Source organism: Camponotus vicinus, unplaced genomic scaffold, assembly GCF_025532165.1.
Source record: "Camponotus vicinus isolate PSW18456_S1 unplaced genomic scaffold, iyCamVici1.0 SCAF_11, whole genome shotgun sequence".
Classification (NCBI taxonomy): Eukaryota; Metazoa; Arthropoda; class Insecta; order Hymenoptera; family Formicidae; genus Camponotus; species Camponotus vicinus.
The window spans coordinates 7,892,257-7,943,089 of NW_028141947.1; the positions used below are offsets into that span (position 1 = coordinate 7,892,257).

A 50,833-nucleotide genomic window follows, 5' to 3' on the forward strand; every position below is an offset into this window, starting at 1 on the left:
GTTTTCGAGATTACTGCTGATTATCGAGAAGATAGACAGGCGTGATAGATACAAGGCCAAAGGGATGTAAAAGCGGGATTATCGATTGAATATCTATCGACCGGTTAAAATAACCGTCACACGGTTTTTCTAGCGTTAAAGGATTTTTATCACCGAATGTACAATCTCCTAGGAGAAAAGTACGATTATATATACCGGTCAAAAATATCTCGATGATACATACTTACATACCAAAGAGAATAACAGAGTAATGGAATATGAATAGAGAGGCTGAAACGAGGAGAGAGAGAGAGGGAAAGAAGGGGAGAGAGAGAGAGATTTATATTCGAAAATTTCCGGAATTATAGTTTGCGTCTTGTCGCGCGAAACGACGATTTTTTAAAGTGCATTCTACATTCTACACGCGCCGGTGAGAAATAACAAGATGTAACGCAACGCAAAGTATGGCGAATATATATATACATATATAAATGTTTACGAGAAGCGGAGCATCAATCGCGAGCGAGCTTTAAGCGAGGAGCGGTGGTTTTGGTATAACAAGCGTACCTCCTGATGCAAAATATTTGATTATTTAATCGTGTAAAGGATAATAACGAGATGGATGCGAGATATAAGCGTTCGATCGTACCGTCTCAAGCTGTTTAGTCTTCTGTGCACCTATTTGTAATCTACGGAGGTAATCACGCGGACGCGCGCGAAGCCACGAATATTAATGAGCGCGAACATTTAGAAAAAAAAGTAACCATAGACGGCAGAGTATTTTAGCTGGTGTATCACGCGCTATGAAGAGAAAAAAAAATTACACACATAACAACAGTAGGGAGTCGTAGACATGTCGGTGCACGAATATAAATGACCTTCTCATTTAAATTCAGGCACTGTCTGTCTATGACAGCCAGTGAAATACGCAAGGAAAAATTTTACATGTATATTATATAACTCAGATGATTATTAAATAAAGTACTTATAAGAAAATGTATATATAAATAAATCTGCAGCTATATATATATATATATATATATACATACATATCTATATATAGTCGTTGTGCTATTCACGTTATTCTTATCCTTTATCGTAGTGAGCAGAGTTGGGAAAGTTACTTTAAGTAATTAGTTAAAAGTAATTAGTTACAGTTACAGTTTTTTTAGTAAAAAATGTAATTAGTTACAGTTACAAGTTACCGATTCTGAAAAGTAACGCGTTACAGTTACAGTTACTTAAAAAGTAACGAGTCGTTACTTTGTAGTTACTTCCTTGGAATGGAAATAAAAATATTAAATCTGCACGCAGTAATAAAAATTTAATGACAATCTTATAAGGTATTAATTTAATTCTTGCAAATTATAGGGAATTTTAGAATGGCATTCACTTTAAAGAGAGAAATATATATTTTATTTAGTTTAAAAACAGCTGAATAAAAACAAAAATTTTTATTTAATGTAAAAGAAAACTTATAAAAAATATAATTTTATTGCATCGCTCTTATAATTTCATTATTTTAAGATAGATAGTATATGTATATAATTAATCTTTACTTTTTTACTATATTTTTTATATATGTGTATATACATATATACATCACGAATAATCCAAATTACAAATATTTATTACTATATTTTTTTAGTTAGTTTTTTAAATATTTATAACATACATGAAATACTCTACATATTATAATGATTAATACATATGTAACACATATCATGAAATACTAAGATATGTTAAATGATTCAATATGTTTAAAATTTTTATTAATAAAAAATGGGAGCATATGTATTGGATCATAAAATATCGATAAAAGTGTTTATGCGCAAGTGCAAGGCGGTCCAATACGATTTGCAAAGATTTAAAATATATATATATATATATATATATATATATATATATATATATGTATATATATTTTTTAATATGTATATATATATATATATATATAAAGTAACTATTAAAGTAATTATTAAATTAGTTACTAGTTACCGAGAATATGTAACTGAGTTAAGTTACAGTTACAAATTGAAAAAAGGAACGAGTTAAGTTAGAGTTACCGAAAAAAAGTAACTATAACTATAACTTCGTTACAAGTAACGAGTTACTTCCCAACCTTGGTAATCTCACTACTAGTGAGATTATATTACTTCAACGGCATTAAAGTGAAATTTATACCCACTTACACATTATAATTGAAGATTTTGATTATTTATTTATTTCCCTGAATATAGATTGCGAATTCTTCACTGAATCAATTATAAGAACTGCGTAAATAAAAGAAAGTAATAATTTTGAATGTTTGTACAGAATTCACACACGCAACATCGATTTTAAGCACCATCTAGTGTGACCAAGTGTAATTAAACAATCTGCAGTCAATTTCTCAAAAATCCCTATCATTGATAACGTCACCAGCGATTATATTGATGCTAAACATAGATGGTAATATTATCTCTGGAAATTTATCCATAGCTGTTCTGGATGATCGTTGAGCGAGATAGTCGGCAGATGTCGCATCGAGCGGCATTGTACGACCGGTGCCACCGCCCTTCGCACATCGTGCCCTCGATAGACCGGTCCTGCGTCGCGGCGCGACTGGGCGCGATCGCGACCACACGCGGAAACGACGCGACGTAAGAAGCGTTCATTCGCGTCGAATTGAGCACCACTGCGCGCGATATATCCTGTATTGTACGTCAATTCGCGCTCTAGTCGTCGTCGGAGAGGCCGTACCAGTGCGACTATAGCGAAGTACGCGCGTACATACATATACGTGTGTATATACGTGTATATGCGTATGAGCGATGGCTCCGATTCGGGGCTCCTGTATACGCTCGATGGTCGAGCATCGTCGCGCACACGTCGCCGCACCTACGTCGGGCGGCGCCGCGAAGAGATCGCCGGCCACCGCCGCCCATTATTAACGCGGACACGCTCGCTTGTTCTCTCGAGGAGCGAAAAAACACGGAAGCGGCCGGCGGTCGTCACCGCAAAGTGGTGCGGTGCGGTGCGGTGTGGTGTGGTATTCTCAGTGTGTGATCAATGAACTCTGCTGCTTGAGTCGCGTGTCGAGGAGAGACGACGGGACACGCAATAATGGCCCGGCGAACGTACGTACGAACGATAATAAATCCTTTCTCTCTCTCTCTCTCTCTCTCTCTCTTTCCTATCTCTATATCTCCATCTCTTTCCCGGATTTGTTCTTACGCCGACGAGTCTCGCGAGATCGAAGGACGCGTATTCCTCCTCCCGATGACGAAGACGAGTGCCACCCATCGACTTCCATTTTCGGTACGTCGCGGGGAACTCGCAATTATGACACGACGACCACGTATGTATATACATACAGTGGTGCGCGGGCGAACGGCGTAACGAGCGCGTGCACGCGTTAAACGCATCCTCCCTCCTCTCTCCCCTTGCCTCTCCTCCTTGCTCAAGGCGATCTTACGTCAGTTGGATCAAGCAGCGTTTTTCAACCCTTTTGTTCGGAGCCAATCGGTTAGCCCGCTTCGTTTAACGCTCCTCGCTCTCCCCGCACTTTCATCCGCTCGTCCGCTCGCTCGCTCTCATCTTCTCTCGGTCGGGCGATCAGGATTAATCACGGGACGCTTGAGCGAGCAGTTAACACGATGCGCCGCGACGCGTTCTCGTAATTTTCGCGGGCGACACGCAAAACTCGAATCGGAAGCTCGACCGTTGGGAGGGGGAGGGATCTTCTCTCGCGCGACGATTTTTCTAATATCGTTCGAAACACACATCCGCTTCACGAGAGGTGCCGAGAGACTGCTACTTCGCGTTTTGATCCAAGTCTCCGTCTCGCGTACATTCGTGCTGAGGCGTCTCATAAGGATGAATCGTGATCTCGAAGGGACGTGATAGTAATAGCGGAAAATTGAATGGTATAAAAACTTACGTTCTTCACACTCGGGATAAAACTGAGATTAGATTTTGTTTGTTTGGTCAAACTATTTGTTTTTTCTTACATTCTTTTATTTATCTGACAATGATTGTACGATGGATGAGTAGGACGGTATCTTTAATATACACAAATAAAATCATCGGAGAATGTGAGTTTTTTTTTTTTTTTAATATCCTTCATTTTTAGTTACTTAAAATATATTTTCGTTTGGAAAGTTTGATTGAGCTTTATATGCATTTCCTAGAAATACATATAATCCTATTATTTATTATCTAGTACAATTCACTCAAGGCTTATTCTAATATGAAAGTCATTTGACAAATTTTTCGATGTCAAAGAAATTTTCAACTTATTTTTATCATTTCGATACTTTTCACAATTAATTTACTGAAGATTAACTTTGTCTTTCCTTTTGGCACAACTTTCACTATACGATACATATATATGATGTTCTATACATATATATGAAAATCTCTTATTCCATGATTCTTTTATTGCAGATGATGATATAATACAGATTTACTGTAGTCTATGAGAAAGCACGCATTAAATAATTGCTTCATAAAACAAAATAAATGAGAATGATGAATGATATAGAAAGTTTTGGCATGAAGGGAGGCTCGAAGATGCCTCACAGTCATTCAACACCAGCTGGTGTGGACGGAGGTAGTAGAACACCTCCTGCAACACCACGGAAGGCTGGAAAAATGCTGGCAGTTCGTGTACAGATGTTGGATGACTCTATTACAATGTTTCAAGTGCAGGTAATTAAGAGGGAGAATATTTATATTATTCTCAAATAATTTCTTCATATTGCACATATATTTCAATTGCGGCATAATACACATACTAAGATATATGAAGAAAATTATGCAGTATCTACAAAGATAGTTATCAAATACTAACAAGATTTGATGTTCTTTCATTAGAATTTAATAAGTTTTTTTGAATTTATATTCTAATACGCCATTTATAAAGAAAATGCAAGTTCTTTTATTAAGATCCTTGCTTTGATGAAATTTATAAATATATATGAATTAAAGATATTTTGTGTATATATATATATATAATATAATCTTTCTTTATGCAGTGTAATTTATTTTTCCTCTGAAGTCTTCATTATTTATAAAATATGTCAGTATATAGAAATATTTATTGTTTATGTTATTTATAAAGACAATTTCTCTTATGCTTATAGAGAGTAATCACGGAAGAATAAGCGCTAAAATGGTGTTAAATGATGCTTGAATATCTTATTGTACCTTTACAATTCTATAGTATATGGCAATTGAATGTGTGTGTTATTGCATTTATAGTCATAAGCTATTACATATCTGTGTTACGCATTTCTCTATATATTCTTTCTTTATATATTAAAATATTCATCAAAGAAGATCATTGAATAATTTAATCTAAGCTCACATATCTTCCTTTTTTGATATCATTTTGATAAGATATATGTGTAGTATGTATCATTTAATATATTGATCATTACACTTATATGAGCTTTATTGTTCGTGATCGTTCTCGTTTTTTTCATGTACTCAAAAAATCTATGTATATTAATATGTCCATCAGCTTGTATTTGCTGCATAGGCATATATTAAACTATTTACTTCGTGTATCCAGGTCAAGAGTCATTGATTATAAAGTCTCTTAGAATCCTCTGTGTGAAGCTCTTTAACTTAGAATTCCGATACACGAAATTTTCACTTTTATATTATTTTGAAATATTTCTATCATAATATTTCTCCCATAATTTCAGTAATATGATGTTCTGTAATTTTATATACGTGTTTAAACATTAATAAGCTGGATTTCACTCTCAAAAATTTTTTACAACAATCTTATAATTATGGTTGAGAAGTCTTTTGTTATTTAGATTTAAAAATTTATTGACTTATAGGTAATATATGTATATATATATATATATATATATTTTTTTTTTATATTGGTAAGATGATTATATACCACGTACGCTCTGTATGCATATACTTCCAGAAGAATGAGCTACTGGAGCATATAATGTATCAAATGGGGGATTCTGTGTGCAATATATGTATATACTCATTTATTGATTATTTATTTACAATGCTTACAACGTGTTGCTTATTTCTTCAGAGATTAATTTTGTTTCCCAGCATCTTAACTTCTTGCATTGAAGTTGATAAGATTATTCAGTCTACATTTATAGCATTTAATTATATAATCTTAATTCATATTATTTGTATTTTACACACACACACACACACACACACACACACACACATATATATATATATATATATATATATATATATATATATACAGGGTTTGTCAAAAGTGTGGAAACCCCTAAATATCTCACAAACGGTGCATTTTAGAAAAAAATGTTTCAGGCAAAAGTTGTTTGGTTTCAAAGGGGCCATAAGACGGTACCATTGGTTTGACCTTGAAGAGTCATTTGAGAGTCACGTGAAGGTCACTTCAATTTTTTTAAATGGAACACCCTATATATTTTTGCACACTCTTGTAGCTTATCTCGAGAGCTTTCCAAAACACTATAATTAAGTACCTTTTCGTTAAGTACTTTTTGAGTTATGAGGCTTGAAATAATTTCTTAATTTTACATAAACCGTAAAATATCTTGTAAAATATTCATTTTTCGATTATCTTACCTTAATACTTTTATGTAGAAAATAATGAGAGGAATCAATTGGTGTAAAGAAAACACATAGTTGTTTTTAAGAAAAAATATGGAATTGTTAATTGCAAATTACATATTTTTTCTTCAAAACAACTATGTGTTTTCTTTATACCAATTGATTCCTCTCATTATTTTGTACGTAAAAGTATTAAGGTAAGATAATCGAAAAATAAATATTTTACACGATATTTTACGGTTTATGTAAAATTAAGAAATTATTTCAAGCCTCATAACTCAAAAAGTACTTAACGAAAAGGTATTTAATTATAGTGTTTTGGAAAGCTCTCGAGATAAGCTACAAGAGTGTGCAAAAATATATAGGGTGTTCCATTTAAAAAAATTGAAGTGACCTTCACGTGACCTTCAAATGACTCTTCAAGGTCAAACCAATGGTACCGTCTTATGGCTCCTTTGAAACCAAACAACTTTTGCCTGAAACATTTTTTTCTAAAATGCACCGTTTGTGAGATATTTAGGGGTTTCCACACTTTTGACAAACCCTGTATATATATATATATATATATATATATATATATATATATATATATATATATATACAGGGTGTCGCAGACCACCCGTATCAGCCGAACATCTCAAAAACTGAGCGCGGCAGACAAAAATATTTCAGACAAAAGTTGTAAGGTTTCAAGTAACGCATTACATGGCGATATCAGTATAACCTTAGAGAGTGTTGTCAAGGTGACGTAAAGGTCACCTTGAATTCTGTAAATGGAAACCCCAATTTTTTATTGCATATTCTTGTAGCTTATCTCGAGAGCTTTCCAAAACACTATAAGAAAATATTTTTCTCTTAAGGGGATGCTGGAGTCGCCTGTATTATCGACGAAAACACCGTAATTTTCGGAAGTGTGCCATTTTTTATTGCTTGTATAGAATTAAAAATCCTTCTCCAGAATTGAAGTATACACGCAAACGGACACGTGAAAACTCTATATAGTACGAGATTTTATATTGAGAAAGAAAATAAGTATAAAATTACATTTTTAGTTATCGACATGTTAAAGCAACATGGCGTCAGAGCTGTCAACTTGTACAAATATTAGCTTCTTATAAAAGTTTTATAGCTTTTATGCATAAAACAGTAGTTTTCACGATTGTGTACTACACCGTAGAAGATTGTTGAACTATAAAAACTGAATTTAATTGCCTAATTAATAAATGGCATTCTTCCGAAAATTTCAGTCCGTATGTACCTGAAATATCGGTAAAATAGAGTGGAAAAAGCAGTGCATCTTCTTTGGCCCATATTCTGAATCCTCTTTTATCGATAAAAGTGCTCCTAAAAGCGGCCTATAGCCAATCAGAAGGCTTATATGCCACTTTTAGAGGCACTTTTATCGATAAAAGAGGATTCAGAATATGGGCGTTTATAAATAACGTGATAGAGAGAGATACAGGATGAGGATCAGATGAGGGCGCTGTAATCGTGCAAGAGTTCGGCGTTCAGTTACAAGGCTACCAGATTGCATACGCTGCGTCCAGCGGCGGCACGATTTGTATCCCCACCATTTTCGGACACAAAGGCATAAGCGCTCGTTGAGCGCTAGATACCTTTGTGTCCGAAAGTGGTGGGGATACAAATCGTGCCGCCGCTGGACGCAGCGTATGCAATCTGGTAGCCTTGGTTCAGTACAGGATCCCCTTAAGTACTTTTCGAGTTATGAGGCTTGAAATCATTTCTTAATTTTACATAAACCATAAAATATCTAGCAAGATATTCATTTTTCGATTATCTTACCTTAATACTTTTATGTACAAAATAATGAGAGGAATCGATTGGTGTAAAGAAAACACATAGTTGTTTTTGAGAAAAAATATGTAATTATTAATTGCAAATTACATATTTTTTCTCAAAAACAACTATGTGTTTTCTTTACACCAATCGATTCCTCTCATTATTTTGTACATAAAAGTATTAAGGTAAGATAATCGAAAAATAAATATCTTGCTAGATATTTTATGATTTATGTAAAATTAAGAAATGATTTCAAGCCTCATAACTCAGAAAGTACTTAATGAAAACTAACTTTATTATAGTGTTTTGGAAAGCTCTCGAGATAAGCTACAAGAATATGCAATAAAAAATTGGGGTTTCCATTTACAGAATTCAAGGTGACCTTTACGTCACCTTGACAACACTCTTCAAGGTCATACTGATATCGCCATGTAATGCGTTACTTGAAACCTTACAACTTTTGTCTGAAATATTTTTGTCTGCCGCGCTCAGTTTTTGAGATGTTCGGCTGATACGGGTGGTCTGCGACACCCTGTATATATACACGTGTGTGTGTGTGTGTGTGTGTGTGTGTGTGTGTGTGTGTGTGTGTGTGTGTGTGTGTGTGTGTGTGTGTGTGTGTGTGTGTGTGTGTGTGTGTGTGTGTGTGTGTGTGTGTGTGTGTGTGTGTGTGTGTGTGTGTGTGTGTGTGTGTGTGTGTGTGTGTGTGTGTGTGTGTGTGTGTGTGTGTGTGTGTGTGTGTGTGTGTGTACATATGTTTTTATATAATTACACTAGTATCTCTTACCAAAGCAATCTCTACCAAAACAATCAAGTTAATCTATCAAGTTTAATCTATCAAAATATAATAAAATACGTATATTAATAATATTTAAGAATTTTATCATTTAATAAACTAATTGTATTAAAGCTTAGAATAATTTATCACATGTATAAATTTTATTTTATTATTTGAAATTTTCAGGCCAAAGCACTAGGGAGAGTATTGTTTGATCAAGTTTGTAAGCAATTGCACCTTTTAGAAGCCGATTATTTTGGTCTTGAATATCAAGAACCAAATTTAACAAAAGTAAGATGTAATTTTTGGTTTAATCTTCTTTCTTCAATGAGCAGTGAAATTAAAGATTGTGATATTTACAGTATTGGTTAGATTTGGAGAAACCAGTATGCAGACAAGTTGGCTTATCTTTAATTGATCCTCTATTGAGGTTCTGTGTTAAATTTTATACGCCAGATCCCGCACAACTCGAGGAAGAGTTTACAAGATATTTATTCTGTCTACAAATCAAACGGGATTTATCTCTAGGTTTACTGCAATGCAATGACAACACAGCAGCATTGATGGCCAGTTATATAGTTCAAGGTAATTTTATCATTGCTATTTCTTCCACTGTTAACATTATAAGTTTAGCTATTGTTTCATGAAAAAATTTCATCATCTCTACTTTCTTGTGCACAATTATTATTTTTTTCCTTGCAGCTGAATGCGGAGATTATGTGATAGAAGATTACCCGGATCATACATATTTATCAACATATAAATTTGTGCCTCATCAAGATCAAGAGTTGGAACGACGTATCATGGAGAATCACAAGAAACATGCGTAAGAGACATATATTTTATGAATGTAATAAGTAATATTTCATTAATGTTGGATTTGCCTGAAACATATATGATTTTAACATTATTAGAGGCCAATCTCCTGCAGAAGCAGATCTCAATCTCTTAGAGACAGCTCGACGTTGCGAATTATATGGAATGAAAATGCATCCAGCAAAGGTGAGTTAAATGTAAAAAGAAAAAAGAATTGTGCATTATATATATTGTGTATTGCATACATATTGTGTACATATAAAATATATATATTCTTGTTCTTTACTAGGATCATGAAAACGTTCCACTAAATCTTGCAGTGGCACATATGGGCATTGTAGTTTTTCAAAATTATACTAAGATAAATACATTTAGTTGGGCCAAAATCAGAAAAATCAGTTTCAAACGAAAACGCTTTCTAATCAAATTGCATCCCGAAGGTTATGTAAGTAAGCTTGGAATCTGTAACATTTTTAAAGATATCATAAGCCTGCGAAATTTTAGGTTTTTTTTAGTTACAAAGAGCAGAGTAGGTGAATCTGATAGATTTTTTGATGCTGAAAACGAATCTGCCACAGAATTTTCCCAGCACGTCAGGTGTTTGAGTAATTTGTGGTTAAATAGTCCAAAAATTGGTTATTTCGATTAACTTTATGAATTTATTATGGAGAAACCTAATTTTTTGAAATATTTCTATCAATGGCATCGTATAATACTAGTCTTCGTCTTTTAAATCCATTTTTGATTGCTGCTGTACAATTTTTTTCCGCTGAGATAGTTATAAGACTGATCGTGCATAGGAGTCCAACAATAAGCCATTCCACATCAACCATGTCACTTCTTTGTCTTATCACGAATTAAAATTTGGGTAAAAACATAAATTTTTGAACATTACCTGTCATTTTGAAATTAAAAATGACGGATCCAATATGGCGGACAGAATTACAATAAAAAACTACAAATTAGCAAAATTCTTCAAAATATGTAACAAACTGTATTAGATATATTTCTGCAGCACTTTTTTCGACAATCGAACTGACAGATGTGAACCTTTCCAAATTTCAAGATAACGGATATGACTCTCATAAGTCTCATATTAATGCTTAAAAATTTTCTTATAACTTCACACTTGTATATTTCAGCGGCAATCGAAAATGAATTTGAAAGATGAAGATTAGTACTATTAGTACGTTGTCATTGGCAGAAATATTTCAAAAAATCAGGTTTCCCTATAATAAATTCATGAAATTGGCCGAAATAGTCATTTTTTACTATTTAATCACAAATTACTCAAAAAACCGACGTGCTGGAGAAATTCTGTGACCAGATTTGTTTTCAGCATCAAAAAATCTATCAGATTCATTTACACTACTTTTTGTAACTCTCGCAGATCAATGTAATTTTTTTATCTTTAAATTAATATGAATTTGAATGTGATATACACGCACACACACACACACATATATATATACACACACACATACATACATACATACAGAATGTCCTATTTTAATGTGCACCCCGATTAACAGAAAGTGATCAGATGAAAAAATGTTTTAGATAAGAGTTGTAGGATTCGGAGGGAGATATCTGATAGTGACATTGTTTAACCTTAAGTGAACGTGTCTGATTGTGAGGTCCATTTGATAGTGAGGTCCACTGATAGGGAGTTCCATTTAAAAATACAAAGTTGAAATTCATATGACCTTGTCACGTTTACTCAAGATCAAACTAATGTCACCATCAGATGTTCCTCTCCAAACCTTATATCTTTTGTCTAAAACATTTTTTCATCCGTCCACTTTCTGCAATATTAATCGGGGTGCATAATTAAAATAGAACACTCTATATACACACACACGCGCGCGCGCATCTCTATTGCAATACAACAATTTTATTTGTTTTGTAGGGTTATTATAAGGATACAGTGGAGTTTTTCTTTGAGGGACGTAATGAATGTAAAAACTTTTGGAAAAAGTGTGTAGAAAACCATGGTTTTTTCCGTTGCTCTGTAGTTAAGAGAGTCGTGAGGCAAAAAACTAGAGTGCTTAGCCGTGGATCATCGTTCAGGTATGTCAATTTATAATCTTTTATAATGTAAATCACAAAGTATGTTTTTCATAAATTTCATACTTTTACATTTTCATACTTTTAAATATATATGAATTTTTAGAGATCTTTAAAATATTATCGCATATGTGTAAAAAAAAAATGTCAAAAAATATTTAGAAATTTTTAAAATGCATTTAAAATTATTATAAAATAATAAAAGAGATCTCTCTTTTATATATTATCAGGTATAGCGGCAAAACTCAGAAACAAATTGTCGAATTTGTTCGAGACAATTATGTGAAGAGGCAGACATTTCAAAGGTAAGTTGTTCCAAGAGACTGACAGCTATGTTGAACAATTAAATAAAAGTCTTTGGATACCCCCCATGTAATATGTAGATAGTGCATGTATATCGCGTACTGTTTCCCCCCTAATGTTGGTTTGTATCATTGAGGTCTTTAATTAATGAACGCATCAATTTTGTGTGGGTAAGATAGGAGGTGGCACGGTCTTGCTTTTGCCGGAATCGGTATATACATATATATATTTATACATGTATTATTCACGAACGTCCACAATTTCCATAGCGGAAAATATTTCCAAGTTTTTATATTTCCGTTTGTCAGTGTTGCCTGCTCGGACAGGGGTGGCGGGGAGTCAGGCTCACCATCAGGCACGATAAACCCGAATGATGAGTGTACCCTCTCTCAATAGCGTGATCACTAATTATTTATTGTTGTATCTGATAATACACAGCAAAATACCATACTTCACTATAATATCCTATATAACAATTCTATCCAACAAGATACTTGTCCATAGCAGTAGACTGTTCTAAAATAGAATTTTTTTTAGCTTATTATTAATATTATTATTAATTCTCGAAAAAAGAAGAAAAGTCTTTCTTGTACATATTATCGATAGATTTTCATTTGCTGTGCGATATCGATGCACGGTTGAAAAAACGCCTACATTATTATGGAAATATATTAATTGGCAAAATGAAATACAATATGAGTGATATTAAATTCAATTGCAAGTAGCCACTATATTTTTATATTAATGATATCTATCAGTTTTGCTGAAAAGATCTGTGTGTACTGAGATGATATTTTTATATTGATGCCTAATCTTTGGATTTCCATCCGGAAGCAATAATTGTGTAGAATGTACAAAACGCAGAAATACAAAATTTGACATAATTCTTTTCTATAAATAATAATATACTATTGCAAAAATCGAATATATTAAAATTTAAAAATGACATTGAATATATTCATTTTAAAAGTGCACTTTTATATTTGTATTTATTTATGCTTCTGAACACGCAAGATATTTTTTTGTATATTTCACATAATTATATTGCACGTATGGTTTTATTTACGAAAAAGCGCAAATATTTCAAGGATTTTTGTATCGATTCATATCTTTTTAAGATGTATTTTTCGTGTGACAAAAGTAAGACAGCTTTTTCTTTTACACATTGTACAATTTTGTACTCCATTGAAAATGAATAACTGTCTTCACTATTCCCAAATTTGTTCAACGGTAGTACACAGTTCTCCTCTGCACTCATAATATCTCATATCCTAATAATTTATTAGTAATGTATAGTTTACTATATTTTTATATATTTAAAATACACATTTGATGGTTGTATTTTATTATATTTTTATATAGTTGAAAATATAAAATACACAATGAGTGAGAATCTAATCATATGTTCCATCGACAGCAATATAACTATATTGTATTAAAAACTCGACTACTTGACTATCGGCGATGTTGACCGTGTATCGTATCAGAAGTGTAATCTATTTTTGTTTATCGCATCGTATATTTCAATACGTGGCTTAACAGGAAGATCGATATTTTCCGCACAGTTTCTCGCGTCAGTTACCGTCACTTAGCTTCGATGGAAGCTATTATTTTTTTTCCTTCCTATTACTGTTACTTTTGATCTCATTAAGGAAAAAAGAGGAAGAAGGGATAAGTTAGTTCCAAACAGGCTTGGCATTTGATAGCCTAAGTCTGATGCTGAACTTGACTCTCTCTTGCTCGCAGGTCCAATTCGTTCCGGCAGACTAGCGGTGGTAGGGCATTGCAGGGCTCGGAGGGGGGAGGCTATCGTGGGGCCACTCCAAGCAGCTCCCTTATGGGCAGCTCCAGCATCTCTGCCCACCCCCTCCTGCCCCTCGGCGATCCTGGTATGTACCATGACCGACACCAACCTCCACAACAAACGCTTTATTTTTAATTTCTTCGCCCTTTGGCTCTCTATTTCTGTCCACCTGTTTCTAGCCTCATTTCTTTTCACCGTATCATAACTGAAGTACTGTAATAGTAGAGTAGATTAGCGTATCTTAAATAGATTGTTTTCAAATGACCTTTGTGCGTAAGAAGTTATGTTTATAAGAATTATACATATACAGTCAAACCTGGTTAAATGAGATTGCAAGGGGCAGCTCATTTGATTCCACTTAAAGAGGTATCTCACTTACCCAATTTCTCAATTATCCAGGTCAAAACGCGTATGTCTCACTTATAGAGGTAATTATCAAATAAAAATACGTACATAAATTAAGTATTCAAATAAACTTTATTATGCAAATAAGCACTATGTCATTACACATGTGAAAAAATGTACAATGTAATGCATTGTAAAAAAATTTTATTTAAAAAATATCTGTCATTTTCGATAACGCCATACACAACGTTGCAATGTAAAAACGATAATAATCTTAGTTACAGAGGTTTTCTATGGGGTCGTCTCAGTTATAGAGGTAATTATTGCTATGAATTGCTAAATATCAGTCTCAGTTAAAGAGGTCGGGCATTCCTACTTACAGAGGTTTTTTGATGCAAAAATGTTGGGACCTCAGAAATAGTCTCAGTAATAGAGATTTCCCTCTTATCCAGGTCCCACTTAACCAGGTTTGACTGTATATAAAAATAAAGGAAAATTTATAAAGAAATATAATCACACATATGTAGAGATTTGAGATTACATTTCGTTAATAATTGCATATTAAGATAATTTTTAAACTATGCACTCAAAATATGAAATTAGAATATTTATGATATATCAGTTTCATACCGAAAACTAAAAATATAATTGAATATCGATTAGTTTTGATCACGAAGGGTGTCAGAGTAGTATTAATAGCCTTTAAATAAAAATATAAAAAACAAGCCTTTTTGTAAAACATTATTAAAAGATAATGGTATAAGTATAATAATTATTACAGTGGAATATAAGATATTAATTAATATAATAATTATTACAGTGGAATTAAGATATTAATCTAGGGATTATTAATGTAAAGATAAGATATTAAAAGAAGAATATATCGAGTACACCCGATTGATTCACTTTTTCAAAGAATAAAATGTTCCTTTAATTAAATATTCATTAGAATAATTAATACTAATACGACGAAGATATAATCACATAATGAGAATTACGCGCTAAGGTTCTTTATGTGAAAGATATGTTGGAAAAGCGAAAGAGATTTATGCATGCAATTTTTTCAGCCCTGGCAACCCCAGCTCTGTCTCTGTCATGCGGCTCGATGACACTGGATTCTCCGACGACTGTGACGAGTGTCTCGATGGGCGGGACGATTCACCGTCGAGAAGACACAGCTACATCGTTTCGGACGCTCACCTCTATCGACGTCCATTCGCCAGCCACCCCCAGCCAGGTCCCAGCACCGCGGCAGATGCATGCTACCAGTCAACAACGGATTTCATCAACAGGTCGTATCAGCCCCTCTAACAGCAGTCCCCCCGAATTCCCACCACCACGACCTCTGCCCAGACACCCCTGGCAGCGGTCGGCTAGTTGTCGCGAGCTATATGCTTCTAGTTTCGAGGACTCTGGTAAAGCGCGACCGCGGGACGATAAAGTCACCGCGGAACCGCCATTAGATCCATTCCAATTAGCCTCTCAAGGTGAACTAGATAACCCCATAACACGTTACGACGAGAGTAATCGTTCGTATAGCGCCGCTAGTTCGAAATTACCTTCTTTAGATCACGACTCTGTCCCCGAGCGTGTCTACAGCAGTTCCTACCCGGGAACGTCGTCGTTGTCTACCGAATCGGGTCATGAGGAATCGGGTCCCGCTGGAGATTTGTCGCATGACGATCTCTCGCACGATTCTTACGAGCTTTTGGAACGCGAGCACGAATTCGAATATCCGGAATCATATTCCAGTCCGCATGACGAACCGATATCCGATCAGAGCGACGAAGGAATCGAGCACGAGATGTTCCAAATGGACTCCGAGACTGATTCCTTCGTCAAGCATAGATCGTTGAAGCCTTCTGAGAGGCAACAATGCAAGTCTGCATTAACTGACCTTAAAAATACAAAAGCCAAGTCCATCGATCGGTACTCGACTATATCTAAGCCAGACGATTATGTAATCACCGAATCCAGAATACAACGATCGTCCACTCAAATAGAACGCAAATTTGAGACGAGACACGTCAATTCTGTGGAACAGTCGTCCAAGACGGCTATTCCGCATCAGGATTCGGCCAAAAAAGATCCCATAATCTTGCAGGTGCAAAAACAAAAGGTTTCTGTTCTCAACGAGTTGAAGAACTTGAAGCCAAAGTATAAGATTACTCATGTGGATTCGGAGGTCTTGCGAGACGAGGGTATTATGCGTCCGAAATCGCGAATAGACGACGATCTGAGCCCGGTTGACGGGAATAGAACCGTATTAGATCATGGTGCAAGAGGTAGGACTACTAGAGCACGCAGTATCGCTAGCTTGGATGATCACCCGCCACGATTGTACGTCGAGACAGGTAGCTTAGGTCGTGGACACAAATCTAGGGATAGAAAATCGCGAGATTCTGATATTAAGATCGAGAAAGTCTTGTCGAAAGAGCGTAGAAGTGTCGAGAGAGAGGAGCGGAAACGAATTGAAAGAGACTATTCAAGGGATTCCAGACGAATTGATAAAAGCGATTCTCGGGAGCGTCGATCCATGGATCGACTCGATTCGCGAAAATCGGACAATTACGGTCGTCGCAGTATAGATAGAATCGATATGCGCGAATTACGTAGGAGCATCGAGCGACTCGATTTGCGTGAGAAAAGTTACGAGCATTTCGACTCGAAGGAAAAGAGTGCCTTTTATTACAATGATTTCTATGAATCACGTGGTAAGAGTGTCGATCGTTTAGATTCTCAAGGGCTGCGTAGCAGCATGGAGTATCTGAGGAGTCCTAAGGAAAGAAGCACTCATCGACATTCGGATACGCGAGAGCGTAGGGAAAGAAGCATCGAACGAATTGATTCTCGAGAATCGAGAAAGAGCAGAGCGGCTTCTATTGATTACGAGAGACATACTTTAGAACGTTTCGATTCTGGCAATAGAAGTCCGTTCGAACGGTTAACTCCGAAAGAGCAACGAAGAATGAGCATAGAGAGGCTGGATTCTCAAAAATTTGACTTTGATCCGCGAACAATCGAACGTTTAAAATCATTGGAACGTTACGAGCAAAGAGATCGAATTTATGAAAGAAAGGTTGAATCAAGAAGCGCCGAACGAAAGAGTCTAGAGAAACTGGATTCGCGGGAGCGAAAATATTTGGGACGCTTAGAATCGCGGGAAGGAAGAAGCCTCGAGTGCCTGGATTTCGATAACGCTGAGCGTAAAAAGAATATTGAGAAGATGGAATGTTATAAAGATCAAAAAAAAAGTAGGAGCAAACCCGAGAAAGGCAAATCGGAGGAGAAACCGCGGGAGCGTGACGACTGGAGGAGTTTGGAGAAAGCGCGAAAGGATGACGAGAGACGAGAACGGGAACGACAAACGAAACTGTCCCTCGAATCTCGTACGGAGACTGTCATTGGCGTACCGCATGAAATGGACAATTTAAAGCCGAAAGCCGTCTTCACCGAATACGAGCCGAAGGTCATCGGCGGCGTCGTGCTGGGTTTCGAAGAAACCGCATTGCCTGGTCACATACCGGTAGAGCGTACGAAGAGTGATCCGAATCCGGCACGACAGAGATTAGGATCCAACAGCAAACGACATATATTGATGCATCAAAAGTCCATAGATTTGACTCCCGCTGATTCCGGCGATGAAGAACCATTTTCGGATAGTGCGGCGACAATGCAAAAGACTAATGTTGATATACCATACACGTTACACAAAAGACATGTTATGAACGGTACGGCATCTGATGAAAAATCCGAATCGGATAGCAGCAAGACTTCGAAGAATGTCAAGAGTACTGTCAAGGACTTGCCGAAGCTGCCGTTGAAAATGATAACGGATATTTCCTATTTTGATTTAACTAAGCTTTCCTCAATAGATAAAGCTAGCAGTAAACTATCCCCGGATAAACCGAAGAGTAGCACAATTACTGCTGCAAGACCAAAATCGATATTGAGTCCATCGGATAAGCCGAAGAGTATTTTAAGTCCAACATCGAAACTCTCGCCCACGGATCCAAAGAGTATTGTTTGCAGTTTATCGCCTACAAACAGAAGCCCTTCGAAGGCGAATGCGAAAACTCAATCTTCCGATAAACTTTCGCAGAAGGGCGGTTCTTTAGATAGAAATAGAACCGACGTTATCATCAACGAAGATTACACGTGCAAAAAATCTTCTAGTTTGGATAAAAAACCTTCGAAATTATCTCCGGTCGAATCAAATGTTACCATTATATCGGCACTCGAAAAACGTTCGCCCAAAAAATCACCGACCGATCCTAACATAACTATTGTTTCCGTAATACAGAAGAAGAAATCTATCGATGGAGCGCCCAGAAGTCCTACTAACGTTGCGAAAACGGTAGATATTAAATCAAAAACCGCTCTGAATTTTGCGGACGTTGTCAGCATGGAAATGAAACAAAACCTGGAACGTAAAACGAAACTTGAAAAAGATAGTCTGAAAGCGCCGGATGATAGTTTAGAGAAACAAGATAGCATTGAAAAGATACCATTACCAGAAATCCCCGGCGATGGAAAGGCGGATGATATAGATAAAATGATGCTTGATGATCAAGTCGGAAAAATTCAACAAGCAATGATTAAAGAATTGGCCCAATCATTAAAACGAACTGTCGATGACTTGTCTGATGATGATCAACGGAAAGAGAACATACAGTCCGTTATAGCTGAAGTTCATATATCAGCTGCAGCGGAAATAAAAATGGAAAAACCACCGATTCCAGAGAAACCAAAAACATTAGAGAAACCAAGTATTCCCGAAAAGACGAAACGTATTTTAGAGAGAATAGAATCAAAATTTTCGGAAGTTAGTAAAAATTCCGCTACAAAAATATCAAGACCTAAGATCATCGATACAGGATTTGACGATTTTGTGGATCCAGTCGCCGATTTGCCTTTAGATGAAGTGCCTGTGAAACCTGCTCTAGAGTTGGATAGTCTTAAAGTTCCTGAATTCGTTCCTTTCATGTTGAGACCGCACGCAGAACCGTTAAGATCAAAGTCCCTGTCTCTAGCGGAAGAAAAAGCACCGATCGATACATTGCTTTCACCGGAAGTCGAGAATAAGCATTTCGTGCAAGATGTTTCTCCGAAAAGAATGAAAAAAATGAAATCAGAACCGAAAAAAGACTTCAAGAAACAATCGAAATCATTGGAGGGTGACAAACCGCCACTGAAAAAGAGTGCGTCAAAAGAGTCACGTGCACCAGTGGTGAGTACAAAAATTGACAAATCTAAATTAAAGCTCGGTGAAATGCCACAAGAGATTATAATAATCGATTCGACTGATGTAGCGCCAGAGATAAGCATCGTTCAAAAAGGTAGATCGAAATCCGTAACCAGACTGTCCGACAAGCCATTCTCGACGTCGAAGGACGACAAGGAAGAGGCGAGAAGTACTCGCGCGAAATCCGCGTCAGTCGACGATGAATTGATTAAAGGCACAATAAAGTCCGAAAAATCCAGACCAAAATCGCTAGGAATATCAAAGAGCTTGGGAAGTACGGAGAAAAAGGATTCGGTAGAAAAAATATCCCCAAAGAGGACCATCATATCCAAGACTACTACCAAGACAGACTCAAAAACCGAAAGTAAATCAGCCATCGCGAGGGATGTAGTATCGAAGCAGGATTCAAAATCAACGCGCGGCAAAGTAGCATCGAAAATAGAAACGGCTAGTGAAGAGGCTAATGAGTCAAAACAGTCTAAGCTGGAGAAAGATTCTAAATCATGTGTTAAACCTGATGTTGTAATCGATCAACCGATAGAGACTAAACGGACTGTAGTAACGGATGAATCCAAGGAGCTGATCAAGGAATTATTGGCCAAGGAACTAACAAAGGACAGCGCGAAGAAAACCGCACTTGTTCAAGATTTGACTCAATCTCCCTTAGTATTACGTAAACCGGGACAAACGCCGATATTGTTTGCTCGCGCGCGTCTTGGTCTTTCCGAAGGTAGCGGAATTGGCGCTCTGCAACGTCAAGGCGCGACGCAGTCACCTACCGCTCAGCGACGCGCCAAGTCCTTGGATGCCGCAGTAATCTCTGTGCACAGACTCCCACCAGCGAACGCATTCTCCAGCAAGGACGACACAGTGGATGTATCGGAGAATTTGGAGGATCGAGAGAATGCCGCCACCGCCGAAGAAGCTGCTCGAGAAGGTACGATAATATCGAAGGCGCAATCGGCGCAGATGGAAGCCTCTCCGAATCACAGATCCGACAGTACCGATCATACAACTATTCCGGAGATATGCACCGATTCTTTGTCCGTCACCGAGACTTCGGCGCAATATTTAGAATCACCATTAACGGAATGCAATGAGATTGTTACCAGCATCGATTTGATACCTTACGAAGGACAAGAGAGTGGTAGACAAATTCCCTTTATTAGTTATATTAATGAAAATGAGAATATCATTGAAAGCGCCCAAATAGAAGAAGCCACGAAATTTATCGATCAAAGTTCCGCGGAGTCTGGTGGTGAACAAGAAATCTCTCAGAAGAGTTTTGAAGCGACGAAAGCTGACGTGCCTTCGAGAGCTGCTCAATCGGATCAATCGTCGATAATCTTCGTGAAGAGCGCAAGTACGGAAGTTGTCGTTTCCAAGCAAAAACAAACCGAACTATCAAAGGATACTATCAAAGATCACAATGAAGAAGGAAATGTAAAGATTGGCGAAACGATATCAATAAAATCTCCTACTCATCCAGAAGATCTTCATTCCAAAATCGAAGGTTCCGACCAAAAAAGTCCATCTGAGAGAGATGATGTTCCTGACGTAACCATAAGTGTAGTTCGAGAAGACGAAAAATACTTTCTTAAATATTACGATCAAGATGAGCCTCCAGATATGGTTAAGTCGCCGATACAGATATCCATCGAAGAGTGTTCAGACGACGAAGGAAATCCGGAGGATGAAGAGGAGGAGAGACAGGAGATGGAGGAGATTGACGAACGGGAAGAAGAGGAAAACAAACGACTCGACTCTCTTGATACAAGCGAAGATACATTAGATGCGCTCGATACACAAGTGCAAATGCGAGGCGTGGATAGCGAAATGAGCTCCCCGGATTACGGTGTCGATAAGATGGACGAAAAAACGTTAGTCGAAGTCGAGCTGACACCGGAATATCTGGAAATGAAAAGAGAAGACGAGGAGACTGCAGAAGAATTACCAGAAGACGAGCCTGTCAAAGAAACCGTGGAGATCGCAGACTCGAATCGTTTATCTATCGATAAGAAGCTCAGATTGAGTACCGAACGCTCGAGAAGTGAGGAAACCAATACTTGGACACCGGACAGAGAAGACCCGGACTCTAGTTCGTGTTCCATCGCCCGGCCATTGGGGATCGGTCAGATACAACCTATAGTAGATCGTCGGGAAATTGCTCTGATCGAAGGCGCTCGCAGTGGTTCTCTAGATGACGATAATAGCAATGGCTCGCAACCAGCTCCAAAACACGAGATGAGCACTACGTGGAAATCGTTTCCACAAGAGAGTTCCGGTAGTTCTAGTTTGGAGGAGGGCTGGACACCTCAAGATGAAAACAATGCGCAACAATCGCAATCCGAGGATAGCAACGGTCAAAACGAGGACAGTTTTCAAGAGGATCTAGCGGATTTTCCTGGCAGCTTTATCTATCCTATCGGACCCGAAATATTGGCCAACTACGGCGCATTTTCGCTTTCTCGTACATTGTCCAGAATATCTGAGCGATCAACTACATCGGAGCAAGACAAAAGCGACTTGGAAGATTCTTTCAAACCCAGTTCGAGATCGCCGAGTCTCGATGATGAATCCTTAATGTCGAGCGATCATCAACCATCTTTGTCATCGGACCCACCGTCTGGCACGGCATTACCATCTGTTTCCGACGATCGCAGAACATCCTCTGAACTACCGGATATTCCTATCGACGTGATTGGCGGACAGGAGGACGATTCGAAATCACCGCGAGCGAACAGAAGGTCGCGGTTGCAACTACAAAGCTCCGAGGACTGGCCATCGCCACCGAGTTCACCTGTTTTCGACACGCCTGTGGTAAGCCACGTAGAGACATTCTATATGGAAATTAAACCGGAGGAAGCCGTCAAAGTCACTGTTACGGATAGTACTGAGACACCTGTTCACGGCGCTGAACGGGACAGCGATTCGAGCGATGAGAATCGAACTCTGCACGATGATCTTCACTCGACTTTTTTGGAGGACGGACAAAGTTCAACATCTGCAACAACGGTCGACGGTACGGTTAAAATCGCGGTGAAACCAAAATCGAATTCGTACATAACCGGCTCGTCGCATAGCGAGGACACGTCGATGGGCCTATCCATGTCCGAGTGGTCCAGCTCGAACAATACTGTACGTCAATTTTGCCAATACTCCGGCACCAAGTCTGACGACAATTCGTTGGCGGAACTCGGCGCCTCTATCTCGGATTGGTCGGGTAGCACGACGGTGATACCACAACAGTATTATTCCACAGCGGCCGCGGATAAGAGCCAAAGCGATACCACGACGTCCGAGAGGAGCGCGACCAGCATGAGGCCGAATTCAAAATGTCAGACTGCCGACACTTCTTCTCTTCCTTCGCCACCGTCTCCATCTTCGTTACCGCTACCCGTATCGCCACCACTGCCTTCTCCACCTGCGACGACTACCTCCCCGTTTCGATACGAGGGTGAAGCTGCCGATTCGACGATCGAGCAATGCGGAGCTTTTCAAGAGATCGCCGAGACGCTCGAGGACAATGATCTTCGTCAAGTTCGAACGCATTGCGACGAATTGGACGAAGCACGACGATTTATCGAGAGTCAATTCGATGAACATCATAGATTGCGTCGTTACGAAGACGACGACGAGCAGCAGCAGGGCATTTATCCGGAATACGCCGGTATCTCACCGCCTCGCATCACTCTTCGAAACGAGTACGACGAGGCTATTGATGATCTTGATTTCCAAATGCTTCCGGAGGATGAAACAACACTCTGCGTCGATGATACGGCGCTGCCAATTCCCGAAGAGGATGAAGAAGATCAACTGTACGACAACGTGCCCGCCATGAAGTATTCTAGTAGCGACCAAGTACGGATGGAGGTTGGCCGCGGTGACAGTTCAGAGGACATGCACGAGAAATACGCTGATCTCACGTTACAATCGAGGCTGGCGGATGATGATTGGTTCTCGGAGGAGCGAAGAAACATCCCTCCGGAACGCGAGAAACCAGTGATGAAAATAATGGGTAAATTCGATCGTGGTTTCTCGGAGCCGAGCCCTCATGAAGCGGGCAGATATCAAGGCACCCGTTCCACCGAGCGGCCTGTAATGGTACCGATTCGAGCCAAATCGACCCCGTATTACTCTACAACGAGTCAGAGCGGCGAATCGACCACATCCAGTCCGCCAATGCAGATTAGAACACAGATCAGAACGAAAACAATGCCTTACTCGTCGAGCCGCAGCCCGCAGAGCGAGGGTGACACTTCCTCGAGCATGGACAGTCCCGCGCACACGCCCGATCGGGGCCAACGGGCTTTCCGTAGGAAACGTCAGCAGAACGCTAAGAGACGACATCGCGTTGTCGTCGATCTCGAAGTTAAGGACGGCCATATAGTATCCAGTACCGATTCCAGTTTCGATGTAGCGACGATACCACCGCCTCTACTAACGGAGAGCCAGAATCTCGGCATGGAGGATGACGATGAGGACGATGAGATGTCCGAGGCAAAGGACGAACGACGTCGCCAGCAGCAGCGTTGACGTAACATTGACGATCATTCTTAAATAGAAATTCCGAAGAGGCAGAAAGAGAGACAGAGAAAATAAATAATTAGCCATTCGTCTGGGCTTAAATCGATAGAACCTATAAGAAAATCTTTCCAATCGCGCGTGGAATTGAACACATACGTAGAATTGATCAACTTTAAACGGATGCGCGCATTGACGTTCTCTTGTATCTATCGTACGAACGAAGATCAATCGCAAAACCGGATCGACAACTCTGGCCTTTGTTTTTGCAAATGATCCTAATTCAACGATGACGATTACGCTCGGTAGTATTGCGACAGCGATCGAGAATTATATACGGGTATGTTCGAGGCGACAGTTACACCAACGACGGCGAAAACAGGACGGGAATAAAACTCGTTCGTCGCGTTCCTGGGTTAGGAGACCCAAGCGAATGATCAAAATCTGCGCGAAGAGAATGTAGCATAATTATCGTTAGAGATACGGAATAATACACGTTTGTTACACGTTTTAGAGAGACCCGGTTTACTTTGATATTACTATCATAATAGAATTCCTTCGGACTCCTATCCCCCCATTCCCTTCCTCCTCGTAGACGAGTACTTAGCAAGTACTATACTCATGCATAACACGGCAAGCGAATATCTTAATTATTACGATCGACGTGCACAATCGACGCGTTATATCCTAGTAATAATAATAATAATAATAATAATAATAATAATAATAATAATAATAATAATAATAATAATAATATACGACATTATAAGATAGAGATCGAAAGAGAGCGACGCGTAGAATTTTCGAGAGTAATCGTAAATTTAAGTCGTATATATAAAACCGCGTAATCATTTTTAACCCTTTAATCGGTCCAATCTTTATTTAGGTTATCGCACGAGATATTACCCTATCTTTCCATCCTTCACGCTCCCCTTCCTCTTCCAACATTAGTAGTCTAAAGAAATCTTGTGTGCTGGAGTACTTAAATAAGTAATATATATATATATATATATATATATATATATATATATATATATATATATATATATATATATTTTTTTTTTTTTTTTTTTTTTAATATAACTTACAATCACATCTAGCGCACGCCTACGGCACGTGTATTCGTGTTACGCTAAACGCAACATTAAAGGGTTAAATAGAAACGGCGTTTGCAAAAGTGACACTACTCGGTCGCGCGACTTGAATTCATCAAGGACAATCAATTGCAAAGAGTAGAGATCGCCGAGAGATCTTTCTTTCTCTGTCTCTCTCTTTCTCTCTCTCTCTTGAGGGAGAGGGAAACAAATAGAGGCGGAATAACCGGTTCGTTGGCGATTGTTTCCAATTCAGAACTGAATTCCAAACAGCACATAAATATAATAAAATGCGATCTATGATTTCGCCGCGGTTCGGTTCGCGTATGACGATTATAGAAGGAAGAGAACAATTGCTCAACATAGATACATAAACGTGGTATACGTATTTTTTTCTTCTTCGTCGAAAATTCGTCATGGGAGTCCAGTCGCAATCTTATAGTAGGATGAGAAAAACTCGCGTGAAGACGGGTTTCCTCCGCTATATAAACCTCTCGTCAACGTTAATCTGTCAATTTATTTTTACTTAAATCGGATAAATCGTTTAAAAATACGCAGATCGCGAACCGAGAGATTTTAGACGTGTCCCACATTAGATCTCGTAGAAAATTATTACTAGAATTTATTATTTATTTTGTAATCTATTATACAGGGATAAAGATTACACGTAGACAGAGGTAGTATTTCCGGATACTTGGCTGTTTTTTTTTTCGCCCATTCGAGGAATTTGCTATTCGAGACTAACGACGTACGTGTATACATTTACTTCTCACGATTATTCGTTTCCTTAGGCCGAAGGTTTAAAGAAAGAGCTTTGTAGCGAGTGATTTATGAGAGAAATGCCCGAGGAATATCTCCCAGTGAGAGACGCGCTACCGGAACGTGTTAACCGGAAGAAACTTTAAAAAAGAGTCCGTGCAAGCCGATAGGAAGTCCCATTGGTTTCAGCTTGTATTGTGCCTAGTTTTTTATACCACGTTCGTCGCATGCACAATTTAATGATAGTGAGGCGTTAATGAGTCGTCGCGTACACGTGCGTGTGCGTCGTGTGCCTGTCGACATTCTTAGATAGGTAAAATATACGTAAGCGTAGGTATTGATTACACAAGAGAGAAAATGAGTGCACTGCTGTGCATTGTGATGGCTGTTACGAACATAGTGTGTGTTTGTGTGTATTCCAAAGATAACAATTATGAATTGTACGATTTACAATGAATTTGAATGCATATTCTCGAAGAAACGCAATTCTGTTTATTCCTCTCGAATTACATATAAGGGAATCTCCAACTATTACAATTACTTCAATCTTTTAATCCTATTTAGGGCTATTAATACTTATCTATCTTATTTATAGGATGATCTCTTAGATATTTTTAATTTTATTTTTCTTAGATTAGATAAACTCTGTATATATTTTAACGTGATAGATTTTAATCAAACCTATTTTTTATATATTGTTAAGTACATATTTTAAAATGAAAGATTGAGTTACATAATTTTTTAAAATATTTGAAATAATACACTCTTTCATACACAGAGTTATCACATTTTAAATATGACGGATAAATTTAAAAAATTAACGGAGATAAAAATAGATCCGCATATGGAACTGCAGGGTTAATTTAATATTTTATGAAACTGAAATTAAGCTCTTAAAACGTCCCTTTCTCATTACAGAGAACGTGATCATTTAAATGGCAGCTAAAACAATATATCTTTAAAAGTCCATTTTGTTGCTAAAGTATACACAACTTTAAAATATATATTTATAGTAAATATAATTAATTGCAGCAATAACTCGTCAATAAACGTTCAGGAGTTGCAGCAGTTTCTGATAATGAACCGTGATCGTTATATTCTATCGATATATCGGAAATTTTCTGTAATACATATGCAAGTGTCGCTATTATACACAGTTACGTTTAATCGTTATTCGATTATCGCATATTATACAGGGTGTCCCAGGTATCTTCCGTCCAAAAAAAAAAGCAGATTCTCTGGCCAATTTAAAAACGATTTTTCCTCAGCGAAAATGTCGAGGGAGATCATTATTTTTTGCATATTCCCAATTTTTGTCATCATGTATCTTTCTAACTAAGCCTTAAATTAAAATTCTATTGAAGTAAACTCTACCTAAAATTAACTAAAGAATGTGACTTTATTAATATTTTATTCCCATAAGCCTTAGTTTGCGAAAAACCCTTTATTTTCAATCGTTTATAACTCGAAAACTATTAGTGCCGCGATATTTTCGCTGAGGAAAAATCGTTTTTAAATTGGCCAGAGAATCTGCCTTTTTTTTTGGACGGAGGATACCTGGGACACCCTGTATATTGAAAGAATACACAATGCAAAGTATGCGAAATACAAAAAGAAACACAGCCATTGAATCGATAAATAATAGCATGCCATTATTTTGCTCGATAAATTAGCGATCACGACGACTGTTAGGTTTAATATTTAAATATATTGAATTTTGTAGCATATTTGTACATTGAATTCAGATCAAGTTTATTTATATCAAGAATATACTCTATATGTCAGAGCTTCGCGGGGGTTGGATTTTCTCGTACATCTCGTACATATTATAACCCGAGTTAGGAATGATAGTCATTCTAGGATTTGCCCGATGAGAGGCCACTGGAATGGCTATTATTGAATCACTTGGATAGATTGCGGTTTCGAGAATTCTAGAATGACTAGCTCTAATTTGCAGGTCCGTATATAGATAGGAATAATAGATAACTCATATTGGGCCGTGTACAAGAAAAGTTGACCCGAAAAATAGAAATAAATCTTTTTTTCTAAATATATTTCGATCTAAATTAAAAAAAAGCTCTTCGCAAGTCATAATCTAGTAGTGTTTCAAACTTTGAAAATTTTTCTTTTACTGTTGTAACGCAATATAATATTCTTGTTTGTGTATTTTAAGATTTGTTAATTTTTTCTTCTTTTTTACACAATCATGTCAGGATGTAAATTAGAATAAAGGAACGTAAATAGAGCCTTCGACACGCAAATGTTGGAGTGTTAAAAATTGCATTGTTTGAAATCTATAATTTATTTATCATAATGAGAAGTTAATGTTGACAAAAAAGTATATGTATAAATTTTTAAAATTCTAAGCGTTTTGGCGAATTTCTAAATTTATCAAAATAAAAAAATTACAAGAAAAATGATTCTTGAAAAGTTACGATATCAGGATGCGGATAATTTACGCGCGGACACGACAAATGATAGACGGTTAATAAACGGTTCATCTCTCCGAATATACTCGGTGCAGAGATCATATTTGTCATAATCTAGTTACATTAATGTCTAGAGGCACGGCCTTGGCGATTAGTCGAATAAAACCCTTTGATGCGTTTAGTATCATTGTGTATCTCCGTTTGTGCATTAAGCATTTACAGCAGTGAATTCGATCGAGGATTCATCTGTCAAAATTCGAGACGATGTCGATAAAAATCATGCCATGTAGATATTAATAATTTTATGGAAAAAAAAGAAACAAAAATCTTTATACGAAATATTATTCACAATCTTTCCTGATTCTTTCGCGATTCATACGCTCGAATTCGCTGCAACTCAGAATTGGTACACATCTTTCCATCTCTTGGTTCTTGCATTTGTGCATCGTCAAAATATCGCCCCTGTCATCATCGTAATATCGCACCTATCGCACTCATACACGCACGCGTCTCTCATCTCTCACGCACTTATTGTATGCCCCGATCCCTCACCTGTGCTTGCGCGCGAGATCTGTCTTTATTTCAGTCTATTTTTTCATATTATCGTCCTAATGTTGTCCTTCGTATGCGCGAATCGTACATATGATGCGTGCAGCATCGATCGCAAGCGTGTTTCACGCTCTCGATGCGCCGTTCGAATTCAGGGCGCAAGATATACGGCTATTGCGCAACGTATCTTTGCCATCGCAGATTCCTGTATCATTAATTTTAATTAATGCGTATCATAATACGCATATTTTTCAGGACTGTCACAATCGGAACAATACGTTATGCATGAAAAAAATAACAAGATGCAAATGTATTCTTGTCTCCTTCAACGCGTCGATTAAGACTCGTGAGGAATAAATAACATCTGCACAAGCAAAAGATAGTTGAGTCTGAGATATCCTATACACTTGAAAATGAGGTGTCGTGCGAAAGGTTAAATGAAGTTACATGTGAGGCTATACGTTTCGTCTATTATAAAAGTCGAAGTTCAATTCCAGATCGTATTATTAGATTCGTCTCGAGCAAGCGCATGTTATTGATTCGCGAAATTAAATTATCCGATTTAAATAGTACTCGAGTCTTTTCAAGCAGTTGTATTTGTCGATCAATTTATGAAGAAGAATGAGATATACCGTTATTCTTATTACAGATTCTCCTAGACCTAACCCGAAATTTTTTATCTACATATTCTTCACAGGATTCTTCACAGTAATCTTTTGATCTTCTTTCTTTTTTTATGTTCTACGATTTATTACACTAGAACAAAACAAAGCGCGCGCCTCGCGCGCGCCATTTATTCTGTTACATTATATATTTTTAATGACATATATACTTACTTTATGAACACAATTAACCCCTTCGTAATTATTTTCTCTTATTAATTTATCAATTCTTTGTATTGCACTGTCAATATAATCTTCCCAATGTCAAATGACAAACACTCAAATGACACGAAACATACAACACCATAAAAACCAATCAGAGCGACGGAAAAGAGGCAACAATACATTTCGAGATTTTCGAGATAAACCGATACATTCGAGAATCGACTTAACATGCCTTTTTTAGAATAGGATGTTTCATAAATTTAGCTTTTTTTTATTTGGGATATAAATTTTGATCGTTTAAAGGAAATGACATCGAAACTGATCTTTAGATAAATTTATTTTTCAGATAAATATTCTTTTGCGTCTCTTTTTCCTTCGTACGTATATTTTGTGACAAAATACGAAAGCGGAAGAAGTTTCTTTTTCCAGAGATACGTAATGAATCTTTCATGCTCGAAAGTGCCGAATTTTTGGCGGCCCATTTCGAAGTCGTAGGTCCCCTAAATCACATCCCAGACAGAGCGAGACTGGCCTTTGCGCAATAGAAAATATGCGTATATATGCCCCTGGTGTACTTTACATATGCTTTTCGACAGGTGGTGATTACAATCGATGGACCTACACGAACGGATACGTGAACTCGCCGGCCTGGCACATGCATTATCGCGTGAACCAGGTGCGTAACGTAATGGTTCACGCAACACCACGCACCCTGACCAATCGATTCTTACCGCTGTACCCACGTTGAGCGGGAAGCCATATACCGCACATAGTTCAGGTTTTAGGAAAGTACCACGCTACACGTCAATAAGGCTAACGCGAATAAACGCGCGACCGCACGCAAGAGGAGCAAAAAAGCGAAATCACTTGCGAAAATGAAATCCCTGAGCGTACCAGCTTCTACTCTTCGTTTTTTTTTTTTTTTTTTCACCTTCGATTCATTGCCGAACATTATGTTTGCGATCGTTTGATTTTTACGCAAGACTTGTATACATACAGGATCATAATTTTTGTAGGATAGAAAGAAGGGAGGGAGGTAGGAAACCACGAATATTGTGAGGGGTGAGATCTGTAAAAAAATTATGTGAAAAAAGTTTATTAGAGAAAACGATCTAAGATTATTTTCAGTGAATAGGATTGAAGAATATTTAAAAACATTCAACAATCTCTAAAATATTGAAAAAAAGAAAACGGATTTTTTTGACAAGTATAACTCTGAGTTATTCAAGTGTTGAAAAGTAAAATGATGCGATAGTAGAAAACTACATTAAAACTATCGGAAAATTATTTTGATATCAGCGCCTAGCGACAGCGCGGAGTGTGTTCTTTCGTAATATATATATATATAACATTAATATATTATATATTCCTTTTCGAGCGTGTGTTATACAATATTCAAATCACTTCGTATCTGTAGAAGTATTTTCTTTAGAGATTCTACCTTTTTCCTGCATCAGTTTATTTTAAGAACTTTCCAGGACAGACACATCGCTCAATGCGAATAAAGCGAATTGTTCTCTCTCTCTCTCTCTCTCTCTTTCGCACAATTCAGTTTTCTCCAATTTTTCTCTTTGTTAGCATGTCTTTCCGCTTCATTAATATTATTTTGTAGAGATTTTGCGAGATTTTTTGTCCTTAAAACTTAGACTGCACTTTAGCAACTCCCATTTCAATCGCACTATTTATTACGTAATATTTATTTTAAAGATCCTTGTCATGTGTTGCTCATGATTTAAAAAAAAAAGATAAAAATAGTCTGTTGTATAAAATTTGAATATTACATCGGATCTTCGTGTGACACTTATGTGTACAAAATATTCAATAATCTTCACAATCTCAATACACTCGCACCGCACTGTCGTATTGTTACAATTAGATCCTCTAGAAACGCGTCTTAATATGTCGTTAAAATAATTCCGTAATTCTTAGTACTTTTTATCAATTAAATATGCATATAATTGTGCCAATTGATAAGTTAATATTTCCGATTGTATATATACGCGATGTCATATTAACTAAACTTGACTCGAGGAGAAGTTGCAAGATTATTTAAGTTTCAGTAGTTTTAAATAATCCACCCTCGAAAATATTACCCTTTCGCGATAGTTGTATTAGTTCATATACTCTATATATATATATATATATATATATATATATATATATATATATATACAGGGTGTCCCATTTTAATGTCCCACCCCAAATAACTTTCTTATTTTTAATTTTAGAAAAAGATGTTTCAGACAAAAGTTGTATGGTTTCAAGGGGAACATAAGGTGGTGTCATTAGTTTGACCTTGAATAGTTGCTTCAAGGTCACGTAAAGGTCACCTTCAATTTTTTAAATGAAACCCCTTACTTTCTATTGCATATTCTTGTAACTTATTTCAAGAGCTTTCCAAAACACTATAATTAAGTTAGTTTTCATTAAGTACTTTCCGAGTTATGAGGCTTGAAATCATTTCTTAATTTTACATAAACCATAAAATATCTAGTAAAATATTCATTTTTCGATTATCTTACCTTAATACTTTTATGTACAAAATAATGAGAGGAATCAATTGGTGTAAAGAAAACACATAATTGTTTCGAAAGAAAAAATGTAATTTGCAATTAACAATTACATTTTTTTTTTTTTTCGAAACAATTATGTGTTTTCTTTACACCAATTGATTTCTCTCATTATTTTGTACATAAAAGTATTATGGTAAGATAATCGAAAAAAGAATATTTTACAAGATATTTTACGGTTTATGTAAAATTAAGAAATGATTTCAAGCCTCATAACTCGGAAAGTACTTAATGAAAACTAACTTAATTATAGTGTTTTGGAAAGCTCTTAAAATAAGTTACAAGAATATGCAATAGAAAGTAAGGGGTTTCATTTAAAAAATTGAAGGTGACCTTTACGTGACCTTGAAGCAACTATTCAAGGTCAAACTAATGACACCACCTTATGTCCCCCTTGAAACCATACAACTTTTGTCTGAAACATCTTTTTCTAAAATTAAAAATAAGAAAGTTATTTGGGGTGGGACATTAAAATGGGACACCCTGCATATATGTATATATACAGTCGACTGTTTAATCCTGCCTCCCTGCCTAGAACGTGCGTAGAGATGTGAATTTGATTCATAATTCATATATTTAATCGAACGATCGCCAATTGGCATGTTGATGGTACGCTATAAATGCTATTTGTGAAAAGCAGTTCTCCTGAAAATTAAAAGAAATACGAGATACTTTTTTAAAATAATAGTACATTATGGAAATATGAGAGAAGATGCAATTTTTCGTTTGAAAGCAGATTTCGTTTGAAATTGAAAAAACAAATTGACTAATGGAATATTTATAAATTAGCTATTCGAATCTCGTAATCCAATCGAACAGTTTTGATCATTTTATATTAGCAATCTCTGTGATAACGCGATAAAAAGAAAGAAAAGTAATTTAGTAGGAGATAGCAAAACTCTTCCCTATCAATTGTATTTCTCATTGTCGAAAACGACTGAAGAAACAGCTAAAAGTGATCGTCTAAACTCACATCTCTAGTTGCAGCGTGGTACTGAACGTTCCCGCATTCACCACTATTACACATACACAGGCAAGACACATACACATACATACACGTACATATCAATTATTATATTAACTTATTTAGGAACCTTTTGGAACCATTACGTAGCGCCCCTGTCACGAATCACGAACATATTTTACCATCTGTCACAATGTCTCGTCACGTTAATCCCTGATCAAATATGTATAAAGTCCAGTCTCAATCACATCTGTTCTCATTCAAGTTTTATAATCCTTATCACAGTATTTTTACAGTATATGTGTATGGACACCGTATAAAAAAAAATCATCTTCATGGATCTTCTTCCTCAAAATTTATTCGAAGCTTACACCTATTTTCTTCTAGTAAGAAAAGAAGAGACCTAAGGTAGACACGAACGATTTTAGAAATATTCTGCCTTATAATAGGAAATTTTCGGTGTTTTCATTTTTGAAAGCCATTCTCAAAAATCAAGAGAAAAGGAGCTGAAAATTTTCTATATAGCGATATTGTTCGATTTTTTTTCTAAATGTTCGAATGTATGCTCTTCTCTGCTATAAATTATTCCCCAAATATTTCCCAATAATTCGCATTAACACAATTACTATTTATTGTACGAATGTTCACGAATTAGCAATAATAGTCTGATGCCTGGGGTGAGCGGTAGGTTTCCGTAACTGGATGGATATTGCCCTACATCTTCTATTTTTTTTTTCTTTTTATTATAAATTCTAGAGGATTGTTCTTTCGTACTTCTCGCAGTATCATATCTCGATAGCGGTTCAGGGGATCAATATATAAATATAACCCGAGTGACAGCCGAACGACTGTTATGTATCGAGTAGTCACTTGCAGAGAAATTTGCAGCGGAGACATATTTTATAAATAGTTGACCCTACATTGCACGATATTGGCTTTAAACAAGGATACAAATCACACGATTCACCCGGATTTTTATTATGAAAATCTTGTTACATTCTTTTAATACGCAAACAAAGCAACGTAATCTCACTAGAAGAAATGCGTTTTCGTATTTTTCATACAAAATTTACTGTTTTTATTTTCAAGATTGATTAAGGAAAGAGAAATCTTGCAATAGAGGGTTAATGATTTGCGTTGGCTCAAATTTCGTTCTGAAGAATTCACTGCAACAGTGATTTAATTGATTCTTCTGAAAATTAAGCTAAAAGTCAAGAAAGTTAAATTTTCTGTGGGACATTGAGTATTTTGTGTTTTTAAAAACATATTTAAAAAATTGAAAAAACGGACTTTTTAAGTTTACTGTAATTCGAAATACATTAGTAGATTCACATAGGAGGAACACTCAAAAAATGAGTCTCTAAATTTAAACACTAATTTACGTAATGCTTGGATATTATTCAAATTATATATATTAACGTTTGAGCGATCTTAAAGACAAAAAGAAAAAAAATTAAATTTTGCCTAATACATTTAAATCAATCCTAATGTAAATGAAGATGAAATAGAATAACTTTTGTCATTGCTAATTCACAAATGCATTAAAAGGCACTTTAATCAAATTTTTATTCATTTTATGTCATGTTTTTTACATCACATTCTTACTATCACATGAAATACTATATTTTATTCTTTGTGGCAAATTCAGAATACTATATAAATTCTTTATTTTCGAAAAAAATAGAAATATGCACATATTGGCGCGTAGCAAAGTTTGTTTAACGAAAAGTAGTGCCAAATATTTTACAAATAGATTAATTATGATTAGAGCAAAATGAATCTTAACTTTTTTTAGAAGCTCTATTGCATGTAAATGCAAGGATTCTATAAATCATTTTATAGCTAAAGACATGTGCATCGACGTGATCAATTTCTCCGTATTTTGGAATAAATTTGGCGAATCGTAATTTTAAAATATTTATAAATAAGCAATTCATTAATTGCTCTTAGACAGAACTCTTTTTACTCTGATTCGGATATTTGTTGAGAATATTTGTCATCTGTCAAAAAACGACATATTCGGCTTGAAACTTTATTAAAAGTAAAAAATCGACATTTATATATATATATATATATATATATACCAAATCGACAAGCCATCTTTTCTACACTGTTGCAAATAACGCAAAAGCTCATTGTGTTCCTATATCTTAATCTCTCAGTGTCAAATTTTTATAAGACTGTCGATTTTAATAATAATATTTATATGAAATTCCAATAAAATCGAGTGTTAATTTACGTCACGTAGTGTTCTCGTTGGAACTATTGTTTGTCTTCCAGTTTGTAATTTCACTAATTACGTCATATTCTTTGGCTTTTAATACCTTGTCTTTTCCAATGGCTTGCCAGATTAGCAATAAACGAGTCCTTGAGAAAATCTTCGACTTGACGGTAACCGTACGTTATTGTCCCAATGTAACTTCGAGCTCGCTCATCTTCCGTTTCCGGTCTGCAAAGACGACGTTACTCGCGTGTCAACTGACTCGCTTCGATTTGTGAGCGTTCGAAATGTACGACGTCCGTATACGGAATGCCCCATTATGCTGCTGAGTGTCCTTTTATATTTAAATATCTCTTTATCTCCCTTTAAATACCTTGGCTCTAAATTTTTATCAAGATAATGTCAATTAGAAACTTTTACTGAGAGAAAAGATTCTATTACATCTTTTTTCCTCAGTCTATCTCATCCTCGGAAATTAAGGATTCTATAAATCAACACTTTTAGATAAAATTTTACGACTATCAGCTTCAACATTAATCATCATCTTTCTCTCATTGTTAATTTATTTTCTAATATTTAAAGGGATAATCGGCAGGATACGATGGGACACTCTGTATACGCGCACACGCACACACGTGTATGCATGCATACATATAATTCTGTACAATTAGAGAACTCGATTTAACGGTCGAAATGATTTGTGGCGATGGATAAGATAATTGATAAAGCAAGATACACCGTAGCAGTACGTCGGGGTGTCCGTCGTGTCGGCGTAAACGCTCCTCCCCCATCCCCCCGTTTGTAATTTGTGTAACACTTTTTGATCGTTTATCGATATACCGTACACTTGTTAACGCTATATATATAATATAAATATAAATATATATATAAAAAAATATATCTGTTTTACGCGGTGATTCTCCCCCGGTTGAGATGCGCCGTCTCGTCGATTGATCCGATTGTGTTCGAATGATATATCGGAGCGCAGAGCTCGGTGGAAGGACGTGGGGGAATTACCAGCGTCCCCGAAGGACGAGAGCGGTATTCCAAGCGTAGGGAAATCTATTGTACATTGATTATTGATACATTAATTATGATAATAATAAATTATATACAAAGTCAAAAGTATCGTATATCGGATCTGCGTAATTTCGCTTTAGTTTTTCTGGACAGTTCGTTTCTTTCTTTTTTTTTCTCTTTCTATCTTTTCAAATCGTTTTCTCCTCTCGTTTTCATTTCCATTTTATCCATCCACGCGCGGTTAGACTGACATTTTAATTTCGGACCCGATGTATGCGCGGTCCAGATGGGTTGATCTCTGCAGTTTTCCTCGTTTTATTACACAGTAATTTCTACGGATTGAATCTCCGTTTCTCCTCGATGCGACGTCCTTGTTCTTTTTTTTTTCTTTTTGTTTTTTTACTGTTCATGTCGTATCTTTTTATCGCAATGCCGGATTCGTCGCTCGACCGGATGGCAATATGTGTGAGTAATGCCCTTACAATGCCTGTCTGTAACTGTGATTATTACGATTTTTTTCCTCTTGATCGTTTCGTAATTCATTTTGTTTAAGTAGCACGAATTCTTGTTTAGAGCCGAGTCTGGGCTCTCCGTCGCATTTGCATAGATAGACAAATAATTCCTTAAATTGCGATTGCAGAAATTATTGCTAGGAAGAAGAAAAAAATAATTCGATGATGCATACATGGAAGATGTATAGCTTAATAAAAATAACATACTTTGGTCTTAGATATCGTAAAAGATAATGTGCGAGCATTCTTATAAACTTTTTGTTTCAGGATTTTAAGAATTTTAATTAAAAATCAAAATATCTTCGGAATCATATATACCTGTATAAATGATCTTGTTGTAGATTGTGATGATATGGTTATTAATTAAAAAACGGTGAAAGCTAAATATATATATTATCAAGGCTTTATTCATGCAAATGCGTCATACTCTGCCCATACTCGTATTTCAATGATCTTTATGCAGGGTTGGGAAGTAACGCGTTACTTGTAACGCCATTACCGTTATAGTTACTTTTTTTTGCTAACGAACTGGTAACGGCGTTACATTTTTTTTTCTGTAACTATAACGATAACGTAGTTACATTTTTTTAGTAACGATAACGAATTTAACAATTACTTTTACCGTTACTTTTCATATTTTGAAAATACTTATGACATCGTATTTCTGTCATATTCAATTTTTAGTCATCGACCGACATTCATATAAAATTCGATAATATTTCGGATGAAATTTATTGCTCTGAGAGGTGTCTGTGAAGCTGACACGACAATCTACGAATTTCAAAAAAATACTAAGAGTTCTGATAGCACTTTTCATAGTTCTACAGTTCCTGATAAAAATTAAAGAGTTCCGCATTCCTTATATTGAAAAGTCGAAATCGAAAAAATGTCGTGCTAACTTTGCGAATCTAGCATGACACTCTTCCCTCTAAAAAACCAAAACGCGTTGAATATTATTATTTTTAGCAAGAGTTCCCAATAATTCTGCTATAGTTCAGCCTATATATGCAATTTCAGACCGATATTTCAATAATTAATAATTTTTTATGAATTTTTAATGTCCTCGACCAGCACGACACTTAGTAAAAATGTGTCGTGCTGATGATTTTCCGTAGTTTTAACGGCAGTTCTGGACAGTTCTATAAAAGTTCTATTCTTTAGAAACATTTTTCAAGCAGAGATTTTTTAAATAATTATTTATAAAATAGTAAACTGTCGGAATGGTCTAAATGTCATGCTGATCTAAATGTCATACTGGTCAAGAACATTAAAATTCGTAGATTGTCGTGCCAGCTTCACAGCCACCTCTGGAACGATTAATGACATCATTGGTCAATCACAGTTATTTCAGTCGTCTGAGGAATGTGATTGGCCAGCTTTTAAGTTTGACGTAATATCGGACGAGAGCACAAAAAGAATGCAAATTTAGCTGTATTTATAAATTTAATGAAAATTAAAATTTTTTTATTTACATGTGAAGTTACATGTTAAGTGCTTTAAAATCTATATCTCTTTAAATTTTTTACGGTTTTGTAAATTTAAAATAAAGAATTTTGCTTTTATATTAATATTTTAATAAAAAATATTACCAAAGTAAATTTTTTATTTAATTCTATCTTGTTTTAACATTAAAAATAACGGGAAAAGTAACGAATCGTTATTTTTGAAGTAACGGTAACGCTAACTAGTTACTTTTAAAAATAAGTAACTAATAACGGTAACGAGTTACTTTTTTTACTCGGTAACGAGTAACGGTAACGAGTTACTTTTAAAAAGTAACTTTCCCATCCCTGTCTTTATGCCATAACTCTGATGCAAAACACAAGCGGAATAGCTTACCCCTAGATGCTCCTGTATAATACACTTCTATTTTTTTGCTCACAAATTGTATCATATTCGTCGTCTTCGTCTTCGGCAAGTAAAAACTTGATCAAGACTCGCTGCTTAAGAGGCTTTCCGCTGCGAATATCAAGCTACTTCGTCACGATGCTGTTATTTCCGCATGCAATTTGCATTTCTTGCATCGATGAGAAATATAGAATGCGTTATATATATTTTCTCTTAGCATTAGTTTTGTTTCTAGCCGTTAATTTGCTCATTACTCGAAGCACATATATTTATAGGTAGATCATTTAGTGAAAATGAAATTTTCTCTCGCTGTAACTTTGATTTCCTATTCGTTTATTCGAATGGCTTATTTGCATCTCTTGTATATTATCGTTCTACATATCATCGTTATGGTAGAAAAGATGGAGCTTTTTATTTCTTCGTTATACGGAAAATCACTGCACGTAGATTCCGCTCTGAGATTTTTGAAATTGTCAACCGCGAAACATGTGCTTTTATTTTAGCATTAATGTATTCGAATGTTTATCTCTTGTAATTAAAATAACCATTATTGTTAAGATAGAAGTTTTAGCAATCAACGATAAAAACATTGAATATAACAAAGCATTTTTAATCTTGCTGATCAAAAAGTAGCAGCAACCTATAATAATGTATTTGCTATAAATTTTATAATGTTTGTTAATATATCGAAAGTATGTATCTCTGTTTCTCCATTCGTGCATGTAAATTTTTACAAGTAATATATGTGCAGATTTTATAGTTATAGATATCATTTCGATTCACGTGGAATAACTTTTCCGGAGCTTTTGTCGTGTTCGAATCATCGACATCTTTTTTTCGAGCGCAGCAAAGAGATTCCCAATAGAAAAAAAAAATAAAAACCGAAAAATTGCACCACAGCATGCGTGCATATACACATCAGGCCTTACATTTCCACAGATATTATCGATACTTTTATTATTTTATTTTTCTCATCTCTCCTTATGTTTAGTGAAACTTCTTTCCCCATCTGATTGAAATCTGCTTACAGATGTCGAAGCCGACAAGCAGAAGATATCTAATCAACGGGAGAACAATAATTCTGTATACACCGCTGAAAAATCTTCGGATAAACGAGCGACGAACGGCGAGATCGAGATGAACAATGCAAGCATCGTAAATTCGCCAGATCTCAGCCCGGTGAAAAACGCACGAAATGGGGAAGCGGAAGAGACGGAAGTTAAAAAAACGAAGGTGGGTTTGTCGTCTATAAATTTGTTGCCGCTATGCAGTTTATTTTTGCATCTGTTGACAAAAATTATTATTTTTTATCCAGAGATGGCCAACCGATAAAGCTTACTATATAGCCAAAGAGCTTCTTATGACAGAACGAACATACAAGAAGGATATGGATGTTATTAATGTAGTAAGTAAAAAATTATTATGCCAGTCCAGAGGAAGCTAATGAGAAGAAGATTATTTTTTTAAAATCCTTGACTAAAGATTCTAAAGATTGCGAATTGTTTTTATGCGCAGTGGTTCCGGGAGGAAGTTTCCAGAGAAGCAGAATTAGAAGGGGAATCAGTGGTTTCTTTAATCGAACTGCTTGCCGATGTGCACGGGCCGTGCCTTCAAGAGATGGAGGCACGCTTAGCACGCTGGGAGAGCAACGCTCGTCACAATATTGGCGACTTTCTGTACAATACACTCTTGAATATCCTGCCTCTCTACGATCAGTACCTGGAAAATCTAATTCCCGTGTTGGAGAAAATGGAATATTCTATGCGAACGTCGCGACGCTTCGATCAACTCTGCCGGGATTTCGAGTCACAAAAGCATTGTTATCTGCCGTTGACCTCATTCCTTTTGAAACCTTTACAACGATTATTGCATTACAACAGTATTATCGACAGTGAGTGTGGATTAATATCGATTATTCAGTCTTCAACATAACTCTGAATTTCTCACACGATAATGTTGCTCTTTCACTTAGGACTATTAGATCATTATCCGAAAGACCATACCGATTTCGAAGATTGTTTGGCAGCGAGAGATAGACTCGGTGAAACGTTACTTGAGGGACTCACAATTATAAATCAAGCGGTGAGAGAAAATTATCGCATTGTGTATTATATGAGAATGATTCAGAACAAATTAAATTGTTTCGATGTTTCCCATCACTGCAGGAAAACCTAGTACAATTGTGCGAAATGCAACGAGACATTACTGGCTTTGACAATCTAGTGCAAGAAGGTCGAAGGTTTATTAGACAAGGATGCCTGCAAAAGTATAGCCGTAAAGGTTTTCAACAACGTATGTTCTTCTTGGTGAGTCTTCCGCATATTTCTCGTCAATTTGTGTGACACAGCGCGACGAGATTAATATCGTATTTATCTTCACAGTTCTCGGACGTGTTATTGTATACATTCCGTACTCAACAACCAACGCAATGCTTCCGTGTACATGGTCAACTACCATTGAAAGGAATGAAGATTCAAGATGCAGATAATAAGACTGGGACGGATTTCGCATTTATTATTGACGGACAAGGAAATCAGTGAGTATCAAGTTTCTCGAATTATATTGCATAGTTAAAAAAGATAATAACGAAGAGATATTAATGGTCGTTAAAAGGCCACATCGTTATTAAGAAGTCAACTAGCTAAACTGATCTTATTGAAACATACATTTGATAAATTTATCGCACGTTAAAGCAATATCAAGATAATAATGAAGCAACACGTATGCGTGTGCAGAGTATGTGACGAGCATCAAATCATCGCACATATATTGTTTCATTATCATCTAGATATTGCTTAAATGTGCATCAAAGCGATGCTAGTATCCTAGCGTCCTAATGTTTTTTTATCACTCGCGTTTTTAAAGTTACACTCTCGTTAAATTTGAGCCGTTAAATTTTGTTTTTGTAGATCGTTAACAGTTGCAGCAAGCAACGAAGAAGAGAAAGAGAGATGGATAGAAGATTTGAATATGGCTATAACGCAAGCTGATGCATCAGATGCAAAGATGCCATATTTAAGTTTAAAGTCTTGTAGTAAGTAATCGCTATACAAAACAGTACAAAGTCAAAAGATTTTTTATTAAATAAAAATAAAAAGATTTCATTTAAACTTTCTTTTCTTTTAAAAGTTTTAGGTTCAGCTGATGAAGTGGGAGATGGTGTAGGATTAGAAGTAGATCGAACTAGTTGCGGAGGTGCAAAAGCCTCACAACGTAGCAATACTACAGTTCATGTTTGCTGGCATCGCAATACAAGTATTAGTTACAGCGATCAATTACGAGCATTTCAAGTATGTTAAAATTCTGAATCATATATATGTATGTATACATACACACACACACACACACACACACACACACACACACACACATGCGGTGTTCCATTTTAACTTTGCCATCAAAATATCTCATAAAGTCTAAAAGATACGAAAAAATGTTTCAAACAAAAGTTGTAGGATTTCGAGGAAGACATCTGATGGTGATTTTAACTTTGACCTAGAGGTCGAATTTACTGGTCATTTGAAGGTCAACTTAATTTTTTTAAATGGAACCCCCTATTTTTTATTACATATTCTTGTAGCTCATCTCGAGAGCTTTCCAAAACACTATAATTAAGTTAGTTTTCATTGAGTACTTTCCGAGTTAGGTTGAGGTATGAGGCTTGAGGTTGAGGTATGAGGCTTGAAATCATTTCTTAATTTTACAAGATATTTTACGGTTTATGTACAATTAAGAAATGATTTCAAGCCTCATAACTCGGAAAATACTTAATGAAAACTAACTTAATTATAGTGTTTTGGAAAGCTCTCGAGATGAGCTACAAGAATATGTAATAAAAAATAGGGGGTTCCATTTAAAAAAATTAAGTTGACCTTCAAATGACCAGTAAATTCGACCTCTAGGTCAAAGTCAAAGTCACCATCAGATGTCCCCCTCGAAATCCTACAACTTTTGTTTCAAACATTTTTTCATATCTTTTAGACTTTACGAGATATTTTGATGGCAAAGTTAAAATGGGACACCCTGTATATATATCACATTCTTTTTCATTGTGCGAGACATTTGTATATTCTATATAAAAATTAATCAATGTGTATGTTTCAGAATCAGCTTAGTGGATTTCTTTTACGGAAATTCAAAAACAGCAATGGTTGGCAAAAGCTTTGGGTTGTATTTACCAACTTTTGTTTATTCTTTTACAAATCTCATCAAGATGATTTTCCCTTAGCTTGTTTGCCATTATTAGGATACACTGTATCCACACCGTCGGAAAAAGATGGGATTAATAAGGACTTTGTATTTAAGCTACAATTCAAGAATCATGTATATTTCTTTCGAGCAGAAAGTGATTATACTTTTGGAAGGTAAATATGCAATATTCTTATAATTTCAAGAAACACATAAACATATGATTATTGTTTATATATTTAAGTGTTGTCTTATGTATTATGATCTAATAAAAGTATAATAAACTTACAAAAAATAACATTATAATAAAGTATATAACAAACTTATTTTTTTTAGATGGATTGAAGTCATTCAAAGTGCAACTCAACAGAGCCATGTGCCTGCCAGCATGAATAAAAAAGAAGAATATTAAAATCTATCCAATAATTAAAGAATTGTGCTATATAATATGATTTTGAGATAGTATGTAACAAGAAAGTCTAAATCTTTGGCCTTATTATATGTGAAATTAAAAATCGCGCGTATGTGTGTATATCTCGGAGATTTTATATCTGATAAAAATTAATCAGTTCTCTGGAAGAATGACTCATGTCCAATACATTTTCTATTATGTAAATTATGAATTTACATATTGATAGTATCTTATAGCATTATTTAAAATTGATGATTGTAATTATAATTCTTTTAATATTGTGTATTTCCACAGACTTGAGTTATTCTTCTAGAAAACACAATTTTGAAAAGAGTTAAAAATTGTATTACAAATAAAATATAATAACAGAGATGTTATAGAAAATTAGAGACAAAAATATAAAGAACTTTTATGTACAAATTGCAAAATTTCTTAATACGTGATTTTTATGCTTTTAATAGAAACTTAGTAAAATATATTTGGCGAGAAGAAACTTAGTAAAATATATTTGACGAGAATTTCAATTTTATATTAAATTTATGGGGAGAATATTATTTGTAGAAAAATATATATAAAAATATATAAAAAAGTTTGTAAATATTTACACATATATATCAATCGCATTTGTTTACAAAATTTTTATCAAAACTTTTTATATCTATTCTATATTGAGTGATAATTCACAATCAATCAACAATGTAAAATATATAATGTATTTTTAGACATTTATTTTTAACAATTTTCATAGAATTTATGCATTATATATAATTGACTGAGCCTGCGCTATTATTCAATGTATATAAAATGGATATAATATTGCGTTAGAATTATATCTATAAATATATATATTTACATATTAGCAGTACTTTTCCAAGATGCATTCTGTTATGTAACATAAGTAAATGTTTGATGATATTATTGCAAGGAATTATATGTGTATTAATGTTGGACCAATTTTATAATCCAATTTATTTTACGATCATTGTCTTCTATAAGACAATAATTTTGCGCATTTTTTCTTTTTGTAAAATCTAATTCGTTTAAGTAGAATACATAGTATGAAAATTATGTTATATAAGCCATAAATGAGTTATATAAAGATTCTTATGATTTTATTCAAATTTTAGTTGGTGCCATCGTGCTTTTTAGAATTATTACATACGACATTTATAAAGAGATTGAAAGAAATTTTATTGTAAAATGGCGCGATATATACTATATAATAATATGTTCTTGTTATCGCTATTGCATGGCTATTTAAATGACGGTATTTGTATATCCTTTCTTTATATACAACTATATTTAACCTAAATAATAAATCAAAGAGATGAATAATTATTAGATTAACCATTAAGCATGTTTAATTATGATTTTATATTATACATATAAGTACCTAAAAAAATGTGAATCTATCAATCTATTTAAATGTCTTTTTATAGTCAAAAGACACTTATAAAAAGATGTGTTTTGAGTTTTTATATCATTTGGAGAAATTGTTATATAATTTAGATTATATTTAATATATAACACAAAGAAAAGAAAAGAGAACTAGAATTTTATATATATAGCGATTATATATTATGTAACATCCTGTGTGTGTGTATATATATATATATGTATGTATGTATATACATATGTATATAAAGGATGTCCCATTTCATTTTTGTCAGTCAAATATTATTCTTGATGTTACGCAGTTTTAGAAAAAAAATGTTTCAGACAGAAGTTGTATGATTTCAAGGGGGACATAAGATAGCAGCAATGCTTTCATCTTTCATAACCATTTAAAGATCACTTTCAATTTCTTAAATGGAACCCCCTATGTTTCATTGCATATTCTTGTAGCTTACCTCGAGAGCTTTCCAAAACATTAATAAAGTATTTTCTTATTAAGTACTTTTCTAATGAAGGCTTGAAATAATTTCTTAATTTTACATAAACCGTAAAATATCTTGTAAAATATTCATTTTTCGATTATCTTACCTTAATACTTTTACATACAAAATAATGAGAGGAATTAATTGGTGTAAAGAAAACACATAGTTGTTTTTAAGAAAAAATATGTAATTTGCAATTAACAATTCCATATTTTTTCTTAAAAACAACTATGTGTTTTCTTTACACCAATTGATTCCTCTCATTATTTTGTACATAAAAGTATTAAGGTAAGATAATCGAAAAATGAATATTTTACAAGATATTTTACGGTTTATGTAAAATTAAGAAATTATTTCAAGCCTCATATACCTCATAACTCAAAAAGTACTTAACGAAAAAGTACTTAATTATAGTGTTTTGGAAAGCTCTCGAGATAGGCTACAAGAATGTACAAAAATATATAGGGTGTACCATTTAAAAAAATTGAAGTAACCTTCACGTGACCTTGAAATGACTCTTCAAGGTCAAACCAATGGTACCATCTTATGGCCCCCTCGAAACCATACTTTTGTCTGAAACATTTTTCTCTCCCGGGCTTGGTTTTCGAGATATTCGACTGGATGGATTAAAATGGGCCACCCTGTATATATATATATATATATATATATATATATATATATATATATATATATATATATGTATGTATGTATGTATGTATGTATGTATGTATGTATGTATGTATATACAATATATATTGCCCAATTAAAATAAAAATAAAAGCCATAAGTACATATAAGTAGATATATAAATAGATATAAAGGCTTACATGATGCTTTATGATATGAAAATATATCTATATATACAGATTTGTTTAAGATAAATCATAGATTGGTTTTCAAATCTCAACTTTGCCTCATAAAATATCGGATGTACAATATTTGCTGAGCAATCAACAATCTAATAGATAGTATAACATTGTTGTAATGTTAAGAAAGATTAATATAAACAAAAAATTTATTATCTTTAAATCTACTTTATCAGATTTTGTAAAGTCACTATAAAATTGACAACGTTATAATTGGCATTGTTATAAAACGGATACAATTATACTTTATAACATTCATAGATTTAAATCAAAATATTCGCGCAAAGAAGATAAAAATAAATTCAAATATTAGCATAATAAGAATATTTGCTTCTCATTTTAAATGCAATATGCAAATAAAAAGAACAGACTTATATCTGCAATAATAAAATCATGATATTATAGCATATAAATACAACAATGAAATCAGTAGGAGAAAGACCGTAAATGTATTACGTTCTAATAAAGTTAAAGTTAGAGAATTTGCCTGGAAACATAAGATATATATATAATGTTCACTATAATAAGTAGATTTTCTATGCAATGGTTCTCTTTTCAATAGCTCATCAATTTTGAGAAATAATTTTTAATTCAATCAATATCCAAATAATCTGTATATTTCAAATATAAGTATCTTTCACTGAAATCCAATGTATATTTTAAGAGATACAGCTTTTCTTAAAATTGTTATTTCTTACTATCTTCTGCAATTAAATATAATAAGAACGAATAAATGTAACATTATGATTATGTCCTTATCAGTATATTTTGTTGCAATAAACATATCAATAAGATTATGACCATTTTTTTTTTATTAATAACATTAAATATTTTCTAAAATATATTAATTCATATTTTTTTTTATTTAACTGGACTTTCCACGCACATTTGATGTTGTACTTTTTTATAAATCCTATCATTATTCTATAATAAATCATTCAGTAATAAAATGTCAATTGGTAAAACTGCTGTTTAGGGGACCCAGCCCGAATGACCTTAACCTTGACATATGTTGTCAAGGTCACTGTCCTGAGTAACGTGCAGGAGGTTTTAGCCGTCGCTCGTTGTTTGTTAAAAAGTTATTAACAAAAGAAGTTTTATAAATGGAACTTAATTTTCGAACACCATGTACGTTACTTCTTATCTGTACTTCTTGAGTTGAAATCAACACACACACACGCGGGGGGTGCAAGGGGGGGCCGAAGGCCCCCCCTTGTACCCCCCGCGTGTGTGTGTGTGTGTGTGTACACATACATTTGTGATTTTTTTAAATTGTATTAAATTGTATTAAATTCTATATAAATTTAAATTGTTTACCTTTTTTTTATTTACCTTTAATTTGCCTTTTTTTTGGCGTTTTTCTTTACGTTTATTCACGTTTATAACTTTCAACGCGACAAGAGGTCTGTTATCGTACATGGTGTCCGAAAATTAAGTTCCATTTATAAAACTTCTTTTGTTAATAACTTTTTAATAAACAACGAGCGACGGCTAAAACCTCCTGCACGTTACTCAGGACAGTGACCTTGACAACATATGTCAAGGTCATTCGGGCTGGGTCCCCTAAACAGCAGTTTTACCAAAAACTGGTTTATAAAGTTAATCCTATATTATATAACTACGTTGATTTGGTAGATATGAAATTCATTCTTTACAAGATATCTGAAAATCGTACAGATAATCACAACTGATCTAAAATTAGATATTAGATATTTTTTTTATATTCAGAAATATCTATATTAAAAAGAAAAATAAATAATAGAATCTTTTATTAATTTAAAAAAAAGATTTTATAAAGATAAAAAACAGATAATATATATAACATATTCAAAATATTGAACAGAACTGTGCGATGATAATAATGATACTAAAAATTTTTTTAATCCAATTTTTTGTATCCAGCATATCTGAAGTTATTTAACAGTTGAAAATTTTACTAAAAACGATTGATTAATAATATTATATTACATATTATACACTTAATAGTTTCGAGATATCCTGTCTATTAAAATTGAGAATTGGTCTGGAAAATAACGTCACGTTCGTTGAAATTTTGCGCAAGAGAACTTTAGTGGATGATACATGGAAGAAAAAATCATATTAATCTGCTGTTGTAATCATGTTTATCCTTACGGTAGTCTCGCTAATCGAAGATACGTGCCTAGATGCATCCATCATGTCAGGCATAAACGAACGTGAGAAAAAGACTCCATTAATGTATGCTAAAAACATTTTTAGTTCACTCAATGAGCTTAATAATAAACTTAATGAGTTTTGATATCGTATACATTCTTCTTACGATTATATCTTTCATTAAACGAATTTAATAACCCGATGGCACGCACATGAATATTTGTTAAAACTATATATATAGGGCGAGATGCGTATTAGAATTGGAAGAAATACAAAGATTAATTATAGAGTTAATCATCTTCCTATAAAATTTCGTTATCAAGAAACTGAATCTTGAAAATTAGATAATGATAATTTTTCTCTATTAATTCTATTAATTCTTCTACTATTACTTAAGGAATTTTTTTCGTTTTTTATTCATTATAATTTTCGATTATAATGGAATTATACTTACAATTAGATTAAATTTAATTTAATTTTCAGAAATGCATGATTAACAAATGGTAAATGCATGATTAACAAATGGTATAATAGATGTTTTTATAATTGGCCTTGATTTTTTGATTAACGAAAAATGTTTACTCTTGTAACAAGTGAATAATGCAAATAAAGAAAAAAGTAACATAGTAAGTGATATAAGAACTATAATGGGTAATTAGCATTTAGTTACTCTAACTAGTTGTAAAAATGTATATCATCGGAATTATTAAATAGATTATACATAACATATGTCTTACATATTTTATCCTTTCCACTGTTTTGGATGATTATATAACGTGCACATTGAGATACAAAAAAATAATTCCTAATTATCCATAATTATTTATAATAACACAAAAAATATTAGGAACAGTTGTCTGTTTTTGCAATTAGTAATTATCAATTGTAATAATTGATTTATTCGTTTTTTTGCGTCTATGTTGGAGCTAATTTTCTGGCCGGAAGTTAAAAAATTACGGTATTTCCATTTCAAATCTTGAGGAAAAGAATGCAAAGGATTCCCGCGGTTATATTCCAGGATATTCAAGATAGTCAATGATATTCGACAATTGCTTCTTCAATATCAGCAAAGATGATCTCTTATAATCGATGTGAAAAACTGATGTTCGACACTTTATTGTCCTGTTTATACAGTATGAAGTAATAAATTCATATTCATCGATCATATATATATTCCTAATCACACGTTAATCGCTAATCGTACACATCGCATATTATTTGCATATTATATTCGATAAAATATTCTTCTCTAGCTCGAAAACTAAAGAAAAGTTTCAAGATAATTATTTTTTTATCTGTATTCATCTTGACCTCTTTTGATCTGGAAGAAACAACATGCGTAATGACATATATCTATAGATTTATAATCTTTCTATGGTCAAAATATGAAATATTCCGATTGATTATGTACACATTATTTTTGTACAAAAATAACTCGATTATATCAAGAATACTGTCTTTCTGTTTAGATAGAGAGATAAATGATTTATGAGATTGCAGATTTTTAAAAAATCGTTCTACGCGTGCATTTATCTTTAATATCATTATTTTCTTATCACATTTTCATTATTTAGAAATATAAGTCGCGACAAGTGAAGTATAAAGATCAGGTCAATCTAAATGTTAATATATAGCAGAGGTTATCGAGTGGATATTAAGATTTATTTAATACAAATACGAATGACGACTTTCAGATTGAGAAAAATAATCATGTGCGATTAGTTCACTAAGAAATATTTTTTCACGTATGTCTTGTTCACTTTATGTGTGTGCTAAGTATGCAAATTATAAATTATTGCAAGTAAATTAAAAAACACCAATGACGGAAGAGTAACAATCTATCGCTTGACTCTTTTAATAATACGTGTTACTTTTCTAAGTAAATTATTACTTTTAAATCAATTAAGATTTGTTATTTTCCATTTGATTTAATTTCAATAATATAATCAAATTTTTGGAAATATGATTCACAATATTTTTAAAAAATAATAATTTAAAATTCTAGCTTTTTTATCTTGTTAGTTATTCTGGCAATGATATTTACTTAACGTAAAATTAATTAATGACCGATTTTACATTATAAATCTAGCAAGATAAAACGATAACATTTCATATTTGTACAATCGAATCCTGACTCTGAGAAATCTGCGGTTGTAATAGATTGGAATAATTTTGCAACATAAATGAGAGAAGCATTTTATCTCTCATGGACAGAGAAAATATATACTTTACAGTTAATCTTCTTCTTATATCTTAATTTACGTTTTCTTAATATGCACTTCATAGAACATGTGAATTTCATAGAAACATATATATGCATTGTACGCAATTAT

At 34.6% G+C, this 50,833-nt stretch overlaps 1 protein-coding gene across 4 annotated transcripts; it reads left to right on the plus strand.

Moving 5' to 3' along the window:
• Positions 1 to 2,488: 2,488 nt before the first annotated feature.
• LOC145962311 (FERM, ARHGEF and pleckstrin domain-containing protein 1) lies at positions 2,489 to 45,642 on the plus strand. Of its 4 annotated transcripts, XM_083083290.1 has the most exons (21): positions 2,516 to 3,098; positions 4,408 to 4,671; positions 9,314 to 9,418; positions 9,490 to 9,712; positions 9,830 to 9,953; positions 10,042 to 10,129; positions 10,233 to 10,388; positions 11,853 to 12,013; positions 12,241 to 12,315; positions 14,060 to 14,202; positions 15,530 to 15,754; positions 40,055 to 40,257; positions 40,340 to 40,429; positions 40,540 to 40,915; positions 40,997 to 41,106; positions 41,190 to 41,330; positions 41,406 to 41,560; positions 41,934 to 42,058; positions 42,154 to 42,314; positions 43,129 to 43,388; positions 43,549 to 45,642. In XM_083083290.1, the coding sequence occupies exons 2-21, from the start codon at positions 4,483 to 4,485 to the stop codon at positions 43,622 to 43,624; spliced, it is 3,186 nt and encodes a 1,061-aa protein (XP_082939416.1). In that variant the 5' UTR covers positions 2,516 to 3,098; positions 4,408 to 4,482; the 3' UTR covers positions 43,625 to 45,642. The 4 variants fall into 4 exon arrangements, with proteins under 4 accessions (XP_082939412.1, XP_082939416.1, XP_082939414.1 ...); XM_083083286.1 differs by lacking the exons at positions 40,055 to 40,257; positions 40,340 to 40,429; positions 40,540 to 40,915; ... (5 more) ...; positions 43,129 to 43,388; positions 43,549 to 45,642 and having other exon boundaries at positions 2,489 to 3,098; positions 15,530 to 25,210; XM_083083288.1 differs by lacking the exons at positions 2,516 to 3,098; positions 40,055 to 40,257; positions 40,340 to 40,429; ... (6 more) ...; positions 43,129 to 43,388; positions 43,549 to 45,642 and adding an exon at positions 3,129 to 3,887 and having other exon boundaries at positions 15,530 to 25,210.
• The last annotated feature ends 5,191 nt before the right edge of the window (positions 45,643 to 50,833 follow it).

Excerpts from the sequence above, each read along its gene's own strand:
- LOC145962311 (XM_083083286.1), top strand. The coding sequence starts at position 4,483 with ATGAGAATGATGAATGATATAGAAAGTTTTGGCATGAAGGGAGGCTCG. Across the intron at positions 9,954-10,041 it reads GAGAATCACAAGAAACATGC|AGGCCAATCTCCTGCAGAAG; the intron begins GTAAGAGACATA and ends TAACATTATTAG. Across the intron at positions 14,203-15,529 it reads CCTGCCCCTCGGCGATCCTG|CCCTGGCAACCCCAGCTCTG; the intron begins GTATGTACCATG and ends CAATTTTTTCAG.